A 72089-nucleotide genomic window follows, 5' to 3' on the forward strand; every position below is an offset into this window, starting at 1 on the left:
GAGGAATTAAAAACATATTTTCCAAGGATGGAATTACCGGTTGCACTTTTACCAGTTCCAGTTTTACCGATAAGTATCATACGGATTCCATCATCGTCTGGTTCTATTTGACAAAACAAAAAAAAATACATGTGACGACTAATCCGGTTGTTGAAATCTTTTTTTAAATTAGTCGATGTAATTTATATTGTAAAAGAGCTTAGATAAATCAACTGATTATAGTTATTAAGATTATTTTTTGTATAAATGCTAATAATACTAATGAGTGAAGAAAACTTACAGCAGAATATGCTGTATTACTGTAAATTTATTGTATATTTACATGTAACATGTTTTCATTGAAAATAATTGAGATTATTCACGATTGTATTTTCAACCTTGTAAAGTATGATATCTTATTACATTTGTGGGAATTCATAATACTATTTTTTTTTCAAAAATTCCGTCAACTGCATTGCGCATAGCCAAAGACAGTGTTTTAGTAACGGTGTTGAGTCACGTTTTATCCGCCGTCAGGTTAAGTCCGCCGTCACGAAATGTCCGCTTCTTTTTCGAAAAAATCGTCACACTATATCCGCCCCCATGAAATGTCCGCATTTCTCCCACAAAAATATTAATTTTAGGTCCGCCGCAACAAAATGCCTTCTGGTAACAAATCGTAATATTGTCCAACGAGAAGAAAAAGCCGCCTCTCTTTCGGAAAAATCGTGACACTATGTCCGCCGCCACAAAAAGTCCGCATTTCTTCCAAGCAAATAGTAATGTTATGTCCCCCGCTGCAAAATGCCTTCTAAAAGAAATCGTAATAGTGTCCGCCGACAAGAAAAAAACAATTTTCTTCCGAAAAAACAAATGTCAAATTATGTCTGCAGCCAAAGAAAGTCTGTCTATTCTCCGTTAACTCTTCACTAATCACATAGTATCCGCTGTTAAAAATGTCTTTCAATATTTCGGATTGTAAATATCGTCTCGTAATGTCCGCTTTTACGAAAAGTACGCCTTTTTTCAGAAAAATGAGACTTTTAAAGTATGTATATACATGTACATATAACTTTTTAATCAACTTTTTATCAAGATTATTTAAATCTTTTTTGATGTTGCAATTTTTTTGTCTTAGTCGTAAGTTCTTTTGTAAAACGGGCCTAAGGACTTACTTACTTAAACAAACCAATACAGAATTGTCCCTTTCTAAATTTTCAAATGATCACGTGTTTACTTCAACCAATGGGGAACGCGTTGCGGGGTCTAACCTGGCCGCAGGTAGGTATCGGTTTTTCCGTTCACCCCTGCTGCGCCACGTGACAGGTTGATAAGAAAAATGAATACTATCTGGTAAGTATTAAACAAACAATACCAGCATGTATGTTGTAAATTAATTAAAACAGATTGATGATGAATTTATGTTGATTGTCTATTACTATCCTCTAATTGATTAATAAATAAATTCGTTCCAGATTTAATTTCAAGCAGAATGTTCGCTACAGCCAGCAATGTTATCTATTGATCATTCTTCATGTTTATTTTCACTAATTATCATTTCCTAATTTTTTTTTTCAATTTTAGCCAATGTGTATTGTTTTGTTAGGGATAATGTACAAATACTGCATAATAATATTATTTAAATGTAAAAATGAAATACACACATTTCGTGACGGCGGACATAACATGACAATTTTTCTGAAAAAGAGACGGACATTTCGGGACGGCGGACAAAATTTGACTCAACAAACAGAATTGATGAGTAAAAATATCTTTAAACATTTTTTAATTGATGTTTTTCAGATATAATTTAGAAAAATTCTTAATTAATTTTTGTTAGGTTGTCATTTTGAAATTGTTTAGACGTAATTTGCTCAGGTCTCCCATTTTTGAGATTATGATTTACTTTACACAACATTTGCATTGTACCAAAGCTTAAATCTCCTTTTTAGCATTCATTTTATCTTACAAAATTTTTATGATATCAGGATAACTTATCAGATCTTATTCAGGTTTTTATCAAATAGAGACATTTGGTGAAAATATATGAAGTGATGTCCACCATTAAAATAGTTACTGGCAGGAAGAAGTGAGCGTCATATTGTTTCATCACTTGATCAAATAAAAATAAATAGTTTGCACCGATTAATTTTAATATAAATTATTAACTTTTGCTAAAATTTATCTCTTTATATCTTAGTTTACCTAAGACACTTCAAAGTGTGTTTCTGGCGATTGAGCGGTTTTCATAAACCTCTTTATTTGTCAATTTACTTGTTTTAGTGGAAATTAGATATATACATATACTGAAGAAAAATAATCTAGCGAGTAATTAAAATCCAAAACTCTGTTCTGATTATTTTTCATCTAAGTTTTTCAATATTAAGCCAGATAAGTGTAATCCTTTCATATCTTTATACATTAATTTCACATAACAATTTCAAGCATTGCCAAAAAAAAAAATAAAAACAAATAAAGATCAAAAATGGCCACCACTCTCACCTGAGTTAATGAAATATATGCATGGAGATAACGAACTGTATTCAGGCTCAAAAGACACTTAAACATTACTGACTTTAAAGCAAAGCAAACACGGACCTCCAAAACATCAAAGGTGGGATCAGGTACCATGGGAGAGTAAGCATCCCCTCCCGACCAATCACATCCCATTTGTGCTCCAAGCCTTGCTCTGATTGCAAAATGATGGCAAAAAAACCATCGACAATTCATTGAAAATACTGGTGTAAATGTATCATTTAGTATCGAAACGCTGGAATTTAACATTATGATGTAGATTGTGTTTCCTGACAAGGTTATTGTTTACAGTATTCACTATAGAACTTGTAAATGTATTACAATTTCAACTTGGTTGTCAATAACTTACCTCGTTTAAGTAGTTATTCATACGGGGTGCATGCTTTTGCACATTGAAATCAATTGATCATTAGAGTAACTACCCCCTTATACCAATGACAAAGACATAATGCTGCATAAGTAGAACTTTGACAATTAAAAAATAAAAGCTATTATAAACCTTGGTTGATAGTTGCCCAATAATGCATGTTTATAGTGAAATATCAACAAAATAAAGATGCGTCAGCTTCTGATGTATCTTTTATTTTAAGCTCGTCGGAATATATCTCAAAGACATCAGAATGGAAACAACCTTTTTTATTAAAAAATATGCAGTCGATATATCTTAGTGTCGAGATGAAGGCTAAAGCAAGTGTTTTCTTCCTTTAATGCATAAGAACCATCACCATTTCTTCTTCATATAAATACAAATATAGTTCTAATAATTGTGCACAATTGGTACCCATGGGAATTCCAATAGATTGCTGGAATACATTGTGATCGTAACATAGAGCTTGTATCAATTTTGACTTCAGTAGTGTCATTAAAATATTTAAGGTACAATCAATGGACCTTTCTTAGTACTACTCATGTACATCTGAAACTGCAACATAAAACGAACTTAGATAAGACAAACTCATATTCACAAATTTGCTCATGAAACATGCTAGTTTTTTTTTAATTTCTTACGAAACTTCAAATATTAAAAAAATATAAATAATTTCATGTTCTCAATGTGGCAAGTCTTCAATGCAAATTCATGACTTACGTTTAACTACTCGGGGCTGCAATGTTTTCAGTCATGTTTTATTGTTATAATTCTTTTGTTTGACAAATAAGCACTGACTTTATTATTTTTGTAGATGTATGGCACGAAAACTAAATGTTTATTTATATGTATTTAAGATTGAAACTAAACCAAAATAAAAAAAGGAGGTTGCTCTTGCCAATAACTTTTTTAAAGTCATTTTAGGGTATTTATGTTTACAATCAAAAAACATTTTAAGAAATGAATTTGCAATTTATCCAAGGCAAGGTAAAATATTTATATTGAATACACAGCTGTCAGTAATATCAAAATTCATTTTATTGTGGAGAACAGGTAAGCGAGGAGAACGACCAATAGAAATATGACGATAATGGTCATTGGAGTGTAGGTCAATGTTATTTGCATTTAACCAAACAAAGCTTAAAGCCTTTTATCAAAGTGAAATACATGTACCTTATTTTTTATTTTGATCGGGTTCGGCTGTCTGTGTTTTTAAACGTACCCATTTAATATTATTCCACTTTTTCCCGGGGTTATTAGTTTTACCTTAGCAGAACGTTTGACGTCACAGCACATTGTGTCATCAGTCGACTCTTAAACATTTACAAGTAAGGATTTTTTTTTAAAATCTGATAAGTGTTTTTATTATTTTAGCTGGTTTTACTTTAAAAAATAATATATCATTGTTGAGTCACGTTTTGTCCGCCGTCACGTTATTTCTGCCGTCACGAAATGTCCGCCTCTTTTTCGGAAAAATCGTCACGTTATGTCCGCCGTCACGAAATGTCCGCCACTTTTTCAGAAAAATCGTCACACTATGTCCGCCGTCACGAAATGTCCGCCTCTTTTTCAGAAAAATCGTCACACGATGTCCGCCGCTACAAAATGTCCGCTTTTCTTCTAAACACATCGTAATATTATATTCCCTGCTTCAAAATGCCTGCATTCTTTCTAAAACAAATCGTAATTTTGTCCGCCAACAAGAAAAGTCCGCCTTTCTTCCGAAAAAACAAATCTTCGGATTACGTCCGCCGCCAAGAAATGTCCATCTATTCTCGGTAAACTCGTCACTGATCACATAATGTCCGCCGTTAAGAAATGTCCTTCAATATTTCTGATTGTAAATAGCGTCTCGTAATGTCCGACAACACTTTTTTTTAAGAAATTGAGACTTTTGATATACATTCAATTTTTTAATAAACTTTATATCGAAATTATTTTATGATCTTTTTCTAAGAAACGATATTCTCAAATTTTTAGTCTAAGTCGTAAGTTCTTTTGTAAAACGGACCCCAGGCCTTTGCCGACTTGAACAAAACAATACAGAATTGTCCCTCTCTAAATTTTCAAATGATCACGTGTTTACTTCATCCAATGAGGGAATGCGTTCCGCGGTCTGGCCGCAGGTATCTGTTTTCAGGCAGGTATCTGTTTTTACTTTGATCCCTGCTGCGCAATATGACAGGTTGATAAGAAAAATGAAGACTATTGGGTAAGCATCAAACAAACAATACCAGCATATATGTTGTAAAATAATTAAAACATTGATGATAAATTTATATTGATTTTCTATTATCATCATCTAATTGTTTAATAGATGAAGTCCTTCCAGATTTTTTTTAAGCAGAATGTTCTCAAAGCCGTCAATGCTATCTATTTAATATCATTCTTCATGTTTATCTTAACTAAATATCATTTCATGAAATAAAAAAAAAAACTTTTCACTTTTAACCAAGTTGTATTTATATGTTAAGGATAACGTACGTGTATATATGGCATAATGTTATCATTTAAATGTAAAAATAAAAATTTAATACAAATGGGCTAAAATTGAAAAATAATTTTTCTGAGCGAAATTATACCTTACTTAAGTTACATTTTCTTATAAACTTTGTTTTGATGCATTTGTAAGTTTATTAAATGCATACTCTTGTTTTAAGCATCCTTAGTCCGGGTATTGGGGGGGGTATCTTTTCTTCATCATTGTTTAAAATTGTAACTTTTGGCTCTAAGAATAAAAGAAGAAGCAGAAGCAACATGGTTAATTGTTTATGAATTGAATCAGTAATATATTTTTTGAAGAAAAAAAATACATGGGAAGAGAACGTAGAACGCATTTCAGAATTCCTGAAACTCAGGAATTGAATCCAATCTTATTGTATTTGAATTGAAGGTAAAAATTTTCCCACGCTGTAAAACAAAAGGTGTGAATCCCAGGTGTCTGTTGAAACGGTCTTCATTGTTTTAGAATCACAGGTGTCATTAAAGGTATTATACACATTCTGTCTCTACCTGAAAGGGGGTATCTCGGTTGCGTTTGATGTAATTTTCACATGCCCCTCAATCAGTGCGATTTCTTCCATGGGTGTCCCACTTTTTTTTAAACTCAATTCCACCTATTCCCAGTTGCAAATAACAATGAATGTTTCTATAATAATTTAATTATAGTAATTACATTTCATTTTTGATTTACCTCTATTTTGTACATTTGATGACAGAAAACAGTTTTACAAAAAAAATGATTTTTGCGTGTTAATCAAATATAATTATGCATTACATATATAAACAATGCATAATATATTCAATTTTTTTTTACAAAGGGTTACAAAACCCTCTTATATCTTGAATTTTAAACATAGAATGAGAAGATTTTTTTAAATGCATTAAACTAGCTGAATTTAAAAAAAAATTACTATAATAAAATCAATGGGAAAAAATAATTTATCAGTGACTCAGTAAAAACTTGGAATGTAAGCTTTAATTATTAATAAAAAGTCTGATTTAGAATTTTTAGAGCCAATTTTCCATTCAGTTGGTCATTGAACAACTGTTGATACAGCAGCAGTAATTTGTTTTAAGTTAATTATTCTTTTACTTTAAAATTCCACAGATTCCCACATGAAATGTTACCTTTTCCTACCCGATTTTCAGAAAGTGTGAATAGGAAAAACGATTTAACCTTTCTATCTACTGAGTACTTTAATTAGCTAATTAACAATTTTGATTTTTTTAAAATTTATAATACATATATTTTTAATAAAGGTATAATTACTTGCATAAATACAAAACCTATATTGTCCAGAGTTCGGTATCAAGATCACTATATCCCTGTCCTAGGAAACCCGATAACAACATAGATTTTAGTCTTCAATTTCTCTTAAATTTGTCAGTAACATTATGAGAATAGTGATTTTTACCAAATTATTTTAGTTGATAAAAGACAAAGGTACAATACATAAGCATCGTGATCAAAAATGAAAGGAAGGGGTGGCTAAACTCACAAAAGCGTATGGGGGCTAAGCCCTGAATTTCAATTCCTATAACGCATGTTTGACTATTTTTATAGTGCGACAAAACTGGGTCCGGAAAACAAAGTACACAACATCAAAAATACATGCACACATTCACAGTTGAATGTTCAAACTATACATGCCAGGATGACGGAAAATGTACATGTAGATATAGCCTATGAAACTTATACGATTGCAAGATACAATTTTTCAAAATTAATCATAATAAACTATCATGAAAGACAGAATACAATTCAGGATAACTGAACGATGGAAAATTACGACTTAGAAGTTAATCAGAAGAAGCCAGGTAATTTCCATATAATTTATCTAAGAATATAAAGATCGATTCATCATTACAAGAAAACTGACCTGCACGAGAAAACAGTTTCAAGCACGAAAAAGTGGTGTATTTTTTTTTTCGCGTGTTTATTTTTCTTTAATTTTCTGTCCGTTTGCATGTCTATTCTCGATATAATATTTATAAGAGAGATCAAATCGTTGCATTCCGACGTACATATGTGCTAATAGTCCTTCTCTGGGTCACATGTAACATTGTTTCGATTATTTGAGTTTAATATATTTGGATATGTACATGTACATTTGTTTTGAGTCAATGTTCCCCTTTGACACAGATGAAGTTTAAAATACATTGTATTTCACTTTGCTGTTCCTTGGATGATTTCATTTAGGTCTATAATTTACAAATATTAATGGTATGATTATGCATTACATAGGCGTCGGAACCGGGGGGCTTAGCCCCACTTTTTTTCCAAATTTATACTTAGTATAGATATTGAACACATCTTCGTAATTTTAGCCCCCCCCCCCCCCTTTCCACAGATAAGTCTTAGTATAGGTTAAAAATGGGGAAAGTGGTGGTGTTGGGAAGAAAATTTTTGAACTGGAGTTCGAACCTAAACCCCCCCCCCACGAAATAGGATTTTCGTGATTGCCCCCCCCCCCCTCACACACACACACACGCGAAGTAGGATTTTCGTGATTGGGCAATAGACATTTCCCCTTTTTTTACTTGTTAGTTTATTTTGGAGAATATTTTTTTTCCACTTAGCCCCCCCCCCACTTTCAATTTGCTTCCGACGCCAATGCATTATATCCATTAGATCTGATGTTAATATAAAGAATATACTTCCAGAGACTGTAGACATTTCCACTGGCGGATTTAAGGGGGGGCGTGGGGGGCGCACGCCCCCCCCCCTAAAATTTTCAAAGTAAGATGTGACTAATATTTATAATGCCACATTTTGGTACAAAACCAACCAAACCACTGTTATTCTGCCTGGTTTTACTCTTAAAATACACAAAAATCCAGGAGCATCCGGGGGCTGCGCCCCCTGGTCCCCCCATTCAAAGTATGATATAAATAGTATTAAACACGGCGTACTTTGGTACATCACTAACCAATACCACTATTAGTAAGTACTAAGTAGTAAATCGTTTATTATGGTGGCATTTGTTACAATATAATGAGAACTGAGAAACATTCAATACAATATTATTGGTCATATATAAACCTGTTACTATATGTGTATTAATTAACCTTGTACATGTACCTTTGGAGAGGGCTTATATAAGCTATGCCTGCTGCCCAATCCAATTATGTATTTTACATTATAAAATATGTTCAAACAAACAATATTATCATTCAAACATCCGAACCTATATGCCACTTAAAAAAAAATTGAAAAATATGCACTATTATAGTGCCTGGTTTTACTCTAAAATACCCGAAAACCCAGGAGCTTCGCCCTGGACCCACTGGGGGCCTTAAGGCGGCCCCCAGACCCCTTGCCTCAACAAAGTTATCCACGCCCCCCCTAACCACAAAACCCCCTTTGCAAATGAGCTTGTAAAAAATTCCTGTTTTATATTTTATGTACAGAGAAAATTCAAATTGACTATCTTATGCATACATACAGTCATGTAGTACCCATAGTTTATCAATACAAGTGCACATTATTACGTCATTATTCTCTCCAATTCAAGGTAATAAATCACATCAACAAGATTACGTCGGCGAAATTTATTCCTTGATTTACTCATATCGTCAATATGTAATACGCGTAATTTTTTAAGGAAAAAAAAATTCCGTCCGCGTACTGCCCACATTCGGCTTTTGTTTTACCTTCGATCAGACGGCAAGTAGAAGAAACCTTTATCTGAGTGAAGAAGCACAGGTGTCCGTAGACAAGACCCCCCCCCCCCTCCAAAATACAGGAGAAAACACGAGTATACTAAAATCACTCAGAAAATGATTAAATTTTATGATAATCATTTTCATTGTCAAAATATCTTTAAATAGATATAAAGAGAAAAAAAAAACTCACATGCATATAAAAAAAAAATAACGTTAATTAAAGGGTAATGAAATTTTCAACTTTTCGAATTTTTAGGTTTATTTCCAATAATTTTGTTTTCGTCTCCGACATTTTCAGGTAGTGTTTTTCGGTAATAGAAGCATTGAATACTGTCGACCTAATACATACAATAAAATTGGAAAAGGTTTGTTTGCTAGTATCGAAGTTATCTGAATTTATGAATATCCCATCAAATCGTTTGACTTTGAGCGTTCAATATCGAACTACACAATGTAAACAAAAAAAAGTCGTTTGGTAAAATTATCAAAGCTAAATCAAAGAGAGTAAGTGGCATATAGGTATGATGTGTTTATATTACAGTTTTACACAAAAATGAAATATTTATATTAAAAAAAATCATTATGTATTATACCCATTCAATTAAGGATGTTTTTAATTTAAGTTTTGTGTTAGTTATTGGTGTGTGAATCACACAGACTTTCTATTTCCCTTTCTATTTTATTTTTTTGACATTATTGATACCAAAGAGATGACATGTCAGGCTTTCTGGAAAGCTAAACTTGTGCTAATTATTACCGTCTTCCTTGGAAAACGGTATTGCAGAGTTGAAGTTTTTTACAGCCTTTCTTGTTTCAAGAGTGAATGGGAATCAGCCGAGGTTTGCCGAAAGCTCTCGGCCTGTCAAAGTTTACGGAGATGACCGAGCTACACCGTGGTAGGGCTAATGTCCGTAAAAAGCTATTTTAGAAATACAAAATGAAGAAATTCGAAAGAATTATATGGCCTGTTAAGTGTAGATCTGTTTACTGTTTAAAATTGTTTCTAAACACGATAAGCTTTTTTGAAAAGCTCTACTTGTTCAAGTTAAGAAATCAAATCTACTTGACGACTACGGGCTGTTCATGGCCTTTTTTCCAATTTGACAGCTCATCCTGGACTCCATGCCACTAAACCGGAAGTGAAGTCCGAGGTGAATATATGACGTAATTGAAGAAAAGAACAAAAAAATGCATGAAAAACTTCATGTCCAATTTTATGTTATACGTGATCAATAAAAAAATATATATTTCAAACAAAATAATGCTTTATAAGGGCGCTTAGTCTAACTGTTTGGCTCTTTGTCGACATGGCTTTTCAGTGATTTAAATTTGGCGCTTGTAAAAACTGAATTATCTGTGCTTGGTACACATCGTCGTACAAGTAAGTAAAAGAATGAATAACTTTTTAAAGTCAAAATACACTGCGAGATTCTCTTCCGGTTTAGTGGCATGGAGTCCAGGTTGAGCTGTCAAAGTGGAAAAGAGGCTTTGAACGGCCCGTAGTCGTCAAGCAGATTGAATTTTTCACATTAAATAAATAACAAAAACGCTCCGGAAACTTAATATATTAGTCGCAAGATTTTTCTGACCAAGTCCAGATCTATTTGTTTAGGTGGGTCCCCCAAAAACACGTTGCCATTCTGGGGTTTTTTTAGTGAGACCTTGAACGTGATTTTAATATATGAAAAATTTATGTATACACAGCGGTTTTTCTGCAGACTTACGCGTCTTGGTGATTCAGATTCCATTTGTTGCGTTGTAAAAGTATGTCGACTGTTTCAAGTACGATAACGAAACCAAACCGAGGGCAAAAAATCAAAACTTCACATAATTCAAACACTCATAAATGAGCCTTCTCGCCATAAAAATCAATTTATTTTTACACCGTTGAATTTATTAATTATCAGTCCTTAAATTAATAATTATTCGGAACTGGCTAAAATCCGGAACTGGCCAAACGATTGTAAATACATCATTAGACAGACAAGGGAGCATAATTTTTCGGTAATCAAATTTTATATTAACAAGTGCAAGAACTACATATAAATTAAATTTTATTTGAAGTAAAAAAAGTCCACAAGCAGTTAAACATATATAAGTATATACATGCTTAGCTGCAGATCTGTAGCGTTATGGTTTTATATATTTGTCTTTGACCATTATGGTCAAAGACAAATATACAAAACCATAACGCTACAGATCTGCAGCTAATACATGCTTTACCTTGATTTGGGGAAAAACACAGATTTCAATAGTTTGTTTCGTTTCCTTTCGACAGGTTTTGTTTGTTATGTTTCGTTTCGTCTTGATTTCGTTTCGGTAGATAGTGTTTCTTTTCGGTAGATTTCATTTCGTTTCTTTTTTGTTTTGCACTTTACAGGTACCCTGTCCAAATACCATCTTCAAGATGTTGAGGTACAACCAGGGCATCGTTGTAATGTGCTTAGGGGGAAACGACATTTCCAGTGGAGCCGAGGCGTCTACAGTCATTGACTGTCTGACAAGCCTTTTCGACCAAATTAAAGTCTTGAGTCCCAGCTGCAGACAAACATTGATTTTCTTCACAGATATTGTTTCTAGAGGAAAATTTCGATTTCCACTGCAGCGTAACGAGGTTGTTAAGGATTGTTACGTTATGTCCGCCGCAGGACTGTTAACAATAAGATGAAGACAATCCTTGGCAGAACCTACATCAGAATAGATGTCAAATTTCCCAGACATTACCTTTCCGATGAGACCCACTTCAACGGGGCGTGAACAGTCCTCTTCTTGCTTTCAATAAGCAAGACCATGCATCAAGAGTCGCTCTTAGAAGTTGACAATAAACAGCCCTTGTAAGGGAAATTCAATTTATCGAAAATATTCTTATGAATACAGACGTAGAAACGTCGCACCTGACGTACATGTATATGCCCATTTATTTTACCGAACTTACCGGTAAATGAAAAATAAATATGTTATTATACCTATAAATATACACATATAGTATGTAATACACAATGACTAAAAACTTTTTTTTTATAATTCCCGGATATATCGGCTCAAGTGATATACTTTTATTTAAACTTGTCAAATCTCGTCATATCTACACAAAACATTCTAGTTAGGTATTTAACGTGCTTTATACTTGTCTGCTGAGCAAAAATTTCGTATTTGTGAGAAAGTAAATTTTTACATACATGTGTTGTATAATGAAAATCCTTAGGAAATGTATACATGTACAATCTTTACCTATATGTACATGCCAATACTCTCTCCGCTTCGAATTTTGTCAATCAAGATTCGATCAGAATTCTTACCCGATTATTTATTTTATTTTAATTGCATTTTAATAACATGCCATTAAATTCTCAAATACCGTAAACAATCAAGAGGAATTAAACAAATCTCCATTAATTGATCGAAACAATGTAGTTCAATGAAATCATTTGTAGCAAATTAGATTAGACAAACCGTTATCATTAATAAACACTGTTTTCAATCTTTGACGGACATTTCGTTGGGGCAGACATAACGAAAAGACAATTTTGGATGATCGGTGGACACTTCGTGACGGCAGAAATAGTGTGAAGATTTTTTTTTGGGGGGGGGGGACATTTCTTAGCGGCGGACATAATATTACTATTTTTTGGGGAGAAAGGCGGACATTTTGTAGTGGCGGACATCGTGTGACGATTTTTCTGAAAAAGAGGCGGACATTTCGTGACGGCGGACATAGTGTGACGATTTTTCTGAAAAAGTGGCGGACATAACGTGACGGCGGACAAAACGTGACTCAACAATCATACTAGGTTCAAAAGTTTTGGAAAAGGCTTCGGTGCATAGACATTAGGTCTAGTTTCGAGGGATTGGAAAAAAAACCTAGGCAAACCATGCTGCCATACTAGGTTCAAAAGTTTTGGAAAAGGCTTCGGTGCATAGACATTAGGTCTAGTTTCGAGGGATTGGAAAAAAAAATCTAGGCAAACCATGCTGCCATGTGGTCATGCAGAACAGATCGTTTTTAAATATAATTTGTTAATAGCTTGATGATATCAGTATTAATTCAAAACAGAATTATAATTAAGGACGACTTGAGCATTTGCTGTTTTGTAACGCATATATATTTTTTCTGTGAGACAAGACTACAGATAGACAAAATGCCAGCAATCAGACAGCAATAGAGAAGACTGTGCAGGGATCAAAGCCCAATCCCCCAGCACTCAAGTGTTATGATTTTGATTATAATAAAGGTGCATGTCCAAGAGAACAATGTATATACAGTCACACGTGTATCCTCTGTTCACAACATCACCAAAACACCAAGCACGAGAATGCGTATCTTTAACTGTATTAATACAGGTACGGGGTCAAGAGGTCAAAGATGTGCGTATGGAAAATCGTTTGACGTTATTTTTTCAGTTACTTCATAAATGGTTGACACGCGTTCAGTGGATTACATACTTGCCGTTAATTTTGAAAAATAATACATTACACAGGCTTAAAGTCAAAATCAGGCAAATATAAAGTATGAACAAGACACAAATGTGAATATTGCAAAGATACTGAAAAAATTTATCTTTGACACATTTGCACCGGATTACAGTTTTCAATTTTGTTTTAAGCTCTGTAACAAGGGCCCTAGATAAGCATATGATTGTGAGAATTATGAGTCTTGTGTGTTTCACGGTTATTTCCTTATTCCTGTTCAAGGTTTTGTCACATTTATATTATATTCTAGGGTTTATGATACTGTGGTTTCATCAATATTCGTTGAGCACCAATTTTCGTGGATTTCGTTGTAGAGCATATCCATGAATTCAAATGTTCATTGAAATACGAAATATGACACGTATTTGTATTGGCAATGCTTATGTCCACGAAAATACGTATCCTCGAAAACGTCTGTTTTACAAAATCCACGAAAATTGATGCCATCGAAAATTGATAAAACCACAGTATATAATGTATAATAAAGTTCTGATGAATATTTAAATTCAAATAAACACAAGACCACCCTTTTCCACTCATACCTGATGTCTTTTAATAATTAGAGAAAGCTGTTTGCTTTGTTTATGCACATTTACATATGCAAAAGTTTTCCCTGATATAACATAACTGAAAGGAATGCGTTTTTATAACTGTTTAATACAGGTACTGGGTAAAGAGGTCATAGATGTGTGAATGGATATTGACGTAATTTTTCTGTGACGTCCATAAATATATGACATCCGTTCTGTGAATTACATACTTGCTGTTTGAAAAATAATGCATTACTCCAGCTAAAAGTAACAATCAGGCAAGTATAAGGTATGATCAAAACATAAATGTAACTAGATACGATCTCGTTGCGAGCAACGAGTGGGTCTTCCGTTCGATTCTTGATGAGATAAGATCAGATTCTGATTGAGATTTTCATTCTAAAATTAAGATTTTCCATCATCTGTAAAAAGACACTGAACTATAAATACTTCTAAAATCGAATTTGTGCCCCACACGGCCCCTAAAATTAGAAATCAGCCTTTTTTTCTTCATATCATTTTAAAGCTTGTAGGATTATGAAAACTTTTTGTTCAACAACTATTCACAGAATCTTTCTCGTTTTCGATTTATTTGCAAAAGAAATATTTAGAGACCAGCCTTTCAACTCCCTAATGGGGACGTTTAGCGAGAAATAAAAGGTTGCATCTGTTCAGAACATGATTTTGAACATCTTTTGTCCAATATTACTTGTCAAAATATTTCTCACTTTCGAGATATAAAGCGTCAAAATTTTAGCCTTCTGGCCCCACGTGGCCCCTAATTATGTAATATACAACATTTTAATCGTAATATAGAGCTGTATATTGTTTAAATAAACATTTTTGCTTCAGTAATGTATAAAAAAAATATTGACTGTTAAAGAGTTTTCGAAAAAAGAATTTTAGCCCCATCTGGCCCCTAATTTGAGTGCCCAGCCCCTTTTTCTTGATCTCATCTTGAAGCTCTTAAGATTTTGAACACTTTTTGTTCAACAACTACTATTCAGAGATTATTTTTCGTTTTCGAGTTATTTGCAAAAGAAATATTTAGGGGCCAACCCTTCGACTCCCTAATGGGGACGTTTAGCGAAAAATGAAATCTTGCATATTGTTCAGAACATGATTTTGAACATATTTTGTTCAATATTACTTGTCAAAATATTTCTCACTTTCAAGATATAAAGCTTCAAATTTTTAGCTTTCTGGCCCCTCGTGGCCCCTAAGTATATAATATACGACATTCAAATTATAATATGCAGTTGTAGATTGTTGAGATAAATATTTTTGCTTCTGTAATATATTACAAAATATTGACTGTTAAAAAGTTATCGAAAAAAGACTTTTAGCCCCTTTTGATTGCTTCCAAATGTAAAATCAAGTACTATATATGTATTGTAACAGCTGGAGAACATCATACAATATGTTTTGAAACCTCTCAGAGGTCAAATAGAGTGAGATTTAAACGATTTAATTTTTTCAAAAAATTTAAATTGCTTTCAAATGTAAAATCAAGTACTATATATGTATTGTTACAGATAGAGAACATCATACCATGTGTTTTGAAACCTCTCAGAGGTCAAATAGAGTTATATTTAAACGATTTAAATTTTTCAAAAAATTTAAATTGCGTCCAAATGTTAAATCAAGTATTATATATGTATTGTGACTGATAGAGAACATCATACAATATGTTTTGAAACCTCTCAGAGGTCAAATAGAGTGAGATTTATACAATTTAAATTTTTTAAAAAATATTAATTGCTTCCAAATGTTTAATCAAGTACTATATATGTATTGTAACAGATAGAGAACATCATACTATATATTTTGAAACCTCTCAGAGGTCAAATAGTGAGATTTAAACGATTTAAATTTTTCAAAAAATTTAAATTGCTTTCAAATGTAAAATCAAGTACTAAATATATATTGTTACAGATAGAAAACATCATATCATGTGTTTTGAAACCTCTCAGAGGTCAAATAGAGTGAGATTTAAACGATTTAAATTTTTCAAAAAATTTAAATTGCTTCCAAATGTTTAATCAAGTACTATATATGTATTGTAGCAGATAGAGAACATCAAACAATGTGTTTTGAAACCTCTCAGAGGTCAAATAGAGTGAGATTTAAACGATTTAAATTTTTCAAAAAATTTAAATTCCTACCAAATGTAAAATCAAGTACTAATTATGTATTGTAGCAGATAGAGAACATCATACAATGTGTTTTGAAACCTCTCAGAGGTCAAATAGAGTGAGATTTAAACGATTTAATTTTTTTTAAAATATAAATTGCTTCCAAATGTAAAATCAAGTATTGTAAATGTATTGTAACAGATAGAGAACATCATACAATGTGTTTTGAAACCCCTCAGAGGTCAAATAGAGTTAGATTTAAACGATTTAAATTTTTCAAAAAATTTAAATTGCTTCCAAATGTAAAATCAAGTATTAAATATGTATTGTGACAGATAGAGAACATCATGCAATATCTTTTGAAACCTCTCAAAAGTCAAATAGAGTGAGATTTAAACGATTTAAATTTTTCAAAAAATTTAAATTCCTACCAAATGTAAAATCAAGTACTACATATTAATGTGACAGATAGAGAACATCATACAATGTGTTTTGAAACCTCTTAGAGGTAAAAAGAGTGAGATTAAAGCGATTTAAATTTTTCAAAAAATTTAAATTGCTTCTAAATGTAAAATCAAGCGCAATATCAGATTTCAAAACACATTGCCTGATGTTGTCTATCTGAAAAAATACACTTGTATACATTTTTTCTACATTTGGAAGCAATTTAAATTTTTTAGAAAATTTAAATCGTTTAAATCTCACTCTATTTGACCTTTTAAAGGTTTCAAAACATATTGTAGGATGTTCTCTATCTGTCACAATACATATATAATACTTGATTTTACATTTTGAAGCAATTTAAATTTTTTAGAAAATTTAAATCGTTTAAATCTCACTGTATTTGACCTCTGAGAGGTTTCAAAACACATTGTATGATGTTCTCTATCTGTTACAATACATATGTAGTACTTGATTTAACATTTGGAAGGACTTTAAATTTTTTGAAAAATTTAAATCGTTTAAATCTAACTCTATTTGACCTCTGAGAGGTTTCAAAACATATTGTATGATGTTCTCTATCTGTCACAATACATATATAGTACTTGATTAAACATTTGGAAGGAATTTAAATTTTTTGAAAAATTTAAATGGTTTAAATCTCACTCTATTTGACGTCTGAGAGGTTTCAAAACACATTGTATTATGTTCTCTATATGTTACAATACATATATAGTACTTGATTTTACATTTGGAAGGAATTTAAATTTTTTGAAAAATTTAAATCGTTTAAATCTCACTCTATTTGACCTCTGAGAGGTTTCAAAACATATTGTATGATGTTCTCTATCTGTCACAATACATATGTAATAGTTGATTTTACTTTTGGAAGGAATTTAAATTTTTTGAAAAATTTAAATCGTTTAAATCTCACTCTATTTGATCTCTGAGAGGTTTCAAAACACAGTTATGATGTTCTCTATCTGTCACAATGCATATGTAATACTTTGTTTTACGTTTAGAAGCAATTTAATTTTTTTTGAAAAATTTAAATCGTTTAAATCTCACTCTATTGGACCTTTGAAATATTTCAAAACACATTATATGATGTTCTTTATCTGTCAAAATACAAATAAAGTATTTGATTTTACATTAGGGAGCAATTTAAATTTTTTAAAAATTTTAAATCATTTAAATTTCACTTTATTTGTCCTTTGAGACATTTCAAAGAACGCCATATGTTGTTATCAATCTTTAAAAATGCAGATATAATCCATGTTTAAACAATTTATGAACAATTTCAATATTTAGAAAAATTTAAATTGAATAAATTTCACAATTTTTGTCTTATGTTTTCAATCCTTAAAAATACAATAATAGTTCTTGTTTTACATTTTGGTTTTACCTTTGTAAGCAATTTAAAATAAAATTGAAAAATTTAAATTGTTTCAATTTCACTATATTTGACTTTGGAGGATTTCCAATTACACTTTTAACTAGAGCCGAGCTCGTTGCAAAGCAACGAATAGGTCTTCCGTTGGAGCTACGGAAAGGAAGACGTAACCTTGAGTCTAGGTCAAACCATTATAAAAATTTTAAGTAAACAACCCAAAGGTTTGTTGAGGAAGCAACTTACAATGTTTCGCCAGGAAAAAGACTGTAAAAGAATGTTATGTGCATGACCTTGAACTTTCTAAATGACCTTGCAACAAGCAAAGACAAACTCTGTTATAAAAATACATACTCTGAGTGTTACCGAGTGGAAAAGTTCACGTATGTTTTTTAGATATTCTTTTAGTTCATATCCAACCAAAACATCTTATCTTAAGTGACCTAGAACTTAAGAAAAGGTCATGTCATACCCTGCATTATATGAGCAATGTTTCACTGGTACAAATACGGTTGAGAATTTAAAGTTTCTCTGTCAGTAACAGTGACTCGTCCAAAAGACTGGATATGTTCACTCAAATTTTTATTGAGCATATATCGAATCGAAAGAATTTATTAGGTTCAAAACTATGATTTACATGATGATTTATTCAGAAATATGAGTGTATGACGTTTTTTGAGAATATCTTGAATAGTTTCTTAAAAATTGAAATCTTAAAAATGGAAATTCCGTTCAGATAATGCATTTAGGCATAAGCTTACAATAAAATATCTCAAATGGTTTCTTTAATACTATGCAAATTTCAAATTAAAGACAAGTGAGGACAAGGTCACAGGAAAGTTCAAGATCAAACTGTATCAGGATACTAAAGTTGTATAAAAATGTCTTGAATGGATTCTTCAAAACTGAAGGTCGCCCTTTTGGCACAGTAGTTAGAACATCTGTTATACACTAAAGTTTGGATAGCTCTCATAAGTGTGTACAGTGTATCAGCATATGAAGTTGAGTAAAAATATGAATGCTTTCTTCAAAACTGAGCTTAATACTCAATGAATTAGGTAAGGTAAGATCAAGGTGAAAGGAGAGGTCAAAGTAAAAAAAATGCATGTATCACCATAAGAAGTAAAAGTATACTTATAGTCTTGAATGGTATGTTTCTGAGTTAAACACTAACCTGAGAAAAGTTAGGTTAAGGTCAAAAGAAAGGTAAAACAAAATGTTGATGCAGTTACAAACGTGTAGCTAGCCTATAGTATGTATCAGCACATATCACTACATATCGGCACATGAAGTTTGATGATACTATCTTGAATGGTCTCTTTAGACAGAATTCATAAAAGGTGAGATTAAGTTCAAAGGAAAGGTAAAAGTTAAAATATGTTGATGCAGGAAAATAGCTCTAATCAATGTTTATCAGCATAGGACGTTTAATATAAAAACAATTGAATAGTTTCTTTGAAATTGAGCTTTGAACTGAGGTAAACGCAAAGCGGGGAAGAGGGACAGAAGGAAAATGGAAGACGTACATGACAAACAATATATGCCCGGCCATTTTCATGTGGAAGCATCAAAGTTTCAATGAGAATGTTTTATTTGAAATTTGGAGACTTGTGAAATGATGCGTGGAGACCGATCCTATGGATGAGACTGGATAAATCAAGGTCTTGTGTCGGAGTAGGTGCTGGCATGAAAAGGATCAAAGCACCTGATTTCATCAGGCATAAAACTTGAAATTAATAAATGCACAAGCAAATACGATTGATTAAAACAAACTATGAGATAGAGTGAAATAAAATACCATATAACGGGTAATTTTTACTGCTGTATATTTTTACGAATTTGGGTCAAAAAAGGTGATTTAAATTTTTATACGTTGATCTTTTACGAATTGAGTATGTCCGTAAAAATTCAAAACATCAGACGTAAAATTCCAGATCACATTGAATGCATTTACGTGTACAAATAACGTGTCCAAAAAACCTATGTAACTTGTAAGAGAGAGAAAGAAAGAGAGAGTGAGAGAGTTATTAAACACATGTTAATTTGATATAACAATATAAACAATGCAAACAAATTACATAATGAATTGTATACAGGTGCAGATCCAGAATTTTTCTTCCAGGGGGGTCCGACTTAGTAAAAAAAAATCATATCCCGGAAATTTCTTGACAAGCAAAAAAAAAAAAAAAAACGTAAAGTAACACTCCCCCTAACGTCAAAAACCTATTTTGTAAGGGGGGGGGGTTAGTGGTGACTTCTTTTCTTTCTTTGCCTCAAATCTTTAACTTTTCATACCCATTTTACACCCCCCCCCCGACCCCCCTCTAGATCCGCGCATGGTATAATTTTTTTAAAATAACCTTTATATACATAAGCAATGTGCCCTTCATTTATTCATGTTTTTTTTTTATAAACATAGCTAGGCACACGTGCATGTCTGGTATATTTACCGAAAACAAAGAGAGACAACTCAAACTAACATAATTGAAGTGAAAGTATTTAATTAAGTACAGCGTATTAAGAGGTCGAAGTTTTATTCAAAGCACATCAAGCAGAAGAAAGTGTCCAAGATTGAAAACATGGGTATACATTTAATTGGAAGAGCTGTAATTATTAAGTCATTATCAGAAGTTATGCGTCTCTAAAAAATACTAAAAAAGAGTAACCATGTAGGTCTAACTTATAAATTAATTGACAATGTTTGTATAATTTATATACAAGTTAATTGAGATTTACCTGTATGATCCCAATTGATGATTTTGATTGGTGTTCAAAATACTAACAGTATACTAATTATATAGCCTCCATGGAGTGAGCTAAGTAGCAATAAGCATTACTTTTACACATACCATGTTAAAAAATTATGCGAGCCGTTTTATAAATTATGTTAAATTTTTACGCCTTTAAATTTTATGGATTTATAAACCTAAAAAAAAAAACTGAAAAAAAAAAATACCCGTCATTCAATTATATGAAAAAGGCGACATGATTTCAAAGCCAATTTCCACTGTTGGAGTACACGATGTTTTTGACATTCGACATGCCTGCGGCTCTCTCTGACCACGCACGTTAAAAAAATAATGGAGAAACAAAAGAGTGATGGTAAAAATAAAACGTACATATAGTACATTACCTATCTCAAGACTTCCATCACTAATTATAATTATTTGCCGAAGCCCCTTTTCAATTACAATTTTGATAAAATACATTAACACGTACGGAATAGAGAAATAATTTTGCGTGAACAGGCCAAAGAAAGTTATCAAAATTCAAAATGATTTTATGCGATTTAATGTAAGATCGGTGACGTATTCTTATTGATTCGATTAATTAAAAACACAATTTTCTATTAATTGATAGGTCTTTGTACACAATGGATTTTAAACACGATCACAGACACTTGCTTTGTTTACGACAACAGGTGGCTGGTATACACAAGTGACCCCGATTGGTAGCGTGGGATTGGCGCGTTTGATTACGCAACTGTTACAAACATCTTGGCTGGCGAACGTGGAGATCAACTAAATGATTGTGAATTATTCGATTAATAAAGCTTAAAATTACTTATTATATTTAACGTAGAAAGATAGATTTAATATATTCCGATGAAGACGTGTTCACTATAAAACTAATTAATAATACATAAAAAAGAAAAACTAATTGTTATATAAATGATTTAATAATGAACCGTAAAGCATGTATAAAGACATTTTAGTAGAAATCTAACATTAAATACCATAGGGTATATTATTGATAGGAAGTTTGTGTAAATTATACACATGAAGAGGTCTGATTTTCATTCCGATTGAAAAACGCCACCTGTTTACCTGGCCTGCTTTCTACTTCGTGTTACGCAATATCCCCGGTATATTCGAACAAATAAACATTCTCATCAGATCAAAAAAGTGTTAAAGAAAAATTTTGTTCGTATAATCCAGATCGAAATATTTACCGTTTTTGAGTTATAAAGGAAAAACTTTCAAGCTCCCTAAATCCCTCATCATAGGGGCCAGCCCCTTTTGAATAGTATTATATGAAAGCCCTTGCAATTATGCACAACTTTTGTTCAACATGTCTTAACAAAATATTTTTAGTTTTCAAAATAAAAAGGAAAATATGTGTAAATTTTCGCTCTTTTAGGCGTTCCATTTTTTGACCCCTATATAGCGCCATTTTGAATACAGAAATCGAAAAACAAAAACCGATGTGCACAACTTCAATCCTTCTGTTATCTAAAACACGTAAAATTTCTGCTCCAGCTCCAGTGGTATCTGAGCCTTTGTCTGGAAATGAAAGCCTATAATTTTTCGTTTAAAGGGGAATAACTCAAAACCGGAAGTGAAATTTTGAAATTTTAGACAGTATTCTGAAAGAGTTTATTACCGTCCATAATGTCTGAAAATTTGAGCAAAATCCATTGAGAAACGAGTGAGATACGAGGCCTCAAAGTTGGCGTCTAGGAAGAAAATAAAAAAAAGAATAATAAGAATAATCTTAATCTTCAGAATCAGTAGAAGGTCTTCCGTTGGAAACGGAAGACCTTAATAACTTTTTCTATAAAAGAGGATACACGCCAAAGATCATAGAGTACAGTCATTCTCACCAACTGCAAGCGTCCTTCACAATGAGTTTGACATGTTCTGTCAAAACAGAATGCTGATATATATGAGCTTATAGTTTCTGAATTAGTGCATTAAAAATCATAAGAAATATACCGTTGGAAACCTCTCAGAAAGATCTATTTCATAATTTTAAAAGTTTAAAAATCGGTCAAGAAATGAACCATATAGGACGTTTTACATACATCAAAGGATATCCACCGAAGATCAAAGAGATCTAAAGAGTGCCGTACTAACCGCAAGGATTCTTGATAATGAATTTGACATGTCCTGTCAAAATGAAAGGCTAACTTACCTGAGCTTATATTTCATTCATTATTACACGTACAATAAAAAGAAATATACCGTTGGAAAGGTCTTGAAAAGATCTATTTGATGGTGTAAAAAAATTGGAAATCGGTCCATCAATAAAAAAGATATGAATTTTGATAAGAAAAGTTCTAAAAGTACATTTGCACTTTATCGTCGAAATACACCTGAGCTTATAAAATGTTCATTATTGTACTCACATACAAAACAAATACATTTTTGGAAAGTGCTCGCCAAGATCTATTTAATGAGATAATAAAAATAAAAATTGGATTAAAAAAATTTTTTTGAAAAATTTAAATTAAAAATTTGAAAAAATTTAACATCTTCTTAAAATTTAAAAGCCCGTTGCAAAGGTAGAGCTCACATTTGATCATTCATGAAAGTCTCAAATCTCTATTTTACGTAGTTTTCTCAATGAACTTCAGACAAAAATTGTAGAAATAACGTCATATTTCACGACCGGAAGTAAAATTAGAAAAAATGAAAAAAAGGATTGAGCCATAATTGTTCCCTTTCATCTCCGAAAGTTTCATAAAGATTCATCGAACCGTTACTGAGATATCGCTTTAGGAAAAAAAAAATAAGAAGAAGAAAAAGAAACTTTACAATAATAGAAGGGTCTTCCGCTGAAGACGGAAGACCCTAAATATAAGTAATAGGGTGTCATTTCAAAACATCTATCGGGCTTTAAGTACTGGTTGATACGAAATTGAATTCATAATAAAGCCCTTCGGGTTTTATGGAATTTAATCTCGTGATCAACACGTATTTATATCCCGATAGATGTTTGAAAATGCTACCATATTTCTTAATTGTTTGTACTGCAAGTTGTTACACTTGATAGGTTCATGGAATGGAAACACATCCGGGGATTATATATAGTCATCATTATACCTTTTTCGTTCCATTTAAGCTAAGTTTTACAGTTTAGTTTCTGCTAGGTGGTATTGTAATGAATTGAAGTATTTATAAATCCGTAAAGTACAGTAACAAAGATTAACTATAGCATTAGTTTCTAGCATTAATATTATCTGTACATATTTTTTAATGATTGCTTAATGATTCTCCTTTCATTTTTCTCATTTTTAAGACTCTTACTACTATAGTATTTCCTGAATCACCATACTTTTTTAAATATTTTATTTAATTTTTTTTTAAATATCTGCTGTTATCAAAATAAATAATAAACCCTATCATGAGCACATTATAATAATCTTATTTATATTTCTTTTAATTAAAATAATTGTCTCAAACTTTATATTTTGTGGTAGGCAATTTTAACAACGGCTGAAACCAACCGTGTATCTGAAGAAACAAACCAAAAGCAGATTTTTAAGCGAAAGTTTCAGTGATTAAGAATCACTTACACTCTACAAATTAAAAAAAACAACGCATGATACGAGGGGCGTTCAATAAATAATGTCATTAGCTCGATGACATACAACTTAGCAATCATATGGCATAAAGCTTGATTTTCTCTCATTATTGAATCTTTAATGAATTTATAACAGTTTATTTGACCACTTTTCATCACATAGTTTTATCGTTAGAAGCTGGGAAACAGGGCTATTCGAGACACTGCATTATGAATGAATGGTTAAGAATCAGTAAACTAGAGTGAAAATAAAAGCTACATTAAAGCTGCTGTAAAACCTGTTAAAAATCCCAAAGAAATATTCACTGAAATATGTGAAATTTACAGTAATCAATGCCTGTTTTATAGACAAATTAGCAGCTGGATTTCAAAGATCAAAAATTATATAATGGGCATCAAAAATGGGTACTCCCCTTGCCAACAAAAATTATAACAACTGATGTACTGTTTGCCGAATTTCAACAAATAATATTTGATGTTGTATGATTGACTTTAAGACACATAGCAAATTTGATAGACATCATATCGGGAATCGTTTACACTGTTTTTAAGACACGATTGACAGTAATTAAGCTTGGTACTCTAAGGTCACCCTGTATTTTGAAAAATGAGTGAAAACGACAGCGTGTACAAAAGTCTTAACATTTTTTTTTTAAATACCAGTAATTGTAGTAATCCACGTTTGTTTTATATTCAAACCGATATTGGAACATGAATCTATTGCTTAAAACCATTATAACAAAATTTACCACAAGATGTACTTGATAAAAACGGCGAAAAAAAGGTCGTCAAGAGCAAAGGTATGCAGGAGCACAAAAACAGATTTATATGCAATTTTCTTAAATATTAGTGGTATTATTGTTCAAATTCGTATTCGGGGAGACAGTTTGATATCTGGAGGTGTCTAGAAAGCAGTTTTTTTGCCAAGAAATCGAAAAGTTTATCAGAAAAAGGACCCAGAATCAGGAATCCTCTACATTGAATTTCTTCATAACAGCGTTTTAACCTGCATGCCCTAAAGAGTAAAGGGGTTTACGGGATAAACAGAAAGTTAATGTTTTTTCACATTAACAATATTTGCCAGATCTTTGACCTTTTGACTTGTTTCTATTTCCAAACTTGAATAAAACACCTTTCAGTAGGAAAAAACATGTCCAGGATATCATTGGATCTGTCATTTTCCAGTATACTAAGGGTCATACCCGAAATTGAGTTCCAAAAACAATAAGAAATTGGATAAAAAAATGTTACGGATATGTGTTTGAATTGAAATAGATTAATAATTAAAATCAAAAAGACTAAATCATTGAAAAGCGTCGTTTGCTCATTTCTGAGCCCCAATGACTTATTTATTAAATGCCCCTCGTATATACGAGCTTTAAAATTTGGTGGTAACAAAAAACTTTTTTAGGTAGAAACATGTATTTGACCATATTTTTAATTTAATGAAACCATCTTGAATGTTCAATTAAAATGAGGAAAAGGGAAAATTTTCATTTAAAAAGACATACGGGCAAATATTGATTAGAAAAAGCAGTCACCAAGGAAGAAAGATATCAAGCTATAAAGATTAATCAGTTACCGCTAAATTCCAGTTGTTCTTCTTTTTTCTTCTCTCCCACAGCTGAAAACATAAGATGTTACAGCTTCAGTTTAAAAGATCACGCAGAGATAATAAGGAAGCATAAAAATATTCTACTTTGACTAAATCAGTGCTATGCTATGACATCATAGTAGACGAGATGACGTCAATTTCATAGCACAAGTTCTTGTAATATTGGTATTTAGAGATATTAGAGAGGTTTAGCAAACCTACGTGTACGCGTTCGTGTACGTGTAGCACCAGAAATCTGTGTATTACGTCATCACTTTTGCTAATGACGAATTCCTACATGTATCTTCTTATGCAAATTACGTGTACTTTGCCAAGTACACGTAAGTTAAAACTTGAAGCTTATAATTCTTTAATTGTTGTTTATTTTTCAAAAAGTGTGCTTTTTTCTGAAACCTGAATATTTAATGCAAATACAGATATAAGAACTGAACGTCAGTAATTGAAAAAATATTAATTTATAGGGAGTTAAAATTACAACATCTTGATTTTCAAAAAAGACTTTGGCCGATTCAAAATAGAAGAACTCTGTACAATTTTTTTTTCTTATAAGTACATGCTTATATTTATATAGAACGGTGATATACGTATTAAAATTATTGCTTTTGCAGATGATTTTTAAAGTGGCACAGTGACGCACAAAGGGGAAAATTGACAAATGTAGAATTTTCGCATGACCTCTATAAATTTTGTTGAATTCCTTAAAGTATTAGGTTTCAGAAAATAACTGGTTTCAGAGACTAATAATTAAATTTTTATGTACGTGTACGTGTACATGTACGTGTAAACTACAAGTTAAAATTACACGTACACGTTAAATATTTTTTCATGTTTAGCAAAGTATAACCTGTACTTGTACTTGTAAGTTTTTAAATGTCAAAGTGGTTTACATTTAAAAATCATCCGCAAAAGCAATGATTTTAATACGCATAACACCATTCTACATAAATATATGCCTGTAATTATGAGATAAAGATTGTACAAAGTTCTTATATTTTTAGATGGTCGAAGTCTTTTTTGAAAATCAAGATGCTGTAATTTTAACTCCCTATAAATTAATATTTTTTCAATTACTGACATTCAGTTCTTATATCAGTATTTGCATTATACATTCAGGTTTCAGAAAAACGCACACTTTTTGAAAAATAAACAGCAGTTAAAGAATTATACGCTACAAGTTTTAACTTACGTGTATTTGGCTATGTACACGTATTTTGCATAAGAAGATACGTGTTGAAATTCGTCATTAGCAAAAGTGATGACGTAATGCACAGATTTCTGGTGCTACACGTACACGTACGCGTACACGTAGGTTTGCTAAACCTCTCTATCATTTGTAGAGAAAATTTATCTAATATGCCGTGTACAAAGATGCGTAAAATGGAGTTTAAAAGAAATTTCGTGTATATTATTTTTAATTCACATGGAGTTCAGTAAATTGAAAAGGTATTTAAATGAATTCATATCGATTATATTCTTTTTCGAAGACAGTCAGCTGTATACGTATCCCGGTCATTCCTCATTTGTGACAAAAATAATGCAACAGAACAACAATAACCTGGATATTTCAAACCACCAGATGGATATTTGTCCTGTGACAATCATGGAAATTGCTGCTAATTTTTTTTTATAATCACTATAATTGAAAATGTTCATTGAAAGACTCTCCTCCCAAATGTTCATTAATTTGAGTAGCATTGTACATGTAGTGCATGAATAAAATAGTACTGAACGAATTTCGAACACTCTTCCTTCACATCATTGAATTGAATCTTAAAGTTTCGAGACTGTTCCCCTTTTTTACTTATTATTTTCAGTTTAAATTTTTTGATATTTTCAATAGCTGACCCAATCCTTTTTTTAAGCACTTACCTTCCTGATGTTTATATGTATTCTCTTTGAAAATATTTCTTTCGTTTGATATTTTTTTTAACCAAATAATTTCTATTTTGCTAAAATGTGTAGGCAGTATCAAGACGACATTTTGCGTCTTTTCTGCGAGAGCGACATCGACAAAAAAGAACTGAAACTAAAAGTATCACTTTAGCATGGCTTTAATATATTTTCCTTTTAAATAAAATGTAACAAAGTAAGATCTTAATATAAAAAAAGAAATATACCTGTCCACAATAGAAAGGGCTGAGCCTTACACTCAACCTGTTATATTGCATGTATCAGCTATTTTTTACATGACTAGCATCAAAGTAAAACTATTAGGCTGAATGTCGGAAATGAGAATAGTGTAAGGGCACTTGTTTATTGAAAAAAAGGAGAAAAAAATTCAGATTCTTTTTTTTCTTTTCCAAAAACGTGCTGGGAGCTAGCCAATGCTGTTTGGGAAATACTGAAAAAAAAAATGCGAACAAAAGCAAAAAAAAAAAAGTAATTTCCTTTTCGCTTCCATTCTGTTGTAAATTCTGTTGTAAATGAAAACACATAATGCTTTGCAAAAGGATATGGACATAGCGAACAGTATTCAAGATTGAAGTACATAAAACAATACAAAATAGGTGCAGAACAAGCATGGCTACATCAGAGGTGGTGTCAAGTGCCATGGAGGAGTGAGCATACCCTGCTGACCAGTCACATCCGCCATGTACACATTGTCATGATTAGGAAATAACAGAAGAATTCATCAATTCAGTTTATAAATAATTGACTAACAAAGTAGGAATACGTCCGTCAGCATTTGGCTCAATGATAAATTGTATTTGCTGACAAGGTGATTGTATCGACAATTGAACTTACAAAATGAGATATATACACTATGTCTACAGGTAATGAAGGTATATTGATTCATAAGAAAGGAATTTGACGATAGAAAAATAAAAGTCATCAAGTTTATTATATAGTTTGTTGTAAGATTATCATTTATGTTTTCAAGTAAAATATCCAAGTATGAAACAGATGTGTCAGACTCTCTGGTATCTTTTATCTCAAGCTCACCAGGATACCGGTATATTGTATCGACGTAGGAATGGAAATGACCATTGTTAGTTGACAATACGTCGTTGATATATCTAAATGGGTATATGAAGGCAAAAGCAAGTGTTTTTTTTCTTTTCACGCATAAGATTTTGCACAAATCCTGCTACATATGAATATAAAAAGGTCTGCTAATAACGGAGTGCAATTAGTACCAATAGGAATTCCAATAGATTTTAGGAATACCTGGTCATCAAACCTACATAGATATTGTAAATCAGAAACTCAGGCATCTCTTTGATGTTAACTTTAGAGTACTTGTATGTGCAATCAGAATGCGTTTTAACAAAATATCTTTGCAAATGACCAATGACCAGCTAGCAGGTAGTAAATTTACGAGTTCCATTTTTATTGAAAAGCAGCTGTCAGTAATATCAAAAAAACCTGGACTTTAATTTATCATAGGGAATGGCTGCATATAAAGTTGAAAAGTTGTTAAATTGTTTATTTTTGTAAAACTTTGGGATTTCTAATTATCCAAAAGTTCTTTGGAATTATTAAGTTTCGTGATTCACACCACTTCTTGAACATATTTTTGTACAGTACTCCTCAAAAACAGAACTAGCTTCCAGCACTTTTCAAAAATATACATTAGTATATGCAATTAATATTCAAGATTTCAGCTCAATCAAACTAGTTTTTGAAATTGCACTTTTAATATAAATCATAAATATGTTCAGTGCATGATAGATATATTCTGTACATGTATTGTCCATGTGCATGTGCAGCTCCAATACCACTAGATAATTTCACATTCTCTACATTTTTTTTAAATTATTAAATTCTTTTAGTTAAAAAGATAAGATTAAAAATTAATTGATTTAAACATTTTTGAAATAATTAAACTCGTAAATCTATTGTTGTTTCACTTGTAATGCGTTATGTCAAGGTTGGTGACATTATTTCCGACAAGAAGATTTCTATTACCGGTACTTGAGAAATTGTTACACGTATGTCAAGTATTTTAATTTTACAAAATTTTGTAAATAACTGTTAAATAAATGAAATTTAGTTGTATTTAAATTTTCATGACGTCATAATTAAACTTCTAGTTGACCATGAGTGTGACGTCGGACGATTCTGAACGGAGACTTTTCGGTTTTTTCCTAAGTTTGGAACTGTGTACATACTAGAATATATTTATTTGTGAAAGTATTTTGATGAAATAAATACATGAAACTAGAATACAGCTATCATTTTCGCCCTCGTAACGCCGTGGATAAATACTTGATATGGAGATACAGAGTACGAATTTGAACCTTACATAACAGGTTCTAATTACAGAGTGGAACATGAAAACCGGTCCCTTTATTTGGATAACACCGAACGAAACAAGGTTTCGTGTTGCAATGGTTGCTTAGCATGATATAGATTCCTCTCTGATCAATGGCCCTAACTGCAGATCTAGAATACAAGTCAAAATTTGCAAGTCTTCTCTGGTAAATAGTGACGCCTCAATAGAATGATGAACTTTGCTACTATCCCCTCAAAAGTACGTAAATTCTTCGCATGCCTACATTTTTCTGAAAGTAATATATCCAAGAAATAATTTAATGTGCCTTTCAGTTCCTTTTCGGTAACCTAGAAGTTATCTTCTAGTTGATAACAAAGATTTTTTTTCAAAAGTTTTCATAGAAGGATATGGAAATAACGAACAGTATTCAATCTCAACGTCCATTAAACAAACATACAAAATAAGAGCAGAGCAAACACGGACCATGGATTTTTTTATTGAATTTTTTTATGTTATTCTAACTGTGGAAAATATATTTGGGTTGAATTGTGTACATTGATTATGTAGCGGCTAAAGGTATGCCAAAAGTTGATTGCAGAAAAAACAAGCAAATTCAAAGAATTGTGGTCCCCCGCTTTCGGTGTCTTTGTGAGTGAGATGTCATTTTTTATGACATTTTTTAAATTGAGTCAAACACCAAGGTCAAGGTCAAAAGGTCAAAGTTCTTTGTATCCAATGGAAGGTCTTCTCACATTGATTCAATATATGAAGTATGAAAGTCTTATCTCTTACCATTCAAAAGTTATGGCTAAAGTTTTATCACAAGTACAGAACTCTCCAAAGTCAAGGCCAATAGGTCAAGGTTATTGGTATTCAATGAAAGGTCTTGTCACAAAGAATTCATATTTGAAATATGAAAGTCCTAGTATCTACCATTCAAAGGTTAGGGCCAAAGTAAAAGTTAGGATTTTTATGTAAAAGTGGGTCTATCTCCCAGGTCAAGGTCAAAAGGTCAAAGTTCTTTGTATCCAATGAAAGGTCTTCTCACATTGATTCAATATGTGAAGTATGAAAGTCTTATCTCTTACCATTCAAAAGTTATGGCCAAGGTTAAAGTTTTATCACAAGTACAGAAATCTCCAAGGTCAAAGCAAATAGGTCAAGGTTATTGGTATTCAATGAAAGGTCTTGCGACAAAGAATCCATATTTGAAAAATGAAAGTCCTAGTATCTACCATTCAAAGGTTAGGGCCAAAGTAAAAGTTAGGATTTTTATGTAAACGTGGGTCTATCTCCAAGGTCAAGGTCAAAAGGTCAAAGTTCTTTGTATCCAATGAAAAGTTTTCTCACGTTAATTAAATATGTGAAGTATGAAAATCTTATCTCTCACCATTCAAAAGTTATTGCCAAGGTTAAAGTTTTATCACAATTACAGAAATCTCCAAGGTCAAGGCCAATAAGTCAAGGTTATTTGTATCCAATGAAAGGTCTTGCCACAAAGAATCCATATTTGAAATATGAAAGTCCTAGTATCAACCATTCAAAGGTTAGGACCAAAGTAAAAGTTGGAATTTTTTATGTAAAAGTGGGTCTATTTCAAGGGTCAAGGTCAAAGGTCAAATTTGGTGGTACCCAAAGAAAGGTCTTGTCACAAGAAATACACATGTGAAAAATGAATGTCATAGCTACACTTAATCAAAAGTTATGGGCAAGGTTAAAGTTTTTGTGACGGACGGACAGACGGACAGACTGACAGACTGACGGACAGACGGACAGACGAATGAGACTTAATGTCCCCTCGCTTTTGCGAAAGCGGGGGACAATAAATGAAGGTTGGAGACAATAAAAAAATAATTTTACATACAATGATAAATATGATTATAATCAGAATTCAATAGTTGACATTAAGCACAATCATTTGAGATGTCCTTAATTGTTGCAAGAAGATTAAGGGAAAGACAAGAATGTAAACAAAGAAATATAAGGAGAAATATCTTAATCAAAACTTGTTAAAGAGCAATTTCTTTTTTCATACATAAATTCCATTTTTTTTCAAACAAAAAATTATTGACCGTCAATATCTTTTTTGCAATTGACCGTCTAGAAATAATGCACGGAGAATTTTTCTAAATTTTCTATTCAATTTATTTGATTCGAAGATTCATGAAAAGGGATTTTATTTCAATAGACATTCTCTGTAACCACTAAAATTCTTTGAGAAGCATGGTCATCGATTTTGATATTACTTTAACCATTCATAGTACTTGAAACTAAATAACATATTTCAAAGAAAAGTTCTTGCAATTCTTCTTAATTGCCATGACAACACTTTGAAAATGTTAAAAATTTGATATTTAAAGCTGCCTTAAATCTTTACTTAGCGTTAAAAAAACCTAGATAAAGCAATCAAATCATTCTCACAAAAAAGTGTTGCCACACCCCTGTATGCTGCAAATACTAAATAATGAAATATCCTAAAAATGGCTTAGTATTCACTTATGAAAGGTGTTACAATAAACTCAATAAACAACTTATCAAGGAACAATGAAAATGTTAGGTCGTGTTTTACTGCATAGAATTTTTTCGAGATATCATATTCCTAAAATCTGATATAATGTTGCTTTGAATTTACTGGGTATTATCTACAATTTTACTAAAATTTACCTTCGTTGTTTGAATGCTATATTACTATAAAAGCAGAATGGCTTTTAGTACGTTTATTTTACGTTTTACTATTGAAACATATGGCAAATGACGTTTTTAAGACCATTTTATGAAAAGAGCTTCTTTTAGAAACTTTTTTAAAGATGTAGACGAATAAGGTAGCTGGAACATCAAAATGTCAAGATGAGGAAAAATTCAAAACAACTTATATTAAAAATCAGTTTATATTTTCGCTAGATTTTGGCAAAATAATTTCAAAGTTTATATTGCCATCTTTTGCGTTAATGGTGTCATTTATATCTTTTAATTCATAGGGTGATCGTAGCAACGTTTGCAGTACATGAACTCTAAATATCATTATATAATGATTATGCAAGATTTAAAAGGTGACAAAGATTCACCGTTTTTGGAATTTATTTTCACTAGTATTGTGCAATTCCTAATGTTATCATAATGTCAGAATGAATTATATTGACATTTTGCACGAGCCTTACACATACATGATCAATTTATCGAAAAATAGAAACGACATCCCGGTACTAAGAAAATTAGCGGTATAACTGTACTTTCCATATAAGTCGCAAAGATAATATGTAACCCTAACTCTCAAACTCATATTTCCCGTGGGGATCCCGGTTAGAATAGGTACTCAGTACCCCCTTGCTTGTCGTAAAAGGCGACTAAATTGGGCGGTCCTTCGGATATGACCGTATAAACCGAGGCCCCGTGTCACAGCAGATGTGCACCCACCCAAGACATGTAGCTTAAGTTGTTTCGACTGTTAAGTGTAAGTCTCTCATCTACATTATAAGGATTTGGGTTACTCTTTGCATTTAATATTTATTTGTACGTTTTAAAAAATCGGGCCAAGGCATTGCCAGGAATCACATTTTTGCATGTACCATGAAGTACCATGGAAGTACCATGACGTCATAAACGTTAATGCTTTAATCATCATCGGACTCTGGCGTGTCAAACTATTGGGAGTTTAACGCTGACCATTGGACATTGGCCTGACCATCGCACTTTTGAGGCCCATCGCACCTTGGAGTCCTACATATATAATCAAATCTTACCAATTTCCCTGCTGCAGATTGATTCCATCAGGAAAATTATACGCATTTTTAACACGGCTTTAATCGGCAGTTATGATGTAATACGCAACATTGAGTTGCAAATAAAATGTGCTAGGACAGCCCCTTACGTTTTCCGATATGCAATTTTATTTATCTTTGCATATCATCACATTTACTCTGACTTTTTCTGATTGACTTTTAGCAGTTTCATGTCACTTACAATACCGTAAATGCTGGAAATTTTCCCGACAACTTTATTTTGAAAATTCGGGTCAAAATGCTGTTGATTAATTTTTACGTTTCAAAATTTTGCGAGTGAACGCTGCTTTGTTACATTTTCTTATTGGTTATTTATTTTCAAGAAAAATATTTTTTTTCGAATGCAATGAGTTAGCTTATTCGCTAAAAATTTAACTATAGCAAAATAATATTCCTTTTATTTGGTATTGTATTTCATTTTCCGAAGACAAAATTGTAACACTTAATTGCATTAGAATTAAGATTGGAATTCAATTATAAAACATTTACGCGGTTTACGTACATTGGCATGCACTCTGTATGTCTACTTATTTGTTGAAATTTGAAGAGAATTAAATGGGAAACAATGCAAAGTTGACTTTGTCGTGTAACTGTCATCATTATCAAATGTGCACAAAACAACCGCAAAGATTGTGAAAATTGATGACAAACTGAGGCAAACCCGCGACCTGCCTAAGGCAGGTTTCTCCACCGTTACCAGTGTAATTGTTGCGCAAGAATTGTGTTAAGTACGCAGTCATTTTGCAGCAAATTTGCAGAAGAACCTCGAAATAAATTGAAAAAGAGCAAAACACAAATGAGTCAATGTTATGTTCAAATACAAAAAACATTAATTGTAAAATGATTGATAGATTAATAATTAGGATACAAATAAACTGATATTGATTTCACATAGTATAAAACAAAGTTTAAGTATATATATATACTGTGATCCACTCCTTCCAGAAAACGTACAAAATTACTAGAGCAAAACTCGTTGCAAAGGATTAGCCTCTTGTTAATCTTAACGAAGCTACGGATAGCGATCACGTGACATTACATGTGAATTCTAAATTAAGAATTTTTCGGTTGGCTTATTCCGGAAATGCACATAGTTCAATATGGCGGACTGCAAGTTGTAAACAACTTGTTCCGAGAAAAGTACAAGAGAAACGTTATAAGAACTCTCAGCTGTAAAGTTAGATCAAGTAAATTAGAGCGAATGAGAGAATACACATCTATCAACTGTTCCGGTCGACAGTAGAAATGGTTAAATGTCAACTGTCCCAGGTCGACAGTAGAACCGAATCACCACTTTTATAAAAAAAAAAAAAAGCTTCCGCATAGGGACTACGCTGCTGGTTCGAATCTCAATCATGATATGACATGGATGAAATCGAATGAGGGACAAAGATGTGATGAGATGAGGAACTTGACAAATCAGCTTATATGCTCTCAGTCACAGTGATATCGCTTGTATCTTTTCCAAAAACTTTGAAAGCAGGTGACCAGGTACTTTATTGTATCAATACATTAGGCCTACATGTAAACTGGTCTGATAGTACTGCATTATTTATGGATATATCGACACTTTCCAAGGAAATCCCGACCCCGAAAGTAATACGATGGAGATGCTTATGATCACTGTTGATATCAACTCAAAAGTAGCTCTTGGTAAGTCATATCTATAGATATTTACATGACATACTTTCGTGATAATAGGCCTATTTTAATTCAGCATTAAACTTGACCCTTATGAGTATTAGTTAATTCAGAGAATGTAATAAAGGGACTGTCATTCATTTGATGGGGGTGGGAGGGAGGGGCAAATTTTATGGGTGTCATATTATGTATTAACAGTGAAAGACAGATAATTTATTGTTATTTCCAAGATCACTGGGGCCTTATTTTTGTCAGATTGTACCTAAGATATATTTCCATTCAAAAAATCTACATTTTATAATCATTTAGTGTATTTCGATTCACATTTACAGCATTTACATTTTGACTTACAAAAATAATTTTGGGATAAAATATGTTTGAAAAGTAAATTAATTTATCAATAAACAGCTAAATTTTGTGTATATTATAATTATTTTTGTTGCTCTGAGTGAGTGTTTCAGTTTGGTAAAATTTACAGTAGCCCTGCAGGGCAAGTTTAAAGGCATGTTTAGTAGTCCAAACTCAATATTCAGTTGTCGCGGGCCAGCGGACTACCTTTAGTGTCGAAACCTGGACAGATTATTTTTTGTTTTTTTTTCACTGGTAAAAACTGTTTCAGTGTGGTAAACATTGAAACTGTTTACATGTTGTTTGCTGGTCTGATGAAATTGACAAATCTTTATATTACTGCTGCTGTATAGTTAGAATATTGTCCAGGCAGTGAGGCATTTTAATTTAATGTTAGAATTACTGGTTAAAAAGTGATTTGCCAATCAACTAATATAATTAAATTTTGGTTTTGCTGGTATACATTTTTATTTATTTGATCTATTTTTTTTCAGCCATCAAGATGGTTCTTTATGGTATAGGACCACTAATCCATAGCAGACCAGGGGATCTTGATGTCGGTATAATAGTGATTATCGTTAAGTCATTTAAATTTTGCTATGCCAAATTTGATAAGTGTAGAAAATTGGCAATTTGCATGTATGAGGTGTAAATTTTTGCAAGTTATATATACATGTATGTAATATGTAATGGTTTGGGCCATGGATATATATCTTCCAGGGTAGCTAAGTCTGTAAAGCTCATGACTAGTGATGCAGGGGTCTCAGGTTTGATTCCAGGTCCATCCATACATTTTCTCTTTTCCTGTTACATATACATGTTTTTTTTTTCACCGAAATTCTATACATAACATATAGACATTGTGTGAAATATATTTTGATATTGACAGCAGATAATATTGTGTTTCTTAAATCTTATAAATTACAGATAGATTCATCAGTACAGAGTACAAGGTATATGAATATGAAGTTTAGACCATTTATGCTGATGGTGATTTAACTACTGCAACTCGACGGAAGAATGATTTTCCATCCCTTCCAACAAAGAGCTGGACAAGAATCGCTTGTTGAAAATAAACTAACATAGTCAATAGACTTCTTTTCTTTGTCAGCTTTATATTACCGGGTACATTTATCTCTTGATTGAGTGTTACATATAATGTGGAAACTAATCACTCCACTTATAGATTTTTTTTTCCATTTTTCATATTTAATCTACCCTGTTTTATGCCTGGTGTGGTAATAGATCACTCCGCATGCATCCCTTCATGTTTAATGTACTATTTTATGTTTTGTATATGTCAGTTGCAGTATTACACTGCTGTAGAGTGTTGATTATTCTTTTTTAAAGAAATGTATGCAAAATTTAATGTCGATTTGTGATGTCGGGTTCAGAAGGCCAATTAACATATATTCTTTATTATGCATAATCTACACTGTGAGTGTTTTTCAGGCTTTTTAATAAGCTGCTCCAAATATTCATGTAGAATTCTTTTTTTCTAACTTTTTATATAAAATGTCCTGCATCAAGTGTTTTGTCCCAGTGCAGCATTGTTATTTTGATTTTAATTTTTAGGTATGGTTTATGTAATTTAATGTCTCAGGTCAAGGACAGTTTTAGATTAAGCCCATTTCATGTTTTTTTTCCCCTGTTTAGCGTCCAACCTTCAATCAAAAACCTACCTACATATACCTATTTGTAAATAAAAATATAGCCTAAAAAATAAAACACAGACTGTACGTGTATCATGTCTATAGTTATAATAATAGGTAAATCTGAGGATTTTATTTCATCAATCTGCTTTTTTGGCAGAAATATCTATTCTTCAGCAAAATCAAAATAATAAATATAAATGCCTAAAGTACACTACCTATGACATATTTATTGTAATTTTTTGAGAAATTAACAGAACTGAAAGATGTCAACAAAAATAATCAAGTGTAGGGGTTCTGATTTTGTTTGATTGTCTGATACATGTAGGTGTCAAAGTCAAGGTGTGATTGGATGCCAAGCAGAAAAAAAGACTTAGAATAGCCAATTAAATATTATTATCCTACCTGCTCATGGAAAAATGACTTTTGATCAATTTGAAAGAGTACTGATCATATTTTTTCAATGATATTCTTATTATTCTATGGAATAGAAATTTGTGAATTTTGCAGTGCTATGTCAGATGGATTTCTTTATTCTGTATGACCAAAATGTATTTTTTGACAAATTAAGTAGAATACATTTGTCATGTTAATAATTATGGGGATTTTTGACATTGCAATGAAAACAGATATTTTAAAACAAAAATCCCCCTAATTAGATGTCTAACAAAAATGTAATTAACAAAAACACATTTAAATATTCTTCAACATGATCCCTTTTGATTACTTTCATGCAAACAAATTCTCTATTTTCTTTAAGATTTCTAAAAAATATATTGTATGACAAAAATGTCCAGTACTATTTCTCACTCAGAAATCTCGGCTGCATTAAGAGGCAATTAACTACATGAATTAAGTTAAAGAATGGTCTAATACACCCCCTCCTTTTATGCATCTGATATTTACATTCTTGTTCAAGTATCTACTGTTGAAATCTAAATTCATATTTTAATTTTATTAAGGAACTTTTTATGGATAATTTCAATATTGATTTAATTACATGTTTTATTGCGAGAGGAGGGGGGTAACTCTTCCAAGTTATTACTCTATATGTACTGTTATTTCATAAAAATATTTTCTTTAGTCATTTATTAGAAATTGATTTTTACTTCTAATTTATTTTTTCAGTTGTTTTTTTTTCCAAATTTGCTATGCATTTTTTAAATAGCCACTTTAATCGTTATTCTTACCTTTAGGATGGGAACCCAAAAGAGGGGGGGGGGGGAGTTGTGCACCATCTGGAACCTTTATTAGCCCTCAATTTGACCAAGATTTTTTGAGGGAAGAATAGTATTAGACAGATCTTTCATATAATGGTAAAAGAATTCAATTGGACAGATTCTTTTAGAATGTAAAAAGTGTCAAATTTTTGTGCATAAAAATGGCCAAATTGGTCGAATTTCAAATGTTTTACATGGATCATTCTCTTAATTTATATATGTTCAGACAATCCATTGTTTAAATAAGTTAATAGTATCAATATTGTTTAAAAATAATTTTTAATATTGAATGCATATTGCCTTATATTTTTTATGGGTAATAATTATCTTGTATTATGATTTTTGGAGTGACTGGAAAGGGGAGGTAACTCATTACCCCCTGGTTCCGTAATTTACCCACAATGCCATGTCATATCTCGAATAAGTGTTCATTACACACCCTTTACATCTTGTAAAAATTTCAACAAAATCTATTCACAGGTTTTTGGGGGATCAGGTGTCCTTAGCTACCTTAATTACAAAGTTATGCTTGAACATTTTTTTTCTCTCTGTCGGTGACCTTGATTTGGATTTGCGCGTTATTTTACATAACTGAAAACATCGAGTTGAACATAGAGATTGTAATATGAATACATGTACAGCTAATGATGTCAATTATTCCATGAATTCAGTTTAAAATTACTTACATAGAGATATGTAATTTTCTCCGCTTTTGAACACTATTTAAATAACTAAAAAAGAAGAAAATAAAGTTAGACTAGTTGTAATAAATCATTTAAAAGTGAACCCTAAGCACGTTTAAAACCGTATTTAACAGAAAATTAATATTAAAGGTCAACTCCAATATAAGGGCATGTAGTCCCTATGCCGAAGCTTAATTTATAAAAGTGGTGATTCGGTTCTACTGTAGACAGAGAACAGTTGCCATTTAACCATTTTACTGTCGACCGGGTACAGCTGACATTTAACCATTTCTACTGTCGACCGGGTACGGTTGACAGTTGACATTTAACCATTTCTACTGTCGACCGGTACGGTTGACAGTTGACATTTAACCATTTCTACTGTCGACCGGGGACAGTTGACAGTTGACATTTAACAATTTCTACTGTCAACCGGGGACAGTTGACAGTTGACATCTAATCATTTCTACTGTCGACCGGGAACAGTTGACAGTTGGTTAGTATCGCATACATAACTGTGATTAGGGTTAGTCTCGCGTTCATAAGTGTGATTAGTTTAAGAATCGTATTAAAAGCTGTGATTAAGTTTAGTCTCGCATAAACAGCTGTGATTAGGGTTAGTCTCACAATTGTAGCTGTATTTAGGGTTAGTCTCGTATTAAAAGCTGTGATTAGGGTTAGTTTTGTGTAAATAACTGTGATTAGGGTTAGTTTCGCATTTATAGCTGTGATTAGGGTTAGTTTCGCATTTATATCCGTGATTAGGGTAAGTTTCACATTTATAGCTGTGATTAAGGTCAGCGTCCCCAGTAAATAGTAGATCATATGGAAAGTGTCAACTGTCAACCGTCGACCTGTCCCTGGTCGACACTAGAACACAAGGGAAGTGTATAAGATTATATATATATATATATATATATATATATATATATATATATATATATATATATATATATATATATATATATATATATATATATATATATATATATCCCCCCCACCACCATCAAACTATGTATTTTAAATTTATTTTTATCTAATAAGACCCTCTATTTATAACTAAGTCCCCATCTAACAAGTTTTACAAAGTGGCCACGCTTACCACCCCCCCCCCCTCTCCCCGGGGAAATCCATTAACATCGGGGAAAATGATTAAGGTCAGCGTCCCCAGTAAATAGTAGATCATATGGAAAGTGTCAACTGTCAACCGTCGACCTGTCCCTGGTCGACACTAGAACACAAGGGAAGTGTATAAGATTATATATATATATATATATATATATATATATATATATATATATATATATATATCCCCCCCACCACCATCAAACTATGTATTTTAAATTTATTTTTATCTAATAAGACCCTCTATTTATAACTAAGTCCCCATCTAACAAGTTTTACAAAGTGGCCACGCTTACCACCCCCCCCCCCTCTCCCCGGGGAAATCCATTAACATCGGGGAAAATAGGCTAACTATACCTAATCCTATAGTAAAAACTGAAAATATCACTTTTACAAATGCCTTCTGCAAATCAGTTAATAATTTCAATGACTGTTTCAAATTAATAATACACAATAACAAGCTGGAAAATTTTTACCGACCCAAGATGATGATGGAATATTGAAAAAGGAAGTTGCAACCAAAGCGCCCTCAGTTGTTTTTATTAAAATGGGAATAATCAACTAAAATATTTGACAAGAACAATAATCACTAGGAATAAGTACCGAGATTTAAGTAAAGCATTTAAATATGCACTTCTTTCGATAAAAGCAGCTAATTCAGAGTGAATTATCTTTGAATAATATATATATATAATATATGTGTGTGTGTGTGTGTGTGTGTGTGTGTGTGTGTGTGACGCGCCAAGCAAAAACCTCCCTTATGTCTATTATGACGTAACATCAAAAGACGCGTCTTAAGTCAACAAGGTGAATGCGACGTAAAAAACGTCTCCTTGAGAGAAACTCTATGCAATAGAACAGGGGGATGTTATTTTATTTATACACTAAGAAAGATTCTTGAGTGTAATTTAATGTAGTTTAATTATTAAAAATTTATTCTCCGTCAAGTGGCTGTGTGTTATCTCCTTTTCACAATAACTGTGTATTTTTATACCCCCCGCTTGAAAACGGGAGGGTATATGGTAATCGGTATGTCCATCTGTCCGTCTAGCTCTCTGTCCGTCCGTCTGTCCGTTTGTCTGTACGTCCGTCTGTCTGTCCGTCCGTCTGTTACGCTTTGGAGTACCTATCTCTTATCCGCAACTCCTCTCATACCGCTGAATGAATTTTTATGAAACTTTCACAGAATCTTTATTACATATTGCCATTGTGCACCTCTAATTTTATTTTTTGATCCGACACATATATGTTCGGTTTCCCGGCCACAGAAAAACATGGACTTTTTCACCAGTTATAACCATGTGGGAGATGGGGGTATCATTTAGTGAGCTCATCGCTCACAGTACCTCTAGTTTTTAAAGATTTCCAGCTCTGGCTGAAAAATTCCCATAAGGCCGTTTTCGAAATGAAGTTTGTTTGCCTTCTCCCTATTCGGGTTAACAAATCACATTGGTAGGTAGGTCGAATTTTTTTTGTCCGAAATTTTCAGTGTTGAAAAAGATTGAAGGCATTAAAATTGTTTATAGGATTAGAAAATTTCGGAATAAATTATTTGGAGGTTTTAAAAAGATTTTAGTCTGTTCATTTTAAAAGGTCAAACAAACACATTTTTAAAGATTTTTTTTAGCATAATGTCCAGCTATTTCATCGTAATGCACATGCAATTTAAAGGAGCATTAAACTAAGGTATTTTTTTTTTTAAATAGCGATGCAATGAAAATTGACCTGAATTTCTTCTCTTTTAATTATGGAATGAATTTAACCCAATGTAAACGGTGTACATGTAAACTGGTTTGGGACAGTTAACGCTGCCTTTTATATGAATAAAACGTGAACTGTTATTGATAAATATTTAAGTTTAGTTTTTTAAAAAAAGTATTCTCTATAGGTACGACACAGAGTATTTGATTTGGACACTTCTTCCGGAATTAGTTTTAGCTGTCGATTTAAAATGGATATTTTGAAGAAAGACCTTTTGAGCTTCTCAATTTATTTTATTGTTGAACACCTTCTCATGTTGTACAAAAAATGTAGAAAAAAATTCTCCCCTCCCCCTCCCTTCCCTTTCTTCTGTGTCGCGTGTCTGCTTTATTTCTTTGGATACTTCGTGCTAATTTCGTCTTGAATTTATGGATGCTCGCAAACATTGTAAGTTACAGTCCCACTGTCTAAAATATTTCAAGATTGAGAATTAAACAGATTGAACGTATATTTATCGACCTTTTCATAATCTGTTTGATGAGGTTATACACAATACACCGAATGTAAAAATGGCAAACATGATACATCACTAAAATGTTATAATTAATTCAAATTGTTCAAATTCATACAATCTGTTTGAGTAGTTTTTAAAAAATTCCAACCATTATTATTTTGTGCATGGTTTATCTACATGTACTAACAAAGATTCTGGAGTTCTGGATTCCCGAAAACAGCATAATTTCGGTCATGTATAAAATCGCTGAATCAGGCGGTTGCATGTACATGTAGTAACGTCTCCGGTGCTCATCACATTCAGCCTTTTTTAAAACATCAATGCAGTATGAGAGTATAAATTAAACGTTTAAGAGGTTAAAGGCTTTCTTTTTACTGATTTTATTTTAACCTTTAAATTAAGGATTATTTAACCTGAAGTAATTATTTCCCCGACAAAGACTTTACTACCAACATTTCACGATTTAACATCTACCATGGAAAATAATAAATCTTGTTTCCCTCTGTTGTATCGCAATTAAATGAATATGAATATGCGTTTCAAATTATGAAAATTTGCTACCAATTACCTTTTTTTTATTTATTAAATGTAACCATGTTACAAACTTTGACAACATTAATAATTTCTTCCTGCAAAAGTTGCTTTGAACATGTACATGTATTGGCAGTTTAATGCAAAATTAGTACGGTACAAATCTGCTCAAAACATTGGCGTCGGAAGCAAATTAAAAGTGTGTTCATTGTGAGAAGACCTTTCTTTGGGTACCACCAAATTTGACCTCTTGACCTTGGAGTTTGGCCCACTTTTAAATGAAAATTTTAAGATTTTACTTTGGCCATAACTTTCGAACAGTAGACATAGGACATTTATACTTCACACATGTAATTTTTGTTTAAATGCCTTTCACTGGATACCAACAACCTTGACCCTTTGACCTTGATTTTTGTACTTGTGTAAAAACTTTAACCTTGACCATAACAGTAGGGGGTAGGGCTTTCATACTTCACATATGTAATTGTTGTGAGAAGATCTTTCATTTGATACCAAGAACGTTGACCCTTTGACCTTGACCTTTGCGATAAATCCGCTTTAAAAAAACAAAAATTTTACTTTGGCCAATTCTTTTGAACAGTAGACACCAGGACATTTATACTTCAAATATGTAATGTTTGTTTAAAGACCTTTCACTGGATACCAACAATCTTTACCCTTTGCCCTTGATCTTGTAGACTTCCGTACTTGTGAAAAATCTTTAACCTTGGCTATAACTTTTAAACGGTAAGGGATAGGGCTTTCTCACTTCACATATGTAATTCATGTGAGAAGACCTTTCATTGGATACCAAGAACTTGACCCTTTGACCTTGACCTTTGAGATTGACCTACTTTAAAAAAGCAGACCTTGACCATAACTTTGAAAGAGTTAGGGCTAGTGCTCTTGTACTTTACATATTTGATCCTTTCATTTGATAACAATAACTTCTGAACGGTTAGGGCTAGGGTTTTTATACTCTTCATAAGTATTTTATGTGGCAAGCCCTTTCATTAGATACTAATTACAATGACCTTTTGACCTTGGCGAAAATTTCACAATTGTTTTCCATTGAGAATACCCTTATTTTGGTACCAATTAATTAAATTTGCGTTTAAGAAAAGCTTAATCTTTGCTATGTTGCCATAGGGGGGCATCAGTGTTTTACAAACACATCTTGTTTAAGAATTAAAGTGCATGAGAGCTTTTTATATGAAAAAAAACTTAAAGAACTTAACTTATAATTTTCAATTGAATATTACCATGAATACACGGTTGCTAATTCATTTGAAAACATTTAACTGATTTTGGTCCATTAATACATTTAAGAAGTATACATGTGTGATACTGAGTATTAAAAAGAGGACTGAAATTCAAAATAAATAGATTTACAGTTGACCTAGAGTTTACAACAGCTACTCAAACGTGTTTTTAAGAAATATTATTTCAAATATCAAAGTAAATCAAAATTATTTCTTTCCAATTAGAAATCATGGATGCCAATAAACAAGAAACATCCAGAGTTTGGCACTTTTATTCATTCAAAACCTTGTATATTCCTATCAAAATACTGAAACGTACATCTTTAATTCTAACATTTTAATATGGCCAGTTCTGAATTGAACCCAGTACAATCTCATTTCATTGGCTGATTTGACTTGTTTACTGTACTTGCGAACTTCCGAATTATTATTGAAATGTTTCCTGCGAACTTGCTACGAACATTAAATGGCGTGTATGTTTCTTGCAATGTTCCTGCAAACATGTTGGATTCTTACGAATTTGCTGCAAGCTTCCAGCAATTGCTGAAATCTTTGCGTAAGATCGCAGCTAGCGGAAGTCATCTGCGAACAAGAAAATTTTCTTCCTGCGAACAATTTTGTTAGCTGCTAGCTTGCAGTAGACCTGCTGCAGGCCTGCAGCAAACATATCAGTTTGTTAAGGGAAGGTTACTTTAAATTTATAGGTTGCTTAATATAAAAGTGACTAGAAAATGTTTAAAATGCCATTTGAACTTTTTAAGGCAGTTATGCAGAAAAGATGCAAAATCTCTGGCCGTTAAAAGGTTACGCTGTACTCACCGTTCTCAACCATCACTTTATAGAATAATCCTAGTATGATGCAGATAAACAGCACGATGAAAGAGGTTTTCAATATCCCCATGGTTATTAGAGGATATTTGTTCGACGGAGATACCTGTTATGAAAGAATGAATTGTAATAATATTGTAAAAAAGAAAGTAACACTGTAAACTGTAAGCTTATTGTGCCCATTAATACATGTATCTTAAATTTATTTTAAAGCCTATCCTCAGAGATCATAAAAATATAGAGATACAGGAAGCATACGGCCATAGGCACTTGGGGTATGGACCCCCCCCCCCCATTTTTCATTTTTTTTTCTTTTTAAATCTGGGTTCGAGTCACCTTTTTCCTATTTCTCTATTCTAATATGCACTATATGTTATCAAAAATGCAACTCTTTTGTCTCAACAAGCTGTTTTTAAAAATGCCGTTTTTCAGAATTGTGCCATTTTAAATTTTTGTAATATGCATATGGTTTCAGATCGGTTTCGTGCTGAACTAAATTAATGTTCAAAAGGATATTATCAAGATATAGAATTATTAATTTGAAACTTTCTTGTAAGTGTTGTAGTAAAAATAAATAGAATTTTCTATCATTAAAATGATACCGACCTGGTTTAGTGGTAGTATGCATTCTGTTAATTTGCAATAAGCAAAGAAAAATTTGGACATAACTCTAACTTATTGCATACTAGTTCCGAATGTCATTATGCTATGTAAATATGAAGAGAGAAAAAGACTGTGAGAAATTGAGATGATATTTTATCTTGATGGTGTTATTTTTTTTTACTTTAAAAGACAAAAAAATTTTGTGTTAATTAATTTGGTAGTTATTTCAATGCAAACCATTTTGTGTTCTGCAAATCGTTTCTGGGCAATTCTCATTTTGCAATGTTTTTCCACATTGCAAGTGCATGGGAAGCATTCTTAATGTGGGGTCATTTCATGTTTATGAAGTATCTACCGTCACAGTACACAGCCCATAGGAAATATGCCTTAAATTATTCCGAGAAAATCAATATAATTCTGATAATTTTTTTTAATTAGCATGAATCAAAATCTAATGGGAATTGTACTGATGTATATGTGTGTATGGGGTCTAAACCAAGTTCGGTCAAACCAGGCACGTAGCGTCGTTTTAAAAAGTGGGGGGGGGGGGCAACCAGAGAAATTGTTTTTAGTCACCTGAAAAAGTTGACAAGCTAAACAAAATGAATAAACAAATAAAAAAAACGAAAGGGTAGTGGCCAACTTTTTCAAAGTCAACTTACTGTCACTTCAAATTTTTCATTACAATCCTTGATATCAATGTGCTATGGTTATAAAATGTTGGGGGTGGGGGGGGGGGGGGGGGGGGTGGGGGCGAACATCCTTTCACTGAACATTTACTATCGTAAAGGTTATGTTGGGGAAAAAAGTGGGGGGCCGGGCCCCCCTGCCCCCCCCCCCCCCGGTTGCTACGTCCCTGCAAACGACCATACCTACATCAAGTGTATGCTACGTAACATGGCTAAAATTAGAAAAAAAAGTATGAACGGATACAAAGATCGTAAATGTTCAACGATATGCGGATAATTTTTTTCCGAATAGTGCTTACAACAACTTCCCCATGCACAGGAATGATATAAAATGTTGCAGTGTCTTTACAAAAATCGTGCATTTACACTACACGCATTAAAATAATGTAAAATTACAGAAAAAATTAACAGCGGCCGCGTTTGTAAACTAGCGAGAAATATATTTTTGGTGAAATACTGGCGTATGAAAAATATCTTGTTGTAAATCTCTCAAAAGTTTTATAGAACAAGAAATTTGGCTATGATTTTTACAGAATTAAGGACCCTCTCCACACAAGTGCAATTTTGTTTTTGGACATTGAGAAAAATATATTGTATAAAGGAGTTAATATTTATTAAATTTTCACTATGTGGTTCGTGGCATTTATCCCCGGGAAAAATGTTTAAAGACAACACATGTACAGTATTAGTGAATAGAAATCACTTTTAAATACTTCAGTTTAGAAAATACATGTAAATAACACATTCATTTAATTTATCTTGGACTTTTAAAATTATAAAAATACTTCAAATAATTACAAATTGAGTAATATATTGTAATTTTTATTATTTTATACATATTTTTCAAAGTGCGTTAATTTAGAAAAAATTCACAGAGGTATAATAAAATTGGTTATTTATTTCAAAGTGCGTTAAATTATAGAAAAAATTCACAGAGGTATAATAAAAACGGTTATTTTATTCGTAGAGTAATCATTTGACGTTAAGTGATGTGACAATCAGATTTCAGACCCGTTATGCGTTTTCAAAGTTCTAAATATCTTTCAAGCTTCATACTTATCTTTTCTTTTTTCTGCTTAAAATTTAAATAGCTACGTTAAGAAACCTTACCTTTCTTCAATTATGTCTCATGTGCCGTTTCAAATATGTTAGATCTCAAAATAAATAAAATATCAGCGGTGTGAGGCGATTAGGTTTCAAACAATGCAAAAATTCATGGGCGCATTGTCAATGCAAGAAGTGGGGTATTGAAATATTGCAGGAGTACCTGCAGATCTGTAGCGTTATGGTTTTATATACTTGTCTTTGATCATAACACTACAGATCCTTTATTGCAAAAAATGCAATTTACGGCGCAACATTTCTTGCACGCATTTAGGGGAGAATTTCTCCACTTTCAAGCATTGGTCAATCAAATACCTCCCACTCCCTAATTCTAAACACATTCTGTAGCCAATATGTATATTTTATAAACCTCCCAAATCTTTATACTCGTCTCTACACGTGATAAACTCGCTTGATTAAAATTATTTGTTATATTGCTGAAAATTCACTTTTAGCGACTTTATTGCATATACGAAACAACAGTTACTATAATCGGTTGAAAGGTGTTTTGAAAACTGTTTTGTATGCGCGCAAAAAATATTGCGCCCTAAATTGCACCTTTTTGGCATTACAGTATCTGTAGCCAAATGGTCAAAGACAATATATATATATATATATATATATATATATATATATATATATATATATATATATATATATATATATATATATATATATAATACCATAACGCTACAGATCTGCAGCTATCGCAGGAGTTGATCATTGAAAATGTTAATCCCTCCAATCGATCTTATAAAGCTACTACCTTTTAAATATGTTTGTCCTTTGTATATGCGGTTAATTTCCAGCAACATAGAGTAACATTTTAGTCTCTTTGTAGACATTTTTCCTGTCTGCAGACATTATTTAAGTTGCTCGGTGCTCCATCACGTTCAATGACGTTTCCATTCTTGAATTGGTTTCTAAGCCTTGCGTGACACATAAAGTATCATAAAATATTAGCGCTTTATCTGTTTTAATTCTAATATCATTAAAAAGTCTATGTTATGTAAACATGCGAATTCGAAGCATGTTCCATGAAGCATGTTTTATAAAAAAAAAAAATAAAATAGCTATATAATTTAGGTATCACCTGAAAACACCAAATCTTTGTATATATTTATTGGAAATTAAATATGTAAAGTGTTTTTATCTAGGGAGTTTAACCGTCTTTATTTAAAAAGTGTGCTCACAGTAGAACTTAAAACTTTGCAAATAGTCTAAGGCTATTGTATTTTATGTATTGGAGAGACGGGCGGACACAAAGTCTAAAGGCAGTTTTGTATACAACAGGTATTTCTAAATAAATGTTGCATGGAGAAATAACAATAAAAAGACTAGATATGCATTGTGGCGTCGGTAGTCCAGTGGTTAAGGTGCCGGACTCCAAACCAAAAGGTTGTGAGTTCGAATCCTGGCCGCGACAAGCCGACGTTGTGTCCTTGGGAAAGGCACTTTACATGAATTTCCTCACTCCACTCAAGTGTAAAACGAGTACCTGGCTATAGACAGTGAAAGATATTGTCAGAATGTTAGTGTTCTAGCGCTGATAACGGCAGCTTGCACTGAGAAAGATTCTGGATTGTTAAGGTCTGCTGGGGTAATAATGCATTGTAAAGCGCTTTGAGTAGCATTTATGCTAGAAAGGCGCTATATAAATACGATCATTATTATTATTATTATTATTATATGCTAAAACGTGTATATGAGAAAAGTATATCAATTTCAATATTCCAAAAATGAAGTAGAGATATATTTATTGATAAATAACACATCGGAGTACAGTAAATATTTGATTTGATAAAAGTATGTAATCTTTTAATGTACACAGGTACTGTTATGTCTCAAAATGATCATGCTATAAGCTCCACATTCCAATTTGATAAAATTCTATGTACAAGAGTTGTATTTAAGGTTCAAGGTCAATTTTTTCTAATAACGACTGCACTTGAAAATATGCGCAATACATTCTTAAAGCTGAACACGACTCGTAAATAGGCATTATCTACGATACATCAATACTAGGGTATACTCGTCGCTTTCGTTACACCTGACTGCTTTATTGTCACAGGTATCGGCGTGGAATGGCAACCCGTGTTCGTGCTGGTTATCTTGCATTGCATTTGTTTATATTTTATTGCAGTTACGTTTATCTATGTTGTTTGTATACTGCTCTGACTTATACAGCTATAATTGTAAATTTATTTGGTATCTTACTTTCCTGCATAAGACAAAGTATTACGCTATTATTCTCGCTACTAAGTCCTGTATAGCATACGTACGTCTACACCGGTGTCGACTGATTAAACTGAACAGTCTCCAATTCCTGCCCTATTTATATGGGTCTGCAGGGTAGCCAGTCTTGGGAACTAAAATGGCGGATACTTTTCTTTTACGAATCGTGTTCAGCTTTAATGAAGACCTTAAGAATACCCATGGTCTAACAGGTTAACCGATTAACATGCAACAATTTCCCAACTTTTTTTGTAGTTAAAGTAGATGCCAGGAAATTCATAATTTTGAGAGAGGCACTATTCTTTTTCATAATAATAAATTAAGGATGCTTACATTGATTATGCTTAATACCACGAGACAAATCTGAAGCAAAATGAAAATATGCATTTTAACTATAAATTAAATCATAAACTTTAAGGGAATCATTTTGGCGTGAGAGCACATTTTCAGATTTTTCAAAAGAAAAGAAAAAAAAACAAACGCTTCTGTTCACGATACATAGTTATCTGATAAACAGATTTCAAAGTTCTTATCATTTTTAATGTTTTATCATCAGACATCCCTGGTGAAAACATCGTCATTTTGGAAAAGGCCAGAGGAGAGGATTTTCAAAGAATTAATTTCACTGTACAATCATTGGAGCTCCTTTCTACCCCCATGGGCCTTGGATTTAACAAATGTGGAATAGGCATCGGCCATAATAATCATTATATACTTAGTTCATCAGTTTAATAGCCAGAAACAGAGAAAAAAGATTTTCAAACTATGTAAGCGTTTTCACTCTATAATCATTTAATAGTATAAAATCAGGGGTATTGAAGTTTTTGTAAAAAAAGGGTTAGTAAGGTGTATTGTTATTTATTGTTCACTCACAAACGGTGACGTAAGTAGTCCTACATCTCATCAACAGGTCCAACATCGATTTTTTTTCTACCCGCTCAGCAAAACATTGCACATTAAATATTTGTTTCCCCATAGATTTGTATAGGAACAATTCATTAAAAGTATAACAATTATATCTAATCGTTCACCTATATACATTTGTCAACATAATTTCATGATTGGAAGATGCTCCGTCCAATTAAACGCCGTAATTTATTGTCAATTAGGCAACACCAATTGTTGGACAAACCCGCGCGCTTTTATTTAAACAAAACTATACTAATAATTTTAATTTAAAATTCCCGCATCAGGGGACTTCTGAGCCATTTTCTGTTCCATTTTCGCTCTATTGTTTATATCTTCAATCTGCTTTAGATGTAAATCAGAAAAAATATAATTGTCCACTCAAATTTTTTCACCCTCCGCTTAAAATTTTGCCTACAAAAAGTAATAATACTATTATTTAACCGCTTGCACGCTCATAATTTTTTTCATCAAAAGTCCGACGAACAAGAATTTAAATTGGTGTGGCCTTATGTAAACTTATCTCTTTCTTTTTTCATATAACGTACACTATTTGTAACAAAAAAGACTCATATTTTTTTTATTTGATTAAGTATTTTTTTTCTCTCAGAAAATGAATATATTCTTTTTATTTCGGGAACATTTATTTTTAGCCTCCTTTTATAAAAAAAAATACTACTTTTAATGAGAAGGATTTATTTCAAATGTCATGAAATTTCAACACTGAGCTGCTTACGCTTTTTGCAACTTTAAATATATTGAGTTCAATTAATTCTCACGAAACCTACCTCACAAATATTTTGTATAAAACTGTTTTTATACCATAAGCATATCTATTGCCAATGAGTATGACGAACACAATACTTAAAATTATCTTAATATCTAAAACGCTTATATTTCGAACGAAGTATCATAATTAAATTATTTTATGACGCAGAATTAAATCTCACTATACATGTATATCAGCGAATGGTCAACCCTATTTTAATTTTGCCCCTGATACCCTGCACACAAGGGGACAAAATACAAAAGTCGCCATTTCAAGACGAAAACAGGGGAATCTACAACACAACTGTGTCAAATGGCAAACATTATGAACAAGTTTTGAAAAACGAACAGAGGTCGAAAATAACCATATATACGAGAACACAAAAGTAAATTTCCACTGGGATTGTACAATTACGCTAATTCACTCGCATATTTTCTTACAGAGATTGTTTAAAAATCCTTGTACTTTACACTTATGTACGGAAGCCCGTTGAGGCCAGTCCAGGAAAAGAAATATTTTTTTTTTAATAATTCGTTATTAAACTTTGTGTTTAATTGCAATAATAATTACGTTTATACGCAAAATTTTGTGTTTCATCGCTATAATCATTGCGTTTAAACGCAAAGAATTTGCGATTAAACGCAAACTTTTGCGATTAAACGCAATAATATTGCGATTAAAAGCAATTATATTGCGATAAACGAAATAACATTTTTGCGTTTAATCGCAATGATTATTGCGTTTAATCACAATAATTATTGCGTTTAATAGCGATAATTTTTGCGTTTTAACGCAATAATATTGCGTTTAAACGCAATAATTATTTGCATTTAAACGCAAGAATCTATGAGGAGAATTGTGTATTGTAAGCATTATAGAATTGGATTTTTCTGAACAAGCATTTCCTGAATGGTTAAATCATGGTATGAATTTAAAAAGGAGAAAGAAGTGTCGGTCTGTAAAAACAAAGACATCTTTAGAAAGAAACAAAGCTGTAGCATGCAAAACCATGCAAACAATTTTTAAAAAAATTTCAAAATATAAAGACTAGAGAAGAATTAATGATGGAAAAACTATCATTCCACGTTGCGGTCACAAAGTTTACACCATGTTCCTTTATAAAGGGCTTAAGGAAACGACGGATGAAATGTTTTGACTTATGTATATGTACATGCACATATTATGTATATGTATATTCACCACCTTTCCTTTGATCACAAACAGTAAATACGAGAGCACGAGACTTTAGGAGATGGAATAAAATGAAATCAAAAATAAATCAAATGAAAACAGATTGACCAATCTGCTCTACCAAATTGATATGTCAATTAATACCACTTAAAAATTCTTAATTAGCTGCGATACTTAAGGTATTGATTAATGGCTGTGTTAAAAGTGCTGGGCTCAAACTTGGTTGTTAGGATGCCATTGTTAAACTTAAAATCTCACAAACTGCAAAAGACATAAAAACAAACGGCTCTTCTTTAAAGAATCCAACCATAGTATTTATTATGATTTTTGAAATTCAATACAAAAAATTATTGCGATTAAACGCAAAAAAATATTGGGGTTAACCGGAAATAGTTATTGCGATTTAACGCAAAAAGTCATTGCAATTAACCGCAATATCACTGCGATTAAGCGCAAAACTCATTGCGTTAAATCACAAAATTAAATAATTGCGCTAATCGCAAAAATTATAGCGTTTAATCGCAATATAAATGCGTTTAAACACAAAAAGTATTGCGTTTTGATGCAAAGATTGCAAATAAATGCAAAGATTGCGTTTAAACGCAAAAGATTGCAAATAAACGCAAAGTACTTTGCATTCAAACGCAATGATTATTGCGATTAATCGCAATGTTTTGGGTTTAAACACAATAATTATGGCCATTAAACGCAATAAAAAATATTTCTCTCTATAAACTGGCCCCAACGGACTTCCGTACTTATGAGGGACTAAGCGTTGGAAAACTTTATGCTTAACATAAACTTATATAATTTGAAATGATTGTGTGAAATGACTATAGAAATTACAGAAATTTCAAAAAGGTTTTACCAAAGACGGTGAAAGAATCGTCTATGATGGAAACATTAAAGGAAGTTTGGAATTTAATATAAAGAATGAGACAAAAAAAAATTCAAGACAAAAGTATAATTCAAATTGATAATCCAGAAATCTGGAAAAATAAATTTTCAATAAGTAGAAAGTATGACAGTATTTTAATGTATATTGATATATAGATAAACGTGATGTTTCATAGTCAGATGAGAAGTGAAACCTTTTTGATAGCATGTACCTGTTAAAAACTAGCATGTCAATATTTCAGAAAATCTTTGTATTCTTATCACATTGAATTTAAACTGTACTCTGTGCCGTCTAATATATGTTTAATATTCAAAATAGGTTACAGCAATTAAAAAAAAAATATTAGTTTTGTAAAAGCTATACGCACATTCAAATCCTACCTTGCTCCTTGCGATATCTTTCAAGCAGTCCCAGTTTGCTCCCAAACATCCTTATTCGCATTAAATGATATGCAAATTAGATCACATGGGTTTAAGGCAGGGTTTGTTAATAATTGTAACATCTCAATTAGTGTCATGACTGAAGATGGACCTTCTATTGCATTTTATCAAAAAAGTGCATAAGCCACGGTTATTGTCTTCATTTTTCATATGTAATAATTCTTTTCTGGTTCTGGAATGAACGATATATTAAAAATAGTTCATTTAATTTCTATTACTATGCAAAGGTAAGAAATTCAAGCGATCAAATTTTTTATCTTATCAGAAAAGACCCAAATTATTGACTCGAAACGATAAACTGAGGTCAACATGAAATATTGAGATAACAAACAGAAGTCAAACTCAAAAGTGTAATAAATCATACAAATAGAAGTAGATTAAACACGAACCTCCGAAACATCAGAGGTGGGATCAGGTGCCTTGTAGGAGTGAGCATCCCTGCTACCGGCCACACCCACCGTGTTTCGTGTCATGATCGGGGAATAAAGCAAAAAATCCGTCATCTTTTCAGTGTGTAAATAATGGACAATTAGTATGAAAATTCCAGTTAGCATTTTACTCAATGAGGAATTGTATTGGCTGTCAAGAGCATTGTATAGACCAAACGAATTACGAAATGATTACTTTTAACGAGAAGGCAGATATTCCTGTGTTATCAACTCTCTACAACGTCACAACATGGCGAACTTCCGTTGAAACGCCATTTTGATCGCAAATGATATGATTCAATTTCACTTAACACCGATATATCACCGAGTATACATGTAGCACAACATACGATATTGTGGATGGGACGTACATTGTATCACCTTGAGGCGACAAGAGTGCCCAAGATATATCCTTACGTTTATCATGAATTTTTTGTCAATATACATAATTTCTACTTTTTTTATTTAGAAAAAATATATTTTCAAACTTATTACCGAAAATGTTAATTTTAGTTTTACAAATGATACGAAAGTATGTCTTGTCCATATGCAAATTCATCATTACGTGACAAATCTCCATAAATTCTGAAAATTCTTTTTTCTTCAAAAACACATGCTCTCTAGCAAAATGTATACCCTGAAAATGCAAATTTGATAAGATAAGGCATATGTTCCATCTTACCATCGTCTAGAATATACTCTGTTAGGATTTGTAAACCAGAATATGCAGTTATACCTGGTGAAATTGAAACTCCGTGAAATCATCAAAACGTTTTGACAGTTACAGTAAGTGGAATTTTGTATGGCTCAATGTAAACCTATAGGGTTAATCACAAACATTTTGTTTGGACATTTTAAACTTAGACAATATTAATACCATAATCATTTTTAGTTATAAGCAGTGTAAGTAAAATAATATAATAGTTCATTAAATCAGAATGTATATTATTAGTGACGCAAATTCGGTGACTTTATACTTGGAAAAAGGACTTTAATTTTGTAAACTATTATTATCTAGTTAAAACAAATCGGATTTTGCTGTTGTTCCAGTGCACTATAATTTGGTAAATCATTTTGTAAGGATAATGATCCGGATAGACCAATCAAGCCCATCGATAGTGAGTAATAAGATTTGAACGGAGCTTTGACTAAGAGCAATTAAAGTGGAAACTCTGAAGTAAATAAGTAAAAGAGCTTAGGGCTAGAACACCCGTTGTGCAGAGATGGAAACTGAGCCCATAAATATTAGTAATGAGTATTTCCTTACATTTAAGGATGGTGCCATGTTGGGGTTCCCAGGTCAACGGACAGACCTACGGACAAAGCGTAAATGGTTGGTGATGGTGAATTAGCCAATGAAATGCATTTTTGTATCCGGGATCATGGATACCCACTGAGCACAAAATACCTTGTTTTGGTTAGAAAAGAGTATTCCCGGTTTTATTCCTAAATTACTAACTCTCTTTTAATCTATTTTTGAGAATCATTCGTTTGGACTTTTATTTATTTATTTATTTATTGGGAGTACGGTCTTTAACTCTTCAGGCACGTAGTATCAGGGGGGGCCAGGGGGGCCTGGCCCCCCCCACTTTTTCTCCCGACAGTACCTTTACTATAGAAAATGTATACTGAAAGAAAGCCCCCCCCCACATTTCAGCACAGTGTAGTGTTATAAAGAAAATTTACCCCAAAGAAGAAAGTTGGTCTTGAAAAAAGTTAGCCACTACCCCCCCCCCCCTAATCAAAACACAGGAAATCAATAGATAAAATGAAGATTGGAATTATAGGGATATAAACCTTTCAAAATCTTCTTTTCAATTACTTCAAAGCCATGCTTAGTGATATTTATAGGAAATCATCCTCAGGTAGTGTAGATGGTAGATTGTTCAAATCATGACCCCTTGAGGGGTTAAAATTCAAGCACCATCCCCCCCAGAAAAGTTCTGATCTGATCTGTGCTTTTTCCTAGCCAATTGCTCAGGTAAGCGATGTGGCCCTTGGGCCTCTCGTTTCAGAGAGCAGTCCCATTATTTATTAATATTGTATTCTGAAAATATTCGCCTCTTCTCCTGTGTATGAAAAAGAACTACATAATTATTTATAATAGGCAAGGTTTCTTCTTGCGGAACTGCAAATTTAAGACCCCTGGGTTAGTGTAACAGTATGGGGTTCTGGTGTTAAGGTACGACTCGATAGATTTAATACTGAAAATGAATAAATGCTTTGAAATCTGCTCCTTGGTATTAATCGAATATATATATGATGAGCAAGAGTGCCTTTTTCAAAATTGTGAAATGTATGATGTCATGACCAGGCGTTCCTGTGCTGTGGACCAAAGCTGATTATTGCTGAATATAACTGATAAGATGAAAGGCATTTTTGGATACCTTACTCTGCCTATGGTTCTTAAGTAACCAAACTTAGTACCTAAATGTTTACGTTATGAAAGACAAATTGTGCAATGGTAAGAAAGTTGTTGCATGATGATCAGATGACCTGTAAGGCACTTTCTTGGTGTGCTTATGTTTTACTTCGGTTAATATTGTTCACTAAAATTTAGAAAGAAATAGTTTATTTAAATTTCAGATATTTTAGCACATATAAGAAGGAGCTACTTGTTCACAGCTGTAAATGTGCATATTTATGTAAATTGAATTTATTCCAGCAAAGTCTTAAGCAATAGGAAATTTTACAAACGCGAAATTGATTTTTTAGAGTTCGAGATCATGATTTGTTTTCAAATATTCTAATACAGATAAATATATACGAGGGTCGAACAGAAACTTCTGCAAGTATATCTATAAAATAAAGAAAACAATATTTAGCAGAATGTAAATTAGTTTTATTCTTCAAAATAAGCCCCTTTTACATTCACACACTTTTGCAATCTGCATACCCATGATTTGAAAGCCCCGAGGTAGTCTTCCTTTGGAGTACTGTCTAAACACTGATAAATTGCACTACCAACTGCACTGTGCGAAGTAAAGCGACGTCCAGATAACATTTGTTTCAATCTAGGAAACAGGAAAAAGTCACAAGGACTTAAGTCGGGAGAATACGGGGGTGTTGGAGCTGAACAACCTTTTCATCCTTTAAAAAGCTTTGAACTGTTTTATTCTTATGAGCTGGGGCATTGTCATGAATGAGCTTTATGTTCTTCAAGCCTGTCTTTGGTCTTTTCTTTTCATACACTTTCTTAATTTTTTTCAGTACATTATTTTTGTAAAACTGTCCTGAGATACCTCTACCTTGCGGAGTTGGATTTTGCACAACTGGACCACTAGAATTAAAGAAAATAGCATATAAAATTTTCTTAGCGCTCTGACACCTTTTTGCAATGACAGGACGCTCGCTATTCTTCCTTTCCCACATCATATTGTTAATTTTTCTTTGCGGCTCAAAAAAATAAATAAATCCAAGTTTCATCACTTGTAAGTAAGTCAGCAAATTTTCTCCTGTCACAGTTTTTATAGATTTTCAACAGATTTCTTGAAAATTTCAAACATGTCTTTTGTTCTGGTGTCAAGAGATGCGGTATCCATCGTGCACATATCTTACGTAGGTGGAGGTTCTTCGTCAAAATTTCATGTACCTTTGCTGATGAGATACCAACAATACTAGCAATATATTTTAGAGTATATTTTCAATCTTCATCTACCATTTTCTTTACTGCAGCCACGTTTCCATCAGTAACAGCTGTCTTCGGATGCCTTTGCTCTCGAAGAATCTTTAACGACGTCAACGCCACTCTTAAACCTTTTCAATCAATGACAAACTGTGCTTAAAGGCCGAGATTTTTAACCGTACGGTTTTCTCAGGTAAGGGGAGGGACTAAATTTTACATCTGTGGCACCCCAAGGCATTGACGGTCGTGCAGACCGTGGGAAGCGCTAATCCCTATACACAAACAGTATACACAGGAAGTCCGTTGGGTATTACCTGTAGTAGAATTCGACACCGTAAATAAAAAATATCAATTGTAATTAATGATTATCTTAAATTTCGCAATTTCAAACTTATATCTAATATCAAACAAGCAGAAATCACACAGGCCGGCTTTTTGTAAAGAAAAAAAATCTACGGTCTGTTGTACGTCACATGTACAGCAGCAACTACGTATACTTCAGTTCGTTGTAAAAAATATATATATATGAAATACAGGTATGATTTCATACGTAAAATACTAATCCTTGTCTGTCTCTTTCAAAATCTTTAAACTATTCATAATCGTATATAATAACAATAAGAGCTTCGATCACGGTCACATAGTTTACAGTTACTTGCCGTTTGTATAAAAAGTCGTGTGGTCCTATTTTTAACAAATGTACAATTTATATCCTACTGTAAAAAAGATAGCGATAACGATGGGTTTTTTTTTAATTAAAATTACATACAAGTGTTTGTGTATTTGAAGTAAATTTAAACAACTTCTAAAAATATTAAATTAATGCTAATATACGTATTTCTTTCAAAACCATTTCTAACAACTGTGACCTTGAACGGCCGTAACAATACAACCCGAGAAGCAAGAAATGTTCGGTTATAAAAACGTAAAGAAATTAGAAAATCTTAATACTTTAATAACTGTTCAAGCAAAGTTGTTACTTATCAGATATTTTTTTTATCCTTAGTTATCCATTACATTCAAAAAGTGTTTATAAATACCAGCTTATTTTCTCCTTTATTTTCACCTTAATTTTTCGCCGGGTCTCAAAACAAGAATCATTCTTAATTTTTACGAATAAAAACAAGATTTCATTCACATTTCAATTTTCATTAGTAATGAAAATATAAGCAATCTTGATTTATTTTTTTTGGGAAAACATTGAATGATATAAAAATTTATTTTAAATGACATGTTTGCATTACAGATAATTAATTAATTATAATCAAGCTGAAATTTTTGGTATCGAAATGGCTTCCTTATTGCGATGGTAAATTAGCGGTAACATCAGTAGACCAAAAGTTAATTTGATGGTGGCCACGCGTGTCAAACAAGGTGAAAGAGATATACACACGGACTAGTAGCTAACTGTCAATCAATATCAAGTACCCAATAATGGACCGTAATTTATTTGATTGACAGGGGTATACGGACCAGGTAAATCTGAAGGCCATGCTTATTATCTCGGGCTTTAACGAAACTGCAGAATCTCCAAAAATTTGACAAATTTCATTCAAAATTATATTTGCAGGTATATCAAGAATGCCTCTCACTTTTATATAGGTTCCTATTTCAGCCTTCACTTTAGATTTCATATCGCTGGGAGAAAATGGTCATTGTGTACGACTACCCCTTCTTTTTTTGTATGTAACTTTTGAAATAGTGCATAAAACCATAAAAAAAATTTAGACAGACACAGTTAATGAATGTATCTACCCGTGTATGACATTGGTTTGGTCATTTACGAAGAATATCTATGGGATAACATTACTTGCATTATTTTCTGATCACCGCTCGTATATGTTAAACATAAAAATCAAGATCAAGTTCACACTATCCTAGTCTATATTTTTCTGATCGCATGTTGTCAGCATCTTATTTAATGTGAGTGATCTTAAATCATAATAAAAATGTTATACATGTTTCTTTTGTAAAAAGGACAGCTCGACTTATACCATTGCTGAAAAAAAAAATAATAGAATAAAAAAAAAAGATCAAAACATGTTTCTTCACATATTTCCTTTAAATAATACAATGTTTTCAAAATGCATTACGCAAAAGGTTATTTTTAGCATATATTTTCATCTTATTTAAAATGTAGCTTGAATGTTAATTAGGAAATCGAGCAGTCAAATTGTGACTTTTTCCCGCATTGAAAAATACGGTCAATTACAAAACATTCGAAATAAACAGAATGTCCCAGAATGTCCTTTACGAGTGCCATTTCCTAGTAGACGAAATTGATGTATGCAACAAGGTTAGAGCTTCTTACTTGTTTATATTTTTCAAGTTACCACATGAAAATTTTGTTGTGTCTCTGCTGAAATGAAATATGGATATAAAGAGCTGTTTTCGAGCTTCCGTTGAAACAATAATGCATTTATAAACAGGAATTAAATATATATGAATCTGAAAGTATTTTATGAATATAAAACATTACTGAAAGAGGGGAGAAGAAGAAAGAGGGAAAAAACTTTGTTTAATATAAAAATAAATTTAGAAATATGCATTTATTGATTTCTTTCTCAAGAAGTTTTTTAAAAGGGGGGAATTATGTTTACAAAAGATGATAACAGCCTTACTACGGAAATATGTTACCTTCAGAATACCTTCAACAAAATAGCGAACAACTGACAAATTAAAATAAATGATTTTATGTCTACACTCTGTTAACTTAAATGTAATGCAAAATCCTCTTGACAATACAAAAATAAAACTATTTATCGATGGATGGACGGATAAACGGAAATCAAAAGATTGAGGCAGAGAAAAAGGGAGAAATTTGGTATTCCTACTCAATCGATCTAAGGCTTGGGTTTTTATATATTTTCATTCTTACATGAAGAAAACCCAGTTTATCAATATTTTCTCTAAACATCAATATGAAAAGACTAGTACCAAAACTCATCACCGAAACTGAAATTTCAGTGAATCGAATCTAAGAGATTGCAAATTTCTTTAATTACGAAATGGTTGATTCTTATATCATAAACAGTGTGCAAAAATTATCCTTTTGTCGCGAAAATCAATAGTTGTCAAATCCTGCTACCTTTTAATATATTTTCTTTTACATTCATTATAAATAAACACACACACACACACACACACACACACACACACACACACACACACACACACACACACTCACACACACACACACACACACACACACACACACACACACACACACACACACACACACACACACACACTCACATACGTGTGAAGGGTGTCAAACGGGGACAGGGGTTAAAGACTGTCAAAGTGGGGACTTCTTCATTTTTAATATTTCATTGACTTTTGACTTAAAATATTTATCACCATGTAACCCTGATGACAAATATAATGAGAACATATCAATATCTTTAATTTTAAGCTAAGCACATTTCACAGCACAAACGGGGACCTATTTCACACTCATTAATATTCACACACCAGTTCTTGTTTTATTGTATCTAAACGGGGACTTTTTTTCCAAAACGAATAAAATACTTTCTTTTGTGCCTTTTATTCACTCATTACCGCCGTTCTCATCACTGATTAAGACCCTTGTCTTCATAGGCACTTAAATGCTTAATATTTTAAATCAAATATGTAAATTACGAACAGTTATTGCATGATGAAAAAATATTTTTAATTTTTCTTCTCAAATAATTTTGAAATTTAGGAATCTGTCTTAAATTTATCAATTTGGCATCACTGACCTCTTTGTCGCAGTACCATGATTAATGGAATTTAAATATGGTGATTGCAACATAGTTTGCAAAATTTAAAGCTACTTGTTTTATATGTAATTTATGATTTTCCAAATTTTTTGTTTCAGAATTAGAGTATTGAACACGAAAAATGATTGTCATTTGACATACTTACAACTATAAAAAAAATATATAACACAAGGTCTGAAGGGGGCGCTGATAATACCACTCCAAAATATGACCAATTTCAAAATGAAAAGAAAATTTATATTGATCTTTTTTGATAATGGTCAGCTATTGAATATAATCGATAGACACCTTTAAAATCAAATCCAATGCATTTACGTATACGCTTCATTACAGGATCGGAGTACGACGACTTCTTTAATATATTTACATTGCATCTTTGATGAGGTACTTTTATCTAAAAATAAAAACATTAACTAAAAATCTTTCAAAGCAAAGACAATTATTCATTTTTTTGTTTTACGCAGAAAACCGATGATCCGGAAGTATACATGTGCAGTAGCACAAAATGTTTATGAAACTAAAGTCAAATAATTTTATTTTTTATAAGAAATATACAAATGAACTAAATTAACAGAAATAAAAAAAACAGGAGTTAAGTATGTTTTCCACACCATTACTTAAATTATAAAAGAAAATTTACAGGACATTTCAGTTGCGACTGATGCAAATAGGGTACTTTAAACCAATTAACTTTTTGCAAAATCATCTGATTGCTTGAGATATGTATACTGTACCGTAAGGGTGTGTTCGAGCACCCTCGTCCTCATTGTTAAAAAACTTATTTTAAAAAGTAGACACTGGTGTTGTAGAGTTGCATTTCCCCCATAGCCAACCCCAACTGCCACACAGGGAATCGTACTCTAGAGCAGAATTTACCTCAAAGGGGAATTCACACACCAGAACCAAATTACTCCTTGAAGTTCTCTCTTCCTCAGAGTAGGATTCCCCAATCCCTTGTCATATAGAGAGTAAATATAAACCACAGCCGCATTATAATAAAATAAACGACAAACAGATTTTTGAATGGTAAATGAGTGTTTTTCAACTAATGTACATTTAGGAAGTGTATATTTCAAATCATCAACCAAGATGTTTAGCTTTCAAAAGAAACGCAAATCTCCCCAGATTAGATGTATAAACACCTCTAATGGCTTTAGCGGTAGATGTATTTTTAATGTTTTTTTTTTTTTGACAAGGCTGTTTAAAGATTTTTTTTATAGAAAGTCCTTTATTTATGCATATTTTTTATATCTTATATTTTGCTTGAATCCCAGGAACGGAAGAATATTTTAAGTTTGTATCAAGTGAAAACGAGTTAATTATTTCATGAATAGTTAGTTATCTCCTTTTATTTTATACGTCTACTGATTTTTTCCTCCATAAAAGTTACGCAGTAAAATGTGAACAATTCCCTAGAAATCTCTGCGAATGGACTAATCCCCGTGAGATAGTCAAATGATCTAACCACTGCTTCGGAAGTTAATTCCCCGGTTATCTGTTATCTCTAGATTTACTTTTGTTTCGGTTCTAATATGTTAAGGGGCTAATCATCGTGCATTAGTCCGGAAGCTAGACCCCAGTCATTCGTAATCCTTTATTTTTTTAATTATTTTTATATCGGTATAATAACATAGTCAAAAAGTATATAATTGGTGAGTTAGCAAGATTCTAGTTCCCCTTGACCAGGACTATTTCCCGAGACACAGTCACTGTTATCCGCTGACTAATGAAACCACGCCCTCAAGCGTAGCAACAATCAACGCTGCTTGATGACGGTGATATCATTAAAAATATTGATTGTGCAGAATTCACGCGCACGTGGTTCATTATACCCCCGCTTGAAAAGTGGGAGGGTATATATAAAAAAAAAATGGTATGCCCGTCCGACCGTCTGTACGTCCGTCTGTTACGCTTTGGGGTACCCATCTCTTATCTGCAACTCCTCTCATACTACTGAAGGAAATTTAATGAAACTTTTACAGAATCTTTATTACATATTGCCATTGTGCACCTCCTATTTTATTTTTTCATCTTACATATATTTTGAATTTTCCAGAGCAAAACATGGATACTGTCATTATATTCAGATGAAAGGCGGGGGTATTATTTAGGGAGCTCATTGCTCACAGTACCCCTAGTTGTAATATGTTTTCATAGAATATTAAGAATATTATAATGCATAAAGCATGAAGTTAAATGCTACTTTTGAATTCTCACCCTTCAAAATCTTTGGCAACCTTGGCTGCGCCTAAGTTGACAATGGTTTTTTTGAGTGAAGCCCCGTGGGGATCCGGGTTAGAATAGGTCCTCAGTACCCCCTTGCTTGTCGTGAAAGGTGACTAAACGGGGCGGTCCTTCGGATGAGACCGTTTAAACCGTGGCCTCGTGTCACAGCAAGTGTGGCACGATAAAGATCCCTTCCTGCTCAAAGGCCGTAAGTGCCGAGCATAGGCCTCAAATTGCAGCCATTCACATTTCCATATCAGTGAAATATTCTAAAGAGGGACGTTAAACAGTATCAATCAATCATCTTTGAGTGAAAATGATCCTTTAGCCGCGGGTTTGAGACCGTATAAACCGAAGTTCCGTGTCAAAGTAGGTGCTTGCACAAAAAAGATCCCTCACTGCTCAATGACCCTGGTTGCCGAGTGTAGGGCAAAGTTTGAAGCTCTCCACCGGAAAGCGGTGGTGTACGTCTACATATGAGTGAAAAGTTCTCCAGAGGAATCAATCAATCAATTTCATGCATTTCATGCAGTATATAATAACAGATTTGTTATCATGTTGAGGACAGATGATACAAACAAAAACTGATCGAATAGATGGAAATCTTTTCTTGGATCTTTTTTGGATGTAAATGATTAAAAAAAAAATAGATTTAAAAAATACATGTACTAAGAAATTGTAATTTACTTAGATGTTCCAATTTCCATCTTTCTGTAACTATCCTTAATTTTCTACACACTTTTTTGTCACCTTAAATCCCATTAATAATTATCTTTCTAATATATGATAAATGGCTAAAATTTTATTTAGCGTAGGGGCTAAGTTATGAAAAATTCTTAAGCTGTTCTGCTGCCAATAGTCTCAAGGATTAACTTTATTACTGCTGAAAAAAAATCATGAACAAGGAGATACTTTTTTGACATATAAAATGAACACTTATTAATCAGTTGCAAAACTATTCTTCAATTCCATTATCTCTTCATTATACTTATTACACACACATTTTAATAACTCGAATCTGTTTATTTCTAGTTCTGTTTTTCTTTACTATAAGAGATATCAGCTCTAAGGAAAAATTATTTCGAGATAATTAACTCGTTTAAAAGAAATAAATATTATACATTTAAAGTATGTCATTAAGTGGGTTAGCAAGATTCCAGTTCCCCAGGGTCAGGACATGGTTGAGGGGAACTGGAACCTTGTTTACTCCATCAATGTTATACATTTTGTATATACAATTAAACCAACACCAAAATAAATATATATATATATATATATATATATATATATATATATATATATATATATATATATATATATATATATATATATATATATATATATATATATATATATATATTAATGAGGATCGTGGTGTTATGGATAACTAAGAATAAGCTTTTGGGGGCGGGGACTAGCTCATTTGATTAAGCCAGTTCTCCTTGGGCGAAGTTCTACTATTGAGCCAGTTTTCCGATGGGTGAGATTTTAATGCGAAAAGACCGATATTTTTATGTATTACACTTGATTATAACCGAAAACTAGAGGATGCATGAATGGATATTAAAGAATATCAGAAAGATATATGGACATTCGCAAATCAGTACAGAAAAGATCGTTAAAAATAGAGCACAACCACAGAAATAATTTGTTAATACTAATAAATCTTGGGAATAAATAAAAAAAGCATCTTAATCAAATAGGGGAACTGTGTGTATAAATTATCACAATACAATCGAGGACATTTGTGTATATAAAAAAACTACAACACAATAGGGGACATATTTTGTGTATAAAAATCCACATTACAATAGGGGACATTTGTGTATAAAAAACTACAACACAATAGGGGACATATTTTGTGTATAAAAATACACAATACATTAGGGGACATTTGTGTATAAAAAGCTACAACACAATAGGGGACATATTTTGTGTATAATAATACACAATACAATAGGGGACATTTGTGTATAAAAAACTACAACACAATAGGGGACATATTTTGTGTATAAAAATTCACAATACAATAGGGGACATTTGTGTATAAAAAATCTACAACACAATAGGGGACATATTTTGTGTATAAAAATTCGCATTTCAATGGTGGACATTGTGGGTATAGATTATCACAATACAAAAGTGGACATTCCTGTAAATAACATGCAAATACAAAAAAAATGTGAATGACGCATGTATATACTTCTACCTTAGGCTTATCAAAATACAAGAAGTTTACGAGTTATTCTAAAACCTCAATGGAGGAGAATTGAGTAAAAATACGATATATATTTTAAAAGTTAACAATTTATAAAATTTAAGATGCTGAAAAGATATTCTCTGAAAACAATTACTTTTGATTCTATTTTGTTCTGTTCGGATGAAAGCTTGAAATTGAGTTTGCATTTTGTTTAGGAATTAAATACGTTTAATGTGGAACTCCCATCCACACCTCATCAAACCTCCAAGCGCATAAATCAATTTTAAAGTGAAGTAATAATTACATCGACAGTAGTGTGCTTATTCTTAAAAATATATGCATGAAACAATTTGAAAAGAAACAATATATTAAGCTGCCAAGGAATTATTTACTTCCTTTAAATGACCATCCAACATTTTTGATAGAAAAAGTATTAGTCATCAGTAGTTTTTATGTCTTAATGTACAAGTTCTTTGTCTCTTTTAATCGAGCTAGAATATCAAATATCTTAGTGTTAAATTGTACGGTACACATGTTCCAAATTAACATAATCTGTTTTCAGAATCCGTATATACCCCCCCCCCTCGGTCGAAATTAATAGATCTGCCTATGTAAGAGAACAAATTCACCTTCATGGTATATGTTGAAAATTTAAGATCTTGAAAGAAGACGATTATAAAAAAAATATCTATAAAGAGTTTATATATGTTATAAAATTTATTTGAATGATTGGAAACTTAATTCGTAGCACGCGACGTCAAAATACGTTCTTACTGAATAACGACGATACCAATTTGAAACTTTGACCTAAAGGTCATATGCAACATACTTTGAACTTTGTTGAGGTCTTCCCTGGAGTTGAATTCTACTAGATGATGGACCTGTGTGCAATACATTAAAGGTTTATATATTTATGGATTTGCACACCTCTTCTAAAACAAATTTTGAAAAAAAATCTGTAAATTTTGTTTTGTAATTTTTGTATACTTTTCTTTGAATAATGCAAAAATTTTCGTAATTTGTTATCTTTCTAAAACGCTGGTAATGCATGCTGATTTCTTGTCTATAAATATCTTGAAAAATTATATGCAGGTAAGGTACCTTGCGTACGTCCTTAAGGACCCTTTTTTCATAAAAGCAGTCAAATGATTAAATATTTTTTCTTCATTATTCTTTACGCCTTCTTCCTTTCTCTCTCTCGACTATGATCAAACGTAAACATTGTACTACACGTATATGTCCATGCATAAGAACTTCCACGTATCGACATACCGGGAGTGGACTGCTACTTATTCTGTGTATTATAAAAATATGATTTTTTTAAAAAAAAATTAATTAGTAGGATGTATAATGGTTGTACGAATATTTAAATGGTTACTGGTTAATTATAGATAAAGGATCCTTTTAATTAATCAGATTTATTGTAAATACTGGATATAAGCTAACTTTATGAATCGCACAGGTTTAATTAATATATAGGTATTTTTCAATATCTCGTCTTCACGTAATTCGAATTCTAAGGGATATGATCAGATCGCTGTGGCATATAGACAGCATAAATTAAGGAATCCCTGTCTAGTTAGTATAGTATACCAGGGCATCAACAATAGTGGGGAACATGGGATAATTTGCATAACGGGCGAAGCCCAATATGCATAAATTAAGCCTCCTTAGCTCCTGACCTATTGACCTGCCTAACATACATTCCGGTATAATTACCAAGGAATTTACTCAAAGAGTTATCACAGAGAGAAAAATTAGAAATGGAAATATTACAGCATAACCACCACCCCTTCCTTCTCTTCAACACCACATTAAACATTTCGTTTTCATGAAGCGAGGCATTTATTGATATTTTTAGATTCCTTCCAGTATCTCTCCTCTTCAGAAATCTCAGACTGTCGAAGCTTAAGTTTTAAATTTTATTGTTGTTAATAGCCCTCCTGTGATCATCAAAAATTTAACTATTTATACTTTCAATTTGGTTTGCAAGATAATTTGGTCCAACGCACTTTTTGTAGATGTCACCTTCATTTGTCCGAGAGTTTTTAAAGACATATCTTTTTTTGCAGTTGAGATAAAAAGAATTGTAAGAAGAAATTCAGAACTAAGCACTGCATTTTGTCCAGGCAATAAATATACTGTTTTCACAATGGATGGGACTGTAGCTCTCCAGTCTGTCAAAATATTTTTTTAGAGAACTACCATTCTGTAGTTAGCATTTGCCACACTACTATTACAAGGTACATTGTAGGAATCTCATGCATGCATATGGATATATCTACCATCCTTAGCTATGCAAATAACAGCTTAGAAATAAAATGGTAAAAACACTGTAAGCTTTAACTTTCTTACCCCAACCCCGCTCTTATCCCCCCTCCCCCACAAAAAATGCATGACAACTTTCAATTCTGGTGAAATGTATATTTACAGGAAATTCTTTAAATAACTATGCGAATTATACTTAAGCATATTTATCTAAATGAGTATTATTTTGTCACTAAACAGGTCGAGGAAACTATTTTCTGTGACGTAGGAATAAATTTACATGTTAAGTGAGGAACCAACGTGACTGACTAGTCGACCAATCAGCTCAATGAGTTACATTATGGGTTACTACAAAAATACTACATGTGTGTTTCGAAAAGCCATTTTTTTTAAATCACTCTCGGAAAGACGTGATGCATTTTTTCAAGCATTTTACACGCTTAATATAACATGTACATTATTATCTACTAATCCCATGCTCACATTTACATACAAATGATTAACAATGATAAAAATTAGGGTATTCCCCACTCCATTGTACAAGTCTGTTTGTTACTGTCAGTGAAAAGTCAATTTCACGTGGATATTAATCGGTAAATAAAAACCAACTCTGAGGTGTGCTCACGTATTGACAATGTTTACAACGTATACAACTTCGAAACATACATTATGCTACTCAATACACGTTCGATGATCAATGCACATGAGAATTAATACCTGATATAGAGGTAGATTTAAAAAAAAAAGTGCAACTCAAGTCCTTTTTGTAAATGCATGAAATTTAAATTTCTATAGTAACAAATAACTGAGCAACAAATAATTCAGCCAGTTACATGGCAAATTTACGATTATCAAGTACTAGAGTCCTTTATTTTTTACTTGTGGAGACTTTGTGAGCGGTATTTCAAAGTACTATTTAACAAGGAAAACTGACTTTGTTTGTTACCGTGAGCATGGGAATTCTTGATTAGTACCTATTCTTCATATTTTTCTCAAACACGTTTCAAAAAATTGTAAATTGACTTTCCAGCAGTCATTTGAAATCGCATCCTAAATTTCCCTTAACCCACGTGTTTGTAATATAAATAAACATGTAGTAGACCATCATGCTTTTCGGCTCATTCACTGGATTGGACCATTGTTAGCTGTGAGCACCTCTGTGCGCAATGACAACAATATCCATATAAGGTAGTTTCCTCGACCTGCTAAATCAAGAATAATTTTTAAGCTCAAGAAAATCAACCCTACTGCAGAATTTAAACATAATATAAACAATATATCTTTTCGAATTATTGGCTTCAGTCCTCCACCTTTTTGCAAAGATATACATTATGTGGGCATTGAAAATAGGGTTTACGGTTTTATTGGGGATTAGCCTCATTTCAATATTAGCCCCCCCCCCTGTTTAATTTGCTTTTGACGCCTATGAATTATGCTGAATGTATCGCGACTGCTTATCAGCAAATTGCAATACTGCGTGGTTTATAACGTGCAAACTGCCCCAAGTTATGTTAGAATGATCGAATTATTCGAAAAACATAAGTTTAAATAACCTTCATTCCTTAAAAATTATAGGCTCGATTAAGAAACTTAATTTACATGCGTTAGTACTAAGTCAATCGTACATCTATAATCCTGATGTTCCATAGACACGAATGTTTGTCAGACTGGCTGAAGATCATACCCTAGTAACGTAACATAATATATGTAACTTTAACATTTAAAAAAAATACGGACTTAATAATAAGAAAGGGAATATCTAAATGTAATGTTTGTTTCAGAAAAGGTCACGTGACATGTTTTTCACTATACTACCGGGGACACGTGTGTAGCCCCCAAGTACGAACCTTCGCTCATTATGAAAAGTTCACACTAACACACATCTTTTAATCCTAACTAACCGGGGACATTTTTTCAACATGTTAAAAAATGGATTTTTTCGGCTTTTTGTGGTAATTAGACATCCCTGATTTCGAATTTGGCGCTATTTTTAATCGGAGACAACCGGGGACGTCCCCGGTTGGAAGGTCGTCCCCGGTTGGAAGGTGTGTAAACAAACAAATGTCCCCGTTTGATACCCTTCACGCACGCACACACACACACACACACACACACACACACACACACACACACACACACACACATATATATATATATATATATATAGTTTTGTGCCATGCGGATTGTGGGTTATTTTGCGTCTTTTTCACTCACGTTGTGGGTACCTTGGATGGGTTATGGGTCATTATATATTGACCCACAAACCATGTGCCTAAAAATTTGTTTATGACAATAAAATAGTAACTATATTCATATTTTACAAAAAAAAAAATTTTGACCCATAATTACACAATCGAAAAATGACCCACAATGCAATTTTATATATACGAAATCTTACCGCTGAGTGGATTGGCAGGATTTCGCGCGTGACCCACAATATTTTATATACTTTCACATGAGAATTGTAGGGATAAGGGAAAACTGCTAGATTTTATAGCCTAATTGCAGAAAATCATTGTTAAATTTAACTTTTTTTTTACTTACATGTATATATGAGCTTTTGTTTTTAATGTACTACATTGTATAAATGTACAAGAAAAAAAAGGCTAATTTATTTTAAACCTTTTATCGTACGATAGTTGTGTTCTTCCTAAAGTTTATATATCTAAAAATAAATTCTTATAAAAATGTGAAAGAAAGCTCCAACTACTAATTTTTTGAAAGAAAAATTCTATTAAAATGTTGCTATTAAGATCGCGCATTAAGAAGTCAATCGCGATGTTTCAATAATTAAAAATATACGTTAGGTTGAAATCTCAGAAACTTTAGCTTTATTCAGAAAAAAAAATATCACACATTAAGATTTAAGGGAAGTGTAATCAAATCAACAATTATTGAACATTTTATAGATGGTATAAAAGTAAATACTCAGTATCCGACAGTGTTTTATATTATTTAATGTAAGTATTGACCCAGAATAATGTATAGTTGCCTGTATTTGGATCCCGCAATTTCTATATCTTTGGGGAGGTCAACATTACCGCTACATTGCGAAAAATTTCAATTCATTTACGCTACATTTCTTTGAAATTAAATTCCGGGTGATCAATACCGCTATATTTTATCAATAAGACTATTGCCGATTAAAACTCAATACCGATACAGATCGAATCAGTCAGAAATGGAACAGAATTATACTTGTATACTGACCCACAACTCGCTTCTGTACATTGATCCCGCAACATTATATATATTTATAATACAAAATCTTTCTGTGTATACACATTTAATAAAGTGTATCATAAGA

General features: G+C 32.3%; 1 protein-coding gene across 1 annotated transcript in view; it reads right to left on the reverse strand.

The window, feature by feature from the left end:
- The window catches only part of LOC134230311 (GTPase IMAP family member 9-like), an 867-nt gene extending 787 nt beyond the window's left edge, over positions 1-80 (reverse strand). The window contains exon 1 of the mRNA XM_062712081.1: positions 1-80. This exon is cut by the window's left edge and continues 787 nt beyond it. Within this exon, the coding sequence (XP_062568065.1) occupies positions 1-80 (80 nt within the window).
- Between the last annotated feature and the right edge of the window lie 72009 nt (positions 81-72089).

The sequence above is a fragment of the Saccostrea cucullata genome, unplaced genomic scaffold, assembly GCF_032062105.1.
Source record: "Saccostrea cucullata isolate Sc308-1 unplaced genomic scaffold, CSIRO_AGI_Scuc_v1 ctg362, whole genome shotgun sequence".
NCBI classification, from domain to species: Eukaryota; Metazoa; Mollusca; class Bivalvia; order Ostreida; family Ostreidae; genus Saccostrea; species Saccostrea cuccullata.